Raw genomic sequence first — 72,089 nt, 5'->3', positions numbered from 1 at the left:
AAAGGATGTCTGTGAGCTACCATGTGGGTCGGGAACTGGTCCCCTCACCAGCTCTCCATTCCCATTATCCTATTCTAAACAGATTCCAGTGACTTTCTAGTCTGGAAGTTGGGGGCAAACTTAGGATCTTCCAAATGTCACTATGCCTTTAATTCACAATTCAGTATTATTATCACACATGCTCGGGTGTTCAGTACATAGCACTTTCACACCAGCTTGTTAGGACAACTGGACAGCCATGACCAAAGGCGTGACAGAGCGCTTGCAGTTACGGGGTGGAGATCCACGAACAAGAGAGGTTTTTCTTCCGGGAACCACTTTTTGTCAGTGTAAGACAGGTAGGAATACAAGTGATTCAAAATGTTCAATACATTTCAATCGAAGGACTGTGAGTTCAAACTGACATTTACTATGCTTTTGTTTTATAAATATATATTCTTACACATTTGGCATGGAGGTTGCCTAACCAACATCTTTTTGTTTTGTTTTGTTTTGTTTTGTTCTGTTCTATTTTTTTTTGTCTTTTTCAGTCAGGAGGAAATAAGGAATTTTGACAGACCCGGTGTCCAAACAAGGCCTTTTTCTTGAATAGCCTCCAACTATAAGATAACTGTTCTACCCTCCTCCCCTCTTTAGGTGTGGTGTTGGGGATCAGTAAGGGTTTTGTGAGTAATAAGCTAATGGTTGCCACTAAACTCAGGCACAGCACACTTTTTTTTAATGCTTTTTGTTTGTTTTTGGTTTTTTTCAGACGGGGTTTTTCTGTGTAGCTCCAGCTGTCCTAGAACCACTCCTTTTCTTTTCTTTCTTTCTTTCCTTTTTTTTTTTTCTCAAGAAAAAGTCTTCGGACTGGTTTATTTTTAGGCAGCCAAAGCATATTTCCCCTCACCTTGGATATTTGCCAAGCTCCTGATATTATCAGGTAGTCCCTGCTGTGGGCTGCAGCCTCCATTTCGAATTCTGACCATCCCTGCTCCTAACCAGCTGCCTCCCACTCCAAGATCTCTTCATTAGGGTCAGAGGGACAAAGAGAAGGAAGGCCCCAAATAGATCCCACAATCTTCATATTTATTGTCCCGTGGTGATGCCATTCGTTTCCGGTTGTGAGTTTATTCTCCACAGACAGCATGGGCTAGGGCTGGCCCGGCGGTAACTCTCCACGCAGTGGGTTCAGGGACTTGCTCCTTGTTCTCTCACTACGGGAATTAATTTCCTGTGTACCTCAGCCTTTGACCTGGCAATCAGATCCCACCTGGTCGGCTCTCTCTTGGGAAGAGGGGGGCCCTTGCTATCAGTCCCTCCTCTCTGTGGTCTGTCTGTTCCTGGCAAACCACAGATGTCATTTTTCTCCGTTTGGGAGGATTCATGATGACACTGGCAACAGAATACTTTAGGGTTGACTGGGACGCTGCCGGGGAGCAGTGCTGTGCAGTGCGCCTAAGACAGCTACAGCCAGCAGGAACAGAGCCGTCTGTGTTTCCCACTGCGGCTCTTTCTGTTCTTTCCGGGCTGGAGTGTAGAAGAGCTACGGGGAGGGTCCAGGGTAGGCCTCGGATGCTTTGACTCTCCTTGTGTCCCCAAGCCTTCCTCTAATTTTGCTGTGGCGGGAAGAGGGACTTAGCTTTGGGCTGACAAGATTCGTAGGAGCTAGTCATGGATGTTCCAGTGTGCTTTTCTCTGGACACATCTGTGGCTTGGCCTCATAATGGTTAAGTGTAAGAGCCGTGATCAGGTGTTCTTCCCAGGGGGAACTTACTTTTGCAGATGAGCCTTGATTTATAATGAGGTGACACCTTGATAAACACATTGTAAGATGAACACATCTTAAATTGAAAACAGATTGAATACGCCTAAGCTGCTGCACATTGTTGCTTAGCAACACTCTGCGCAGCAGAGTACCATTTTTTTTTTCTCCCTCCTGGTGATTACGTGGCTGACTGAGAGCTGTGGCTTGATGCTCTGCTTGGTGTCTGAAGTGTTTGTTATATCTCTAATCCAGGAAAAGATGAAAATTTAAAATACGAAGCACAGTTTCTGCTGAATGCACATAGCTTTCTCTCCCAACCTAAAGCCCCGATTCCTGAGCTTATCACCCAACATCTGTGTGTGTCTGTACTCTCAGACGCCATGGTCCCTGTCTGGTTTCTTATCTAGTCTATTCCTAGGGAGATAGCTACTGCCTAGGAGAGTGCTGGTGGCAAGAAAGCCAGATCTAAGTTGTGTGGGTCAGGTGAGAGGGGAGGAGGCAGGAGAAAAAGCCTAGAGGACAACAGAATCGCCGCCGTGATAATTACAAACCCAGAGAAGAGGGCGCTGCTAGAGCCAGTGGGAAGAAGAAACTGCCCAGAACAGAGGGCCAGACGGGGGATGAGGGGAAGGAGAAGAACAGGCTAGGTGTGGGTGGTGAACCTGTAGGTTGATGGGCACACAGAAAGTCCTAGTTGGGGGCTTCGAGCAGGCAGCATGAGTTCTGTTGAGGTGGCCAGAGTGGGGTGTCTGAACTCTCTATAAGGGACTTGGGGATCAGTTGGGTAAGTCAAGTAGGTTTTATCCAGCTGTCCCCTAGGGAGGTTGCACCAGGGTAAGGCAGTGGACTGCATCTCTCGAACCTAGCGGGGCTGGGAAAACGGGCAACCGTATAAAGGTCCAGCAGAGACTGGACATGGATGCTGAGGCGGGTTAAAAGTAACAGTCCTTTACAGCTTTGTACTGTGGGATGTAAAGTCCACTGCCAGCTCTACCTACCCAGCACAGAGAATGGTAAGCAGACACAAGACACTGTTCCCCGTCATTTAATACCCTTACTTTCTGTTTGTTCAAAATAGCAAATGATTTTGTTTCAAACGAAAAGACAAACGAGCAAAAAAGAAAAGAAAAACACTACAAACTTGAAAAAAATGGAGTGAAGTAAGACCCCTTTCACCTACAAAATGTTTTCACAGCGTTTATGAAACATTTGGGGAAATATATTCATTTAGAAGCCAGGGAGATGCAGCTCAGTGGTAGAATGTTTGCCTGGAATATGCAGGAGACCCTCAGCGCTAAAAAAAAAAAAAAAAGACTGTCAGAAGGCAAAGAGCTCAGTGGGAAGGCAGGGCAGGGTCCCTGCTATTAGCTGGCCTCTGCCTCTTCTCTTCAGCTCCCCCAACACTGGCGTTTCGTTTTAAAAGCTGGTACTTTTTAGACGGCATCGCTCTGCCTGCACCTGCCTCTTGAGTTCTGAAACTAAAAGCCTGCTCCATTACCGCTGCCGCTCGGCTGGCATCCTTTTTATTTCCTCTCTTCGGCAGGCAGATTTTGTTCTTGGTTAGTTCAGCTTATTTATTTTCCCTTTGTTCCTCAGAATTTCTTTCCTTGCATTTTTTTTTTTCGGGTTTGTGAGATCTGTCTCTTCCCCATTGATTAACGTATTTATTGTGTACGCACACACACTTGCTGCAGTGCGTATTTGGAGTTCAAGGCCAACCTGCAGATGTCGGTTCTCTCCGTGGAGCTGTGGCTCCCCAGGCTTTCACGTCCTCAAGGTTGACCAGTGCCCTCACCTGCCTAAAAGCTGGTCCGATTTGTCCTTTGTCTACTGCGCTTTGCGGCTTCATTTACACTTTCTTAGGGTACAGCTGGCTACACTTCCCTGCTCTTTCACCTACACTCAGCTCGCTCTTGGGCACCCGGGGTCGTTTATAGGATCTTGCAGGCTGGTCTAGACTTTGGGTGCTTAGACTCTTCTCATCCATGATTTTAATTCTGCTGTGGAGTTTGAGCCCACAGTATGTGAGTGCTATGAAAATGCCCTACTATGGAGCGGCACTGATATTTCTTGCATTTTCGTTTTGTATTTGTTCGTTGTAGGAAAGTACAGATTTTGTACTGACATGTTTGTACAGGCATATATGTATACTTTGGTCATATTCACACCACTTGTTTCTTCTCATCCTTTCTCGTTTTCCAAACATGACCCTTCTTTTCATGTCTTTTTTTTTTTAAATAAAAAATTGTATTTACTTAGAAGCATTCAGGATGTCAACAAAACAGCCGCAGTTTTTTTTTTTTTTCAACTACAGAGTGGTATTCAGCTAACACAACAATTATTTTCTTATAAGGTGCATCCCAGACAACTGAAGACGGAAAAAGAAGAAAAAAGAAAAAAAACAAAACAAAAACAAAAACAAAAAAAAAGAAAGAAATCCTGCCGTCTCCATATGTAACTAATTTGCGCTGTGCCCCAACAACCTGCTTTAAGTTTGCGTGGCAGTTTATGACCCCAGACTGTACCAGGCAAGGTTAGTGGCCACTGAAAATACCACCAGGACAGGGCTGTCTAAAAACACATTCGCTAGTGTGTTAACTGTACAAAAAAAGACACTGTACAATTTAAAAACAAATCTTGCACAGCCTTACATTTCAATTTTTTTTCTTTAAAAGGAGTGAGTTGTGTGCAAGAGGGGTAAATGCTTTATAGACAAGAAAAAAAACTGCGCTAGAACCAACTTAGTCATCATCATCATCCTCTTCATCTTCCTCCTCCTCTTCCTGTTGCTTATCCTCTTCATCCTCCTTGTCCGTCATTTTCCTCTTAATTTTTTTCTTGCTCTTTTTGTCCTCGACCTACCTGTTTTTCATTTTTCGTGGCGTCGGGTTTTTCTTTAGTTCTGTAGGCAGCAATATCCTCCTATTTCTCCTTCAGCTCGCCTAGCTTCTTTGCAACATCACCAATGGATAGAACTGGGATGCTCTCTTTTGGTTTTGGGGTGATACCCAGAACAGAACAAGAAGGCCAAAGGAGGCCTCTTGGGTGCATTGGAATCCTTGAGCTTCTTTTCAGTCTCCCCTTGAGGGGGATGTAGGTTTTCATTTCTTCCCGTGGCGAGCCTTGTCACCTTTGCCAGCCTTCACATTTCTCCTATTCTTTCGCAGATGTGGTCTTCCAGCTCTCTGAGCACTTCTTGGAGAACTCGAACGAGTTGAAGACTTCCGGGTGCTTCTTCCGGGTGCTCCTTGCGGCACGTTCGCACAAAGAATGCATGTGAGAACATTTTGCCTCCTGGCTTCTTAGGCTCTCCTTTGCCCTCGTTTAGTTGATTTTCGTTGGTGAGGCACACAGAGTTCGCCCGCTGCCCATCAGGCTCGCGCAGGTCCCCCGAGCCCGTCTCTCTGGAGCTCAGTGTACTGCAATCCTCCATTCCTGCCTTTACAAAAGAAATACAGATTCCGTGTGTGAGCTAAAACGATTTTTGTCCTTCTGAGTCTGCTACATTTTTCTTAACACGACAATCTCTGATTTCAAGCGTTTTTCTGTAGACATGATTTGTTTCTTTATGTGTGAATAATAAAAGTGCTATCACATTTTCCATTTTCTTTACCCACTTGGCTATTGTGATAATACTTTGATAGGTGTGTGTGTGTACTTTTATTGTAAGATTTGGTTTCTCTGTACAGGACATTAGGGGACAACTGGGCAGGGGCGGGTATCTGTTTTTTCCTTCCTCTATATGGGTTCTGGAGAACTGAGGTCATCATCATCAGGCTTCGCAGCCAGCGCTTTTCTTTCTTGCTTGCTTTTTCTTTCTTATGTTCTCTTTCTCTTTCTCTTTTCTAGACAGAGTTTTTCTGTATAGCCCTAGTTGTCCTGTACTCACTTTGTAGACCAGTCTGGCTTAGAACTCACAGCAATCCACCTGCCTCTGCCTCCCTCAGTGCTGGGATTATAGGCGGGCTCCACCATGTCTGACCATCAGTGCCTTCCTTTACTTTCTGAAATATCTTGCTGGCTCGTTTTTAAAATTCCACTTAATTTGTCTTGTGTGTTCATGTATGCAACACTCGTGTCATGTCCAGAAAATGGCATTTCACAGCATTGCTTATTCTCAGGCTCGCTGGGACCTTTTTTTTTTTTTGAAACAAGAAAGTCTATAAAGAAAAGCTAGGGAGTGTTTGGCAGAGCCAGGTTTAGAGGCAGTAGGGAGATCTGGGAAGTTCTTTGGGAGTTCAGGCAGGGGAGTATCAAGTGCTGTGGCCTCTGATATCTGTGCCATTTGTAGACTATAAAGAGGAGTTTTGCAACAGCTGACTTAAAATTTTTTAATGATTTATTTTTATTTTATGTGCATTGGTGTTTTGCCTCTGTGTGAGGGTGTCAGATTCTCTGGAATTGGAGTTACATTTGTGAGCTGCTCTGTGGGTGCTGGGAGCATAAATCTGGGTCCTCTGGAAGAACAGCCAGTGCTCTTAACTGCTGAGACATCTCTCCATCCTTACTTAAATCGTTAGTGCAATGAAAGGAGAGTTTAAGGGCAAAAAGGAACTTAGAGTTTTCAGACAAAGTCACTGGAAGAACAAAGGCGCCATGAAGCTGAATCAAAGAGTAACCTATTAGGGTAAAACGAATTTTGATACAATTCCTGAGAGGGTCTCTTTCTAACATTTTCCATAGTTGTTGAACTGAAAAGAACGTTAGAAGTAGCTTTCTTTCCGCGGTCTCTGAAATGTCAGGAGTTTTGGGAAGTTGGACCGTGATGAAGCAGAGGATTAAATCTCTTTCTCACTGGTAATCTTGCAAGGACGGGAGTAAGAAGAGAGGAAGGCGCCGCTTATTTCGGAGACCTGGTGGGCACCCTTCAGTTTGCAGGATTATTACGCTGTTAAGGAGGTTGACCAATCACTGCCTGAGGAGGAGTGATTGTAAGAATGGACTCCGAGCTCTCTCTCTTGAAAGCCAGTGACTCAGGATCTCCTGTTATTTTTCTTTACTGCACTGGCAATAATTTGATAAAGCACTCAATTTCGGAGCTTGCTGTGTTTTTTTTTTTCCAATTTATTTATTTATGTATTATTTATTTTTTACCTACAGTATCATAAAGCCTACCTCTTTAATTTTTTTATTTTTTTCTTTCTTTCCTTCCTTCCTTTTTTTAAAATTTCTTTTTCGTTTTTTGGTTTTAGGTACAGGTTTTCTCTGTGTCCTCGAACTCACAGAGATCCTCCTGCCTCTGCCTCCCCAAGTGCTGGGATCACAGGCATGCGCCACCACGTTCAGCTTTCATTTTTATTGTAAGCTACTACTATCATGGTATGGGGTAACGTCTGACATTCTGACATTTCGTTAGTGTCGGCATGCTCGAGCACTCTCGGGCACACTTATGAGCTTATGCTCTGGTCTGTGACCGTTTACAGTGGTCGCTGAGGAACCAGTTCTGAGCTGGGGTTCTTCCGCACTTTTTCCTAGTTGATGCTGACAGGTGAGGTATGCAGGGCTGTCTTTTCCATCCCTAGTTTTGACTACATACGCAGTTTCACTGGGCTAGATCCGAGGGTGCTGCCCAGCTGGTTTTCTATCTCCCAAGTCTTCCACGGGAGCCAGGAAGAGTTCTTGGCCCTCAAAGATCCTCAAAAGTGGCGATGCATTTGGCTTTTTTGATCCGAATGGAGGATTTCGAAGTTCCCTCCAATAGCTTGATACATTTGCTATGGGTAAAAGACTCATGGAAAGTTTGTCCATGACACGACTCAATTAAACCATTCGTTAAATTTTCGTTTACTGCTGGGGGTTTTGGAGAAATCCTTGGTGGTGGCGTGAAAGTTGTAGCAATACAAAGGTTTAAATTTGGCCGGTTAGCTCCAAATGCAGTGGCAGTGATATGCGGGGCTTGGCTTGTCCTGTGGTAGCGGTGGCATTGGCGGAGATGATGGTGGTGGCACGGCGGCAGCTGTCTGTGTGTGTGTGTTTAGTGGAGAAAGATATTTGATGAGATATAGAGTTGCTTACGGGGGCGGGGGGAGAAAATGGTTTTTTGAAACTAGAGCTTAAAAGCTTTACCAGCTTAAATGATATTTGGAGTATTTAGCCGTCTCTCCCGTTTCCTCGTCCCAGATAAAACAAGGAGGCCGCCCTGCGTTGCAGATTTTGCTTCTCTCCCTAGATGGATGATTGGAGGATAACTTGGGAGCCTCAGAAGGGTCATTATATGTCAGTGTTTTGCTACTGAGAAAACGGAGGATAGTGGCATGGTTGCGGCAAAGGTTACAGAAGCAAAGATTTGACCCAAAAGATTTGAATTGAGGAAATGGTCCCTGGAAAGCAATTGAATCACACGGGGAGAAGTCAGGAAACCCTCGTGGGAATCAGGAGAAACCATTTCAGAGGGAGGGAGGGAACCCCGCTCAGCAAGGCTGTCCCAAGGAGAAGGTTAGTCCCTGAGGTGGCTTTCAAGACTCCCAGAACATACAAGTGGAAGGGCGGAGATTGCCCACCAAACAGCCAAGCAGTCCCCGCCAGCAGTGCTGGCGGCTGGAGGGACGGACTTTCTGATTTACGTTTGTTGTAGCAGTTTAAAGTGCCGCGGCTCAACAATAAAGGCACTTGTGAAAACCTTGACAAGCTGAGTTTGATCCCGAGAATTCACTGTGGAAGGAGAGACTGGACTCCCTCTGGCCTTCACAGGGCACCACAGCACAGATGAGGACAGGTCTTTCCGCAACACGTACACAAACGTAAAAAAGTGGTAGAAACTGATGTTGTTTAATACCCATTGATTGGAGAGGAAAGAGTGAAGCCCTGTTATGTTACAGGGAATGGTAAAGGGAATGCAGAAAGGGAGAGGGAAAGAGGGAGAGAGAGAGAGAGAGAGAGAGAGAGAGAGAGAGAGAGAGAGAGAATGTCAAGAGGGTGTCAGAAGGGTGAGAAGAGCAGGTCGTGAAGGGGGTGGAAGGGTCTGGACCGCGGTCCAGTGATGGTCCGACAGCGCCCTGCCCCAGCATTGTATTGCATCGCCTGCGCCTGCTCTTCAGTTCTTCCGCTGTATTAATGATAATAACCTGGGGGAGTTAGCCATTTCGTCCTCCTTTGCTCTCATATCCCGACTCGAGGAAGAGACTCCTCTGCAGTAGCACCCTTGTGGATCCTAGACGTCGCCCCAGGGATGAAGAGGAGCTACGGTGGGGAGCACCAGAACTGAAAGACGTGAAAGGTGGGAAACTCGGGCAACCGCTATGGCGACGAGACTGGTCAGACTGTGACTTCCCCTGTTGTTGCTAACAGGCAAAAAAAAATGACTTGAGAATTATTCGGAAACGAATATTGACTCGCCACGTAAAGCGCGTCCATACTGTATCACTCATTTATTATGTGTCTGTGCATCTGCCTGCCAGAATTTATGTGCCCCACGTGCATGCATGAGGTGCCCACAGAGGCCAGAGGGCATTTGATGTGCTGGAGGTGGAGCACACGCTGCCGAGAGCCACCGCAGTGAGTGCTGGGAACTAGGTCCTCTCGGACGCAGGTCCTCTGAAAGAGCACTTCTGGCTCTTAATTGCTGAGACATTTTCTTACCTTCTAGTCTAACACTGAGGAGACAGGATTTCTCTGTGTAGCTGGGACTCACTTTATAAATCAGGCTGGCCTCCTCGGACTCACAGAGATCTGCCTGCCTCTGCCTCCCCAAGTGCTGAAAATACAGGCGCGCTTACAGACTAGTGAGAGACCTCTAGTCTCACTCAAAAAAAAAAAGATATGCTTTATGCTTTTGTTCATTTTTTTAAAACTTTCTCAAAAAAAAAAACCCATTTCAAACAAACGAAAACAAGTTATAAATTCTAAAAACCAAACTTTTAAACAACCAACCAGATAAAAACCTCAGGAAGCATAAATTCGTAACAGCCTTCAACAGCTTTTTCCGAATCCACACTTGACTTTTCGTAGTGACTGTTTAAATGTTTTCTAGCAAGAAAAGGCGCACACAATTTCCATGTAAAATAAATCAGTACAGTTTGCAGGCTCAGAAGCTCGGGAGTTGGTTCTGGCACGCAGATTTTGTAGGAGTATATGAAACAAATATTCGTCCTGGGCTTCCTCAGGGGCATTCGCAACCGGTTTATTTCTACGCGTAAGTTTGAAACTCTCTTCCCAACGGAGGCAGAATTGGAATTATTTGAAGAAGCCTGGACTTGCTTAGAAACCCGGTGATTTAATGCCAGGGTGGTGCTACCCGTGTTGACGAAGTATTCCTTTCTTCAAATACTCAGATCTGATCAGATACTCCCAGCAAGGACTTGTGTGATTTCTTGGTCATGTTTTTTTCACAGTGGGTCTGTTCTGTTCATCAGAGTAAAAAGCCACACCTGCTTGAGACAGTTGACAACTGGGTTTACAAACGCCCGGTTTGCTGCGGAAGATTTTGGCAGGCTGCTGTAATTAACATTTTTTTGTTTGTTTTCTTATTTGTTTTTTCCCCTGCTGCATGATGCATGCATGTGGCACAGTGTTTGTATGAAAGTCATCAGGGCGACTTGGGGCACTTGGTTCTTTCCTCCCACCGTGGGGATTGCAGCAATTGAACTCAGCAAGGAGGTTACCTTATTGACTGAGGCTGGTATTTGGGTTTTTGTTTTATTTGTTTGTTTTTACTACTAAGAATTGAGACCAGGATTTTTACAATCTAGGTAAGACGGCTGAACTACATTGAACTTATAGTTAATATGTGTGCAGAACTGGGGCACTAAACCATGAGCTATACTGTAAAAGTTCAAGGGCAATACATTTTAAAAGCCTTTTTGTTATCAGAACACATTGCAAATAGGAAGCATAAAAGTTGGCCTTGAATGGGTACATCAAAACTGCATAAATGCTTTTCTATAGTTGCCGTGAATCATTTGGAAGCCATACAAAATTTCGCAGGGAAGGAAACTGTTTTTCAGGCCACTGAGTGAGTTTAAAGACCACTACAGACAAAACCCTAAAGCCTTTTGGGAGAATTAAGACACACCATCAGCTGCTGCACATTTGTGAGGGACAAATGTGCCGTTTTTCTCAGGACTTAAAAAAAAAAAAACAAAAAACAAAAAACAAAACACTTGCATCAACTTAAGGCCGCAAGAAAACAAAGCTGAGGAATTTCCCTGTTGTATCTGAAAATCTGATTCTGAGTGAAATGCTATGAAAATAGTGCATTTTAAAGTCAGTGCCAAAATAAGGCTGACAAATTAAGATAGAATGTTGGCATTATTAAAACATAGTAATACAATTGTGACTCTTTTGTGTTGTGCTACAGTTCATTTTAATTCTAAGGATATTGAGCAAAATGCTACTTTTCATTTGATTCTTGTTAAATCTTACAATGTTTGGTGCTTCTGTGTGTTATGTATGAACCAAATATGAACATGCTGTTTGTAATTTAAGTTTATATGCTTAAATTACATATATACGCATTATGTTTCTAGATTAAATGACTCATGCTCCAAAGAGGGGGCGGAGGGGAACAACACTCAGACCTAAGGTCAGCAGGGGGCAAGTAGGTCCGCTGCTGAGCTGCAGTTTATCTAAGAGGAAGTTCTTGCCTCCCACAGAGGTGGGGAGGCACAGAGATGGGGCAGCAGCCGCTTGGGTCCTCACACGGACACCATCAGTGACCTTTGGTTCATAGGAAAGGACCTTTTATTCTTGCAAGCGCTACGTGTTTATCATTTCCAGCCTATTTTAGAAAATGTCCTGCAAGGAGGCATTGGGGGCTCATCAGGTGTGTTGGGTAGAGCAAATAGGAAATTTCCCTGGGGCTCTCGGCGTTCTCATGCAGGCCCTTTTCGGGCTGTGGTGGGCATCCTAATGACGTTCTTGGTCTTCTCCAGGGCAGCCTTCTGGCTCCATTGTTCTCATTGGAAAGCCTCTGAGGTGTGCTTTGCCGGGTCTTCTTGTTTTGCAGTCTTTCCTAGTGATTTCTGGGCGACTCCTGCGAGGAACTTTAGGAGACGCTGTTGCAGGACTGTGCACTGCACAGGGACAGGCAGCTTCGCTCTTAGGAGCACTCTGTGCGGCAGCGTGCGCGCACGCAGCTGAGGCTGGGAAAGTACGACACACTACCAGACAGGAGCATCTCAACAGCTTCAGCGTTTTCAGTGTCTTCAGCGTCTTCTCAGGCTGCGCCGGCTGTCTGTGCGGTGAGTGCAACTACACTGCTTGGTGCCCTAATTGCTCTAATAAATGCACCTTGAGAGCTTTCCTTTCTCTGCTGCTGCATCCGCAGCCATGAGTATGCTCATGGCTACCAAAGAGGCTTGCCTCTAGTATCTTTTACTGTGGCAAAAACAAAGTCTGGTTGGACCTCAATGAGACCAACAAAATCACCAGTGCCAACTCCCGTCAGCAAACCAGGGCTGATCATCCGAAAGCCTGTGATGGTCCATTCCCGGGATTCGGGAAAAACACCTCGGCTCGACAACGACCACGTAAGGGCAGGCATGTGGGCATCAGGAATCAGAAAGGCACAGCCAACACTGGGATACCCACCAGAGAAGGTGACCCACGTGAGAAGGATGAGGCTCAATGAGACTACCCGCCATAGGTATCACAGCCTGTACCTGAAGGTAAAAAACAAGCGGGTTCTCGTGGAGCACCTCCACAAACTGAAGACAAAGCCTGCAAGAAGCTCCTGGCTGATAGGGCTGAGGCTCTCTGGTTTAAAACCAATGAAGCATGGCAGCTCCGGAGGAGTGAGCACTCCCAGGCCAAGAAGGAGGAGATCATCAAGACTGTCCATGGAGGAACAGACCAAGAAGTGAGGCTTCCCTCGTGTCTGTATATAGTGGCTTGGCTGTGGCCTCCTGTGAATTAGTCATTAAAAATAAAAACAGCAGCAGCATCCGCACCTTCCGCACCTTCCGCACCTTCCGCACCTTCCGCACCTTCCGCACCTTCCTTTTTCTTTATTGTCATGCTGAACCTGGCCATGCCTTATGTATGTTCGGCAGCCACCCACTGCTGAGCTGTGTCTAAGTCCTCCAGACTTCTAGTCAGAGAGTGTTTAATAGGCCTTAGGTATGGCACTAGGGGTGAAGGCACCTTCTGTCAGGCCAAAGGAACCGAGTCCCATCCCCAGCTCCGCAAGGTGGAAGGAGTGAACGGAGTTCCACAAACTGTTCTCTGACCTCCACGTCGGAGTGTGGTGTATGTGCACGCACACATACACATGCTAGGTTAAAAAACAAACAAACAAATAACAAGATGATGGTGCATCCAGTACACAGTAGGCCGACAAGATGGCGGCACCCACGGTCAAACCTCGTGACCCGAATTTCATCCCTGGAACTCCTGTAGAGGACCAGCTGCTGCAAGCTGTGTTCTGATCTACACACACTTCATGGCACACATGCGCCACAACAAAAAGGTGAGTGCACACACACAAATAAAAAGAATGTGAATAGTTGTGAGGGGAAGGCAGATTTTTATCCTTTCCTCCTTCTCCTCTAGCTCCCCAGATAGAGGAGGCACACAGCCTGTCAGAGCTGGGAATGGAAGTGCCTAAGCAAGGTAGGCTAGCGGAGGGAGGTGAACAGTGGATAGGAGACTACCCTGCAATGAATAGGCATGGCAGGCAAACAGGTATGCAAGTACAAAGGACTGGCTAGTTAGAATAGTTTTAGTAGCCTCTGCCTACTGGGTGACTCCTCAGCCGTCCTCCCTGGGTCTTTGGAGTCTTTAGGGGAGACAGCTTATTAAAGAGGTGATTGGGAGCTGTGAATAGGGGATGGTTATTTTGCACAGCAAAGCAGGCGTGTTGGAGTTAAACCTGTGGAGTTAGTTACGTCCAGGGAAAAGCAACTGCTCAGGCAGCGCACCCAGCCTCGTCAGGAATAGAGGAACAAGGGCTCAGTGGGTTCAAGTGCTGGGAGTCTGGAGGTTGATGCTCAGGACATCGCAGGAGCAGAAAACCAGCTCCTCCAAATAGTCCTCTGTTCTCCACACTCTCATGGCACAGTCTCATTGTGGCGCGCACACACACACACACACACACACACACACACACACATGCTGCTGCACACACACATACATACATCACCGCACACGCTGGCGCATTTGCATCACGGTACCCACACCCAATGGCACACTCATGCAGTGGCACATGCTGGTTGGTGCACACACACACTGGCACATGCATGTCGTGGCACACTTGTTGTCACAGCACACTCACGTCATGGCTAGTGTATCCCCGCACACATATACACATAAAACGAATATAGTGAAAATGAAATAAAATAAAAAATAGGAGCTGCGGCCACGCTCAACGGGAACGCGCAAGTGCAGCATTCCCCGGGCAGGAGCACGGAACTGAAGAAAAATCAGTCCAGCACTCATGGTGTCTTGATGGTATAGCTTCTTTAAAAAAAAAAATTTTTTTTTATTGCTTTTTTTGCATCTTGATGTTCGAATGCCAGTGATTTAGGAGTATGGTCTGTGGAAAATAAAATCAGCCTCGAGGTTTTCCTTCTTGAGCAATTAGCTCTCTTTGGCGGCACCCACCCGCCCCAGGGGGCAGTCAGCTGCTGCCAGTAGTTTCTGCCCGGCCACCTGCTGCTGGAGACACATCATCGGGGCAGAGCGTGACAGCACGCTTCATACCCTTTGAGTGGTGTTTGGCCGCAAACATTGCGGCTGCCGCTCCGAGTGAAGAATGGAAGGGTTGTGGGTTTAGAGCCAGCGACAGGGATAGCAAACAAGGTTTCCACGGGAATAGCAAACAAGGAAGGCTTCCACCAGGCAGGGTGTCCTACTCTTATCTGCGGGCTGCTGAGTAAGGGCAACTTCTGGTAGAGACTCAGCAGAACTGTAGAAGACGCAGATCTTCTACAATTTGAGGTTGCCCTTTGAAAACTAATCTGAATTTTTATTTGTTTTGTTCAAGACAGGGTCTCACTATGTAGTTCTGGCTGTCCTAGAACTCACCATGTAGGCCAGGCTGGCTCCGAACTCATAATAGAGATCCACCTCCTTCTGCCCCTAAAGATGTTCTTGTTAATTAGAAAAGAAAGAAAGGGAGGGAGGGAAAATGACACAGGAAAGATAATTTATAAGTTGATTGAAATTTGTTTGTAGCATCTTACTACCCCTGAGCCCACAGAGATCATAGAACCTGTAAACTTCTCAACCTCTGGGGAAAAAAATAAAATAAAATAAAGGAGTGTCCTCCATATGTTCTACGAAAGACATTTACAGGTGAGCGATCTGGAATGCCTAGGAGGCAGAGCCACCAGGCCGGCGAGCCTTCAGGAAGCTCTGGCCTGAGCTGGTGTGGACAGTGGCCTCAGCCGCAGAATCTGCTGGCTTCCGTGCAGGGCGCAGGGTGTTAGCACGGAAACTGCAATGCTTTCCAGCCGTCCGTTTCCACATGTGAGGGTGATGTGGAAAAAAAAAAATACTGCTGGGTTCCCAGCATGAGCCTGGACGGAGTAGCTCGAAGTGTGCTTCTGAAGTAGATGTGCACCACAGGAAAGGGAGACCGAGCTCAGTCTGAGAGAGGGGAAATGTCCAAAGCATCTCAAAGAAAAACCTCGTATTGCTTTTAGAATTGTTCGAGTAGGCCAGAAAAATATTACCACCACCACCCCTGGAGTTTCTTCTTTAAAACTTCATTCTATTAATTTTCATAATTCGTTGCTGTGCTCGAAAATGGGTTGTGGCGCTTTCGCCGCAGCCGATTTGCCCGTCTCACGGGCCCCAGGAGTTCATCTTTAAACAACTAAGGCACACTGCTGCTTTCAGCAGGTGAGGCATGTTAGGGAGGAACCAGCAGCCTCCCCGCAGTATTTCTGGTGTGTCTTTGGTCCCTGTTGATCTCCTTTCGTTCAGCCCTCGGATTGGGAACTCATAGCGGAAGGCAGATGACAGCCTCCATGAGCATAGTACTTTTTGATGAAGAATTGGATCCAACTTGCTCACATAGCAAGGATTTATATCTGAGCTCTGACAGCTAACTGAAGAGCCATCCTGCTCCTTGGGTGCCTGCACCACTTGTGTTTACCCGTTCCGTAAATACAGTGTTCCTAATTTAGTAAGAAGAAAGAACAGACGCAAAAATCATGACCTATAATTACATCTATGGGATCAATCAGCAAGCCTGTCATATGGACGGCGACTAAGCATTTGGCAGTAAATTTTCTTTGGATATTAGATATAAATATTGTTAAGTACTTTAAACACACTAGTCACGATGTTTGAAGTATTTAAAAATTATCTGTAACCTTAATTAGGTTAAAACAGTTTATGTTTGAGATGAATGGGTAGCACTGATATTAAATCAATTCTTTCAGGGATTTGTCCAAAGGGAATATTGGGCCTTATAATTGCATTATGTCGTAGAAAATAAAATGTGTTTAGTTTAATGGTTGCTGTTTGTGTGTAAAGACTGCTTAACTCTGCAGATTGTTTTTAAGTAATGAGCACGAAGATCCGTGCACAAACCCGGCCTCGCGGTTCCTGCGATGTGCTCCAGCCTTGCACACCCAGGTCTGCCATCAGCTCTGCTGTCAGGTCATCACCCCAGGCAGTCAATTTCCTTGTGTCTTGTGTTCCTCATCATTCTTGATTGCTAGATTTAATCTCACTGTTTGTGTTTAATTCTCATGTGTTCTTGAAATCAGCTTTATTGTAAGCAAATCTGTGACTACTTTAAAAGACGGGAAAACAGAAAAAAAAATCTTTGCCAAGTCAAAAAAAAAAAAGATACAACAAAACACAGAGAACCAATACTGGGACCCAAGCACCTGAGCTTCAGCTTCTTCCCTAGCTCTGAAGAAACCAGGCATTTGAAGATAGATAAGGGGACCTGCAAGGCAGCTCAGCGGGTATACAAGCCTGCTCCCAGAGCACCAAGAGCTGTGCACCTGCATGGCGCCTGCATAAAATCACCGCCACTATTACCATCTCCGCTTACAAATACACACGAGGAAAAGGCTGTGGACATAGTAAGTTTTTGGCTGAGTTGAGCTCTCCAAAAAACCAGGGGGAAGGAATAATTCTGTAATGTCTCAAGTAAGCCAGTGAGGGGAGGTTAAGTAGTGTGGAAGCCTGAAAACCAGGCTTTTCATGTAGCTGATATGATGAAACTCAGTTGGTAAGTCTTGCTTATAGCTTGCTGTTAAGTGCCCTGGGGTTTGAGCTCCAGCCCCATAGAAGCCAGCCGGTTGTGGTAGAAGTCTTATATGCTTTATAATAAGTTTGAGCATTTTTAGATCAGTTTGGGGTACAGGAGACCCTGTCTCTCAAAGTAAAAAAAAAAAAAATGTAAAAAGGAGGGGAAAAGGTCTGCCCGTATTTAATCACCTTGGTTTGCTCTGCCTTTGCCACGTCTGACATGCAGAAAGAATCACCCTAAGAGTTAGCTTTTTCTTCTGGGGGTTCACCTCTATGCTTAGGTAAAAGTGTGGTTGTACCACTGTTTGATGCTGCACTAATTTTGTAGACACTGGCTATTACCTTTGTTTCTATGAGGTGGGTTTAACTCTCGCGCAGGCTCTCCCCCTGCATTCTGGTTCCTGCATCTTGCCAGCCCATCACATGCCTATCATCTAGCTCTGCAACGAAGTCATCCATCCACCTTAAGGTGCACACCCTTCCAGCAACCCTTTCCGTTTGAACAGGCGCTGAAGCAAGGGCATTGTCATCTTTAAATTAAAAAAAAAAATTGTTTGACAGTTCCCTACATGTAAAGAATTTTAGACGTTGTCACTCCTGGCCCCTTCCCTCCAGTTGAAACCGTTATCAACCAGCCCCCCCCCCTCCATCTCCGTGTCTTCTCTTCTCTGTGACCCACTGAGTTTAATTAGAGTTTCTTGCTGGAGTGCGGGTAGGAGGCAATTTACCGGTGTAGTGGCCACTCATCAGTGACTACATCACTGAAGAAAATGATGCCCTCCTCCCCCGCCAACCATTAGCGCTGGATAGTCCCTCGGGGAAGGGTCTGGCCTCTTGGACCCCTCTCCCATCCGTGATTAAATGTAGGCAGGCCCAGCTTGTGCAGGTTTTGTAAGGATTGTCACAGCTCCGGGGAGTTCATAAGTGCAACAGCTATGCCAAGAGCAGAAGCCTTTTTTTTTTTTCTCTGCACATCTCCCACCCTGTGGCTCTCACATTCTTTCTGCCCGCCTCCCCAAAATGTGCCCTGAGCCTTAGAGCAGGTGATGGATATTGCCGTCCCAGTTACTCTCGGCACTTCAGCCGGTGCCGGGTTTGTGCAATAGCAGCTTCCAGCCGCAGCTCTGGCAGCTCTCTGTCATCCAAATGGAATTTCTGTATGTTTCTCAGGGCAAAAAATGCAAACGTTTTGTAACCAATCTCAGTTTCACAAATTATGATTTGCATGTGAAGTGTGATTGAATCATTAACCCTTAAAGATGATTTTAGTGATGCCACTCTCAAGCCCAGGTTCTTGCTTTTTTTTTTTTTTTTTTCCGTGTGCTACACAGCTAGGCTGCCCTCGAGCAGGTGGTCCTCAGGCCTCTTTTCTGATTTTCTTTTTGACAAAGGGTTTTTACTGCGCCACTTTTGTTGGAATGGTGCCCCCACTGTGTTGACCAGGCTGGCCTCAGGCAACCCACCTGCCTCCACCCCTTCTGCGCTGGCATTAAAAGCATGCCTTACCACGTCTGGCATCTCAACCGCTTTGAAGACATTTTATCAGAGAACAGCTTGTGGAGTTAGTTCCCTCCACCCGTCATGCGAGGGTTCTGGAGACGGGACTCAGGTTGTCAGACTTGGCCGCCAAGTGTATTTACTGAACCATCTCGAGGGTCTCTTCATCCTCTTGTTGGGATTACAAGTATGTGTTACTATACCTGGTTCCCACTGTGCGTTCTTTAAAGTGGTAAAATCCAGGCTATTGTGTAAAAAAAAAACATTGTAATGACCTCACTGACTATGAATAAGTATTCTAAAGTACATAATAATGGATATTTTTTTGGGGGGCGGGTGGATAAAAAAAAAACCCTAAGTCAACGATGGTCTAAATGCTTTGGTTTTTGGTTTTTCGAGTCAGGGTTTCTCTGTGTATCCTTTGCTATTCTGGACTGGCTTTGTAGACCTGGCTGGCCTCCAACTCACAGAGATCCGCCTGCCTCTGCCTCCCTGAGTGCCGGGATCACAGGTGTGCGCCACCGCCCCCACTTGTCTGTCTAAATATGGTTCAGCAGTGAACTACAGATTTCCTGTACAGCTTTCCCCCATAATGCATTAGCTTAATGTTAGCTGACATGACAATTGGAAAGTGGACACTGTGGAAATGATTTCTTGACACAGATGAGCCTTCTTTTTATTTAAGGAAAGAGAATCTGAGAGAATATATACTTAAGACCCTGTTCTCTCAGGTCCAAGTGGACTGGGGAGGAGGCGGGTGTAAGCAGACTGTTGACTAAGGTCATTTGGATGAGTTCTTGCTGTGTATGAACTCTAGAATGGATTGAAAAGGAGCTGGGAGCTTACAACTTTTTGATCTTCACCTTACTGATAACACCACTCATTATCAGTAGATAGAAATTTGATCTGAATAAATTGCAAATCTGATGCAGAATGAAACCTCCTCTAACACTGCTGGTTAGTATCATATAGGAAGAAAATTTCTGTGCATCCCATAACACAAGGATACTTTATTTTCCTACATGTAAAACACCCTTTCAGACTTCCTACATCGTGCATACATCGGTATATAGAGAAGAAAGAGAAGTAAAAGTGATTAAGATGTTAAAAAAAAAAAACAACTTTCTCAGACTTAGACCTTAATTTTTGTGAATCACATCTTGAGTCAGTTGTTGATTGCTGTGATTTTCCCATACAGCACATCCTTCTGCGACGCAAAAATAAATGCTGGTGAGAGGCCAGATGATGCATCTTGCCATGCACACTTGACCCGAGTTCAAGCCCTAGAACCCATGATTCGAGGAAGGCATGTGACTGACAATTCCAGTCCTCTGACCTCTACGTGGGCTCCTTGAGGCAGGAGCCCTGTACCTGGCAGGCCTACGCTTGCGTACTCTCCCTTCCTAGAACATAGCGATAAGAAATTTGAAGCGTTTTAAACTGCTGGTGATGCACAAGATGTTAGTCATTCAAGCAGCTAACCCTGCCTCTCCCTCCATTTCCGATGCTGGCACTTTCTTGAGCTGAGTAGATGGCAATGATTTCAAGTGATATCCAAGCCGTGTTGTCTCTGCGCAGTATTTCTGATTAAAGTTTAAAGGGGATTGTAAGTGATCTGCTTGGCCGTCAGTGATAAAAATGACAATTATTTAAGGTGGTTTTTCTTTTTGTTTTGGCACTGGATTAGATTTATCCTTGTGCGTGTATGTACGTGTGTGTCTTTTTTAGGTCAAGGTCTAGCTGTGTAGCCCAGGCTGGCCTCAAACATGAGATCCTCTTGCCTTCTGGGTGCTGGAGCTTGCAGGGCTGGGCTTGTTGTTTCATTTTTCAGTTACAGGTCCCCCAAAGCACTGAGAACTAATAACTCTTGGTGAGTTAACTGGGGACCGGCATGAAGGTAATAGTTTTTAGCTCATCCTGAACGCTCATTTCAAACTGCTGGGGAAACTGTTTTTTGGTTTTAGAAAAATCCTCAAGAAAAAAAATCATCCTTTCCCCCAGGGAAAAAAAAATCTTTTCAAGGTTATTATTGTGCAAGTGGTGTGTGTGTGTGTGTGTGTGCGTGCCTGTGTGTGCACACGCGCGCGTTTCTGCTCCCACTGTGTGAGCTAACAGAAGCTTTCCTGTTGTTTTCAAGTTTGAACGATTCTGATGTCTAATAATTCCCTTCCTTGTAGGGTAGTGGGTTTCATTAAACAATGCCGTTTACTCATTTGAAATGAGGACGATTTTGAACAGCTGCACACATCTTTTGTGTGGGGAAGCAATGCTGCCACCTGGCCAACAAAATCAAGAGGCCCCAAGTTTTTAAGACGCATTCTGATTTCAGAAGTGGGGAGAGTAAAAAAAACAAAAACAAAAAAAAGAAAACAAAAACAAAATTAAAAAACAAAAAAGTGTGCTTAAGCTGAAATACAATAATGTCCGGAAGGCTGGCCTTAATGTATGTCTGGATTTTTTTTTTTTTTTTTTTTGATAATTCCAAGGCTGATATGTGTAAAACATTTCTTAAAGAAATTTGTGGGTTTTGGTGTTTTACAAGAAATCTAGAGAATAGCTGGGAGAAAAGCTCAGGGTTTCGCTAGGCGCGTGTTGTGTGTTGAGCGGCTGGGATGAGTCTCTGGAAAGGCAATGCCAACAGCTCCTTCTAAAGCCATAAAGATTATTTTTACACAAAGCATCGCTCCCTAGCCTTGAGCGGTTCTTGTACTCTCTGCACTCAGGAGGCCGAAGCAAGAGAATTAGGAGTTTGAGGCCAACCTGGGCTGCTTAGTGGACACCCTGTCTGCAAAGAAAAGAGGAAAAAAAAGAAATAAAGATAGCTTCTAGAGGCTGTCCGTACTTTGAGGTAATGATTATTTTTCTCTATCACAGATTATAGTATATGTTCAGTAGTGTGTCTGATTTAGTTTTGTGTCCCCCCCTACGGCACTCGGCACTTAAATTGCTTGGTTTTTTTTGCTCACCACTGCATTCGTCGGAGACAGAGCAGTGAATGGAATTGAGGGCAAATAGATATTTGCTAATATTCGTAATCCTTTTTTGTGCAATGTAAGGCTTTGAATACCGTGCCTCTTCAGAGGAGCCCTGGTCTTCGCCTTTGTTAAAGGGGGCTCATAGGATTCATTTTACGGTTACTCTTCAGCAGTGAAACGCAGGGCGAGATAGCAACCTTAAGAGAGCGTCCAGCCCTGAGCAAACGGGTCTTTGAAAAGCAGCTCTTGGTTGGGGCACCTCGCTGCAGACTCTGGGCAACCGAGCGCGCTCGATTAACCCCTTGAACGCCGTTCTCCCCGCCTGCATTCACATGTTGCACTGAGAGCCATTTTTCCATCTGGTCATTAAGGGTCTTATCTCTCCAAAAGCTGAAGCTGGGACTCCGGGTCCCGGCCCCAAGCCCCGATTCCGGTGGGGGCCGCGCGGGGCGGCGTCCGCAGGAAGTGTGCGCTTTAAGAGCGGGAGGAAGGGGCTCGCGGCGGCGGCGGGGGCTGGCGCGGGGGCCGGGGGCGGCGCCGGGCCGTGCGTCAGAAGGGGCCCAGGGTTCGCACCTTCGCTGACGTCAGAGCTGCAGTGGGGCTGCGGTGCCTTAACAGCCCGTGCCAGCCCGAGCCCAGTCGCGACTCGGAGCCCGCGTCGAGCGACACGCGCGCTCCGCCCGGCTCCGCTCCCTCCGTTCTCGGCGGGCGTGGCCCCGGGCCCCGGCGACTTCGGGACGCTTCGGGGGTCCCCGCGGCGCGGCGGAACCAAGGCGGCGGGCAGCGCGCCCAGGCCGGCGGCGGCCCGCAGCGGCCCGGAAGGAGTGCAGGCGGCCTCCACGGAGGTGAGTGCCGCGGCGGGGCGGGCCGGGGCGGCGCGCGGCCCGGGAAACCCGCTTCCTGCCCGGGGGTTCAGAGTGGACGGCTGGCCGGGGCTCCCGCGCTCGCCCGCGACGGACCCGGGCGGCCCTCTCGGCGCGGGGCTCCGGGGCGGCTGCGGGGCATCGCGGAGGGAGGAGGTGGGCTCCCCGGGCGGCGGGGACGCGGGCGAGGCCGGGGCGGGCCGGGCCGCGCGGCTTCGGGCGCCACCTGTCCACACGCCCCCTTGGCCGCTTTGCCCGCGCGCTCGGTCCCCGGCCTTGGCCGCCGCGGAGTTTTGCTGGAGACCGTCGATGCTGGGGCGTGTGAGTGTGTGCGTGTTAACGATCGCTTCGCTGCCGTCGTGCAACAGTTGTGTGGAGCTGGTCAAAGACGCCATCGCCCTTACTCGCTCCCGAGAAGGCCCTTTCCAGGTCCCACGGTTTTCGGACGACAAATTCTGGGTAGCTCGTGAAAGAACAGCAAAGAGATGCCCGGTCGCAAGGCACTAGAACGGTTTTCGTCCCCTAAATGTTAGTGTTTTTTGTTTGTTTTTTTCTTGCGTACTTTGCTGCAGTTGTACGCTCCGCGGGGCGGCGAGGGGCATGAAGAAAGCCTGGAGCAAATCTCATCCACTGAAGAGAGTCCATTAACCATCTCAGATTATCGGCCCCTTTTTGAGAATGTTTAAGTTCGTGTATTTGCTTTAACATGCGTGTTTTACATCAGCAGGGGTGTTTATTTTCTGTTCTTTTCACTTACTACATCGAGGACTTTTTCTGTAAGCTCTGAAACCTGAGCGTAAGAGGCTAGCGAGAAACTCGTTGAAAATTTGATTACGTATCACTGCAGTAGCCAGCCTATTGGCTGGAAGAGAGCTGAAATCAGGGTAGCAACCACTTTCTATAAAATATTGTTTACTCTTCCTAATAATTTGGGGCACTGTTTTTCACACTGCAATTTCGCCCCCGTTAGTCAGTTGTGAAACTGTTTTAGTTATTCATGACTAACGTTAAAGAAAAATGAATTAAGAAAACATAGGAAATACCAGAATGTACTGTACATTGCTAGGGTATTGTTTTGTGAAACCTTTAAAAAAAAATGTGCGTGCATGCGCGCGCGCGCGTGTGTGTGTGTGTGTGTGTGTGTGTGTGTGTGTATGTACGCACGCGCGCGCGAGCTCGTTCGAGCACTGGGTTGTAATATAAAAATTGTATTGTTTCCTATGGTCTCATGCTAAATAAACTTAAAGTCACTAAAGTACTTTCAACACTCAGAGTGGGAAAAATGATGGGCTTAAAGTAAATGTTAATTTTATCGTTTTTCATTTTGGGAATAGTGACATTGTATATAGCATCAAATTTGGTTGCTAATTATTTGCTTTCATCTAATATTAAAACAATAATTTCTAAAAATTATTCTCAATTATTCCTTAAAAATATTTTTTAAAAGTTTTATAGGCATTAAGGAGCTGAAGCCCCATTTGCTCAGATTCACCAGCCACCCTGGTTTTTGGTGTGAGACCTGGAACAATATCCATCCTCCTTCTAAATCTCGGTTTGCCTCCTATCTTTTGATAAGATAATGCATCTGAAGCTGTTGACAGCATGCCTGGCTCAGATTAAGTGCTCACGGTTAGCTATTATTATCTTATTAGGACCCAATGGAAGTGTCCAGGATGCTTGTCGCCATCGGGAAGCCGGCATAGCATGGATAATCCAAAAGGAAAAAAAAAACCCAAAGGTGAAAATTATCTGATAGTGTTATATGAAGGAACCAACACCGAATTAAAATGGTCTTTTTAATATATAGCTTGGCCATTGTTATGATTATGATTGCTTGTCATATTTCCTACTGCTAGACAGGTAATTTAGATTGTGGGGTTTGTTTGCTTGAAGTTTAACTTTTTAATTTTTTTTTTTTTTTGTCTTTGGGACAGGGTTTTCCTATGTAGCCCAGGTGGCCGGTGAATTCATGACCCTCCTGTGTCAGTCCCCCAGATGCAGGGATTATAGGTGTGTGCTGCTAGAGCCAGCTCAGATCTGTTTGTCTAAAAAGCAGATATCTTTCTATTGTCTTTCTTATGTATTTATTTTTTTATTAAGTTGATGTTGTTTGTCAAGCAGTTGAGAAATATTTCCTAGGAGGATTCTGAATTTTGCTAGCTCTCATTACAGTGACACAGTCAGTTGAAAGACAATATAATTCCAAACCATTTCAACAATTTTATTGGTTTATTTCTTGGCCCAGCACACATCTCAGATGTGCAAGAAATACGTTGTTACAAAAAAAGAAAAGAAAGAAAGGGAGCCGCAGCAGCATTCCAGGCATTTCAGATATGTCTGTTCAATGCCCTAGATTGGTTTATACAATTTTAGATGTTACAAAAACCAGTGAAATGAGTGTGAGCATTGTCACTAAAAAATAGTATTACAATTTTTATGGAAAATAAATTGACTGCTTTGGACTAAACAAGGATTTAAAATTTTTTTTTTCAAAAGCCGTAACTGGGTGTGATGTCTGTAAGAGATGGGAAAGATGGAAAACAATCATAATTCTGCTCTTGGTTTGAAAATGTGTTTAGGTTCTTGTCCTGTTTTACAGTGGTAAAAGGGAGAGTGAATCATATGGTCTGTGAAAAAAAAATATGGCTTGAAATACAGGTTAATTTGTACACACACACACACACACACACACACACACACACAAAGACAAAATTCTCTAAACACCGAAGCAAAAAAGCCTAACTTGATTTTAAACATACATATATATTATACATCTTAAGTTAAAAATGTTAAGATTATGTATGTATGTGTTTTTAAAATTATTGGCTCTCAGCTGCTGGTTCTTATCTTTTTGGAAAAGAGGAATTTTGTTTTGCACAAGAGAAATGAAAGACTAAGCAGCCTTTAAACATCCCACTTTGGAATTATATGGAATGGTGTGAAAAGGTGCTCATCATATTGTGTTTTAACATAAGCAGAGGGTGATAGACTGGAATGTCCAGTATCATTCCCTTTCTGTAATATGTGACAAATGGCAAGAAGGATTGCAGCTTGTGTTTATGTTCTTTATAAACACTTGTTTTTACCACTGTGCAACAGAAACATTTTTTGCATTAAAAAAGGTCATTTTTAAGTGAAAAATAACATGTGCTTTCCTTTTACAAAATTTCTTTAAAGCACTAATATACCTCTTGTAAAAAAAAAAATCCTACTCTGTCTAAATTATTTTTGGTTGGCTTTTGAATATTTCCATGTCAAATGCAGCTTACCTTTTCTCTTCTGCTGCCCCTTAAATTCTCAAATCAAACCTCTGATTCAGCAGAACTTACTAATTTACCATCTTCAAATGTACTTGATTCCTTTTGGTTTTTATACCTATGTTTGTTTGCTACTTGGACTATTTTTTTTCCTAACCCTATTGTAAGTAAATTCTATTCATTTCCAAAATTTAGTTAAAAAATGTATCCACTTTTACATCCTTGACCACTAGATCTCTCAGTTGACGTTGATAATTAAAGCCGTTATCATGTTTTTATTGTTGGCAGCAGTGGATCCTGCCCAAGCCTTTCGCATGCTATGCCACCAGCTTTACTCTTTGGCTTACACTTACTATTTTTACCTTGTCAGTTCTCAGATACACTTCACACTTGTGCATTGATTTTCCAGTTCCATTTTACACTCCTCAGTGGCAGGAGAGCTTGTGTTTATTCCCTAAAGCTCCTAGGACGGAATTTTGCGCCAGGCAGGTGCCTGATAACACACATTGAGTAAAGAAAAGCTCTTACCAGTTTTTTTGAAACAAAGTGTTGGAATTTTTCTTTACAAGTGATCCTAGGCACAGGTCAATATTTGACCCATAATTAAAAGAAATTAAAAAAAAAACTTGATCATTCTGTTTGATTGTCCACTGATACAGCGAATTTGCTAAAACTAGTATGGTAGCTGAAAATTGGGTCCTGGTTCCAAATTCAGTTTAGCATGTGTATTTTCCTTTGAGATTTCTCCAGAAGCTTATTTTGATTTGGGGCAGTTTTCCCCTAATAACCTGAGCACTCGGTGCTGGGCGGGCACAGCACGTACGTGCCTCATCTTCTTTTACAGTCCTGTTCCTGGAGGCCAGGGCGTCAGGTGCTTGGGTCCTCGTTGGGCCTGCGGTCACTGCTCCAGAACACCCTTGGGGAGGCTATGTTGTGTTATTCAATGAATGGTAGTATGTACTGTGCTTTGCGTTCAGATTTTTTTAATATTTTCTTCTGTTACTGGAAATAATTGTGTTCCTTTTAAAATGCCAGTATGACTAGGAGTATGACTAGCGGGTGCTTGTTCAGTCAACTATAGAGGTAAGATTTACTGTCTAAACAGTTGTTTTATTTTTATTTACAGATGCTTGTCCAGACTAATGCAGCTGATGAGATACTTGCCTTTTTCTGCTCACGGTAATCAACTCATTAACTTTTAAAAATAAGCAATCAATCAGTCAGGTTCTAGTAGAATTAAAAATCAACATAAAAAGACCGGTTGACTCATGCAAAGCAGTATAATTCCAGACCCTGGATAAATGGTCCTTTTAATAATTAAAATTTTATTAGTTCATAAAAATGGGCTGATGTTATTGGGTCGACTTAGAATCAACTTGACTCTTTTAATTGTGTAATATGTGCGTGTTGTCTTCCTACTCCAGAGGGACTGGATTTGGTAAGTTTTAGGTGAGGTACTAGAATGTGAAATTTAAAGAATGTCAGCACATGCTTCTGATTTGTTGTAACTCACTGTGGCATGAAAGGTGAAGAGACAACAGGTGATAGTGCATTAGGAATTAGGCTGAGGCTCTGATTGTGTGTGTGTGAGATGCTACACTCATTTTGTCTTTCATTCAATGAATGTTTTAATTAGATATTCAATAAGTTTAAAACGTTTGTTATTTTATAATTTTCAAAGTTTAGTTTTATGTTCTAGAATTCACGTAGCCTAAAAATAGTCTTATCTACAAATATAACTCGCTTTGTCTTACTCTCTGGTTTTTAATTAATAAATGAGATGAATTAATGGGAAAGAGATCCAGTTTTAAATCTTCACATATATTATTTCAGATGCTGGTTTAATTGATTTATTTTTCCTATAAATGTGGGAAGTCAGAAAGGCAGAGGTTCTCAGAAAAGAGTACTAGGTAAGTGACTGTCATAATGGAATGCTGACCTAGCGGCGTGCGCCACTACACCTGGCTCACTTTATTAGTTATTGAGGCTGTAATTTCATTTTTACCGTTGGTTTTCGTAGTTAAATCTTCCACGTCGTGGAATAACCTTACTCAGAAATACGGCTGTCACAGAGGCAGGCTTGGTGGCGCAAGCCTGTAATTCCGTGCTTGAGAAGTTGAGGGGAGAGGGGCTAAAAGGTAGCCTGGACAATACATCAAGACTGCTTCTACTTTCTTTTTCTAAACACAACACATCCAATGATTCTGTTCTATATTTTCCAACAGACAAAAATGTTTAAATAACTAGAATTGAAACTTGAAAAACTTATTTGCAATTCTATTTTCAGTTTTAACAAACCAGCATTGAATTTATTTAAAAAAAAAAAAAACCTCTGTAACTATGTATGTATAGCTGGAATTGTGTGTATATCATCAACAAATTAGTTGGCTATGTATCAAGATGATGTAGGGAGTCAATCTCTCTTAGCAGAGTGAATGTAGATTTACTTAGAAAAGAAAGAAGGGGCTCCTGAGGGTGGAAGGGCTTTCAGAGAGGAATGCTTTTTTATTTATTTTTTGCAAAGCAGCAACAGGGTTTCATTTGGAAGCACAGCGTAAGTACAGAAGAGCTATCTGCAGTATGAGACTTACTCAGGAGCCTCCTTTTAAGTAGTGTGGAGAATCTTAAAAATTCTGAATCTAGGCTCTAACTCAGTTCTACGAATTCAGAATTTGGGGAATGATTTTTAGCATCCAGCTTGACTTTTGAACTTGGATATATTGTGGAAGGTTTATAGTTTGAGGTAGGTAAAATTTAGTAAACCATTTATTGGTCAAGAAATCTCAAAAGTACTAGTAGGAAAAGTTCCCTATAGGTTTGTGGTTTGTACAGTTTTTAGGAAAGTTTTGTGATTCAGAGGGCACTTCAGTTGCTCTTTTGTCTTTAGCTACGCTAATAAATTGTAACAGGAGCTTTTGAGCTGAGAAGAAATCTCGGTGTCTTCACTCTCGTGGTAGATGATTAGATACCAGAAGTTCACATAACCTGGAGTTTTGTTATAAGAATGCAGGGAAGTGGTTGTGTTTGAAAAAATTATACTGCAGTAATATGGTCTTTAGAAATCTAGTGCTTTATTTTTCCATCCTGAATCATTTCCTAGTAACTTGGAGCTATAGAAAATTGACAACAACCTTAATCATCTTCATATAATTGGCAGCAAACTGCTCTTTTCAATGATACTCAGTAGCTCATGCCTGCTTTGTATTATTTTCCTCAACAATAGAACCGGGACTGGTGAAAGTTAAGCATGGTGGTGCATGCTTATTATTCCCAAACTCAGGAAGTAAGGCGAAAGAATTGTGATTTCCAGGCTACTTTTGGAGTATATAGTGAATTCTAATGCTAGGTCAGCTTAAGGTTTATAGTGAAATCCTGTCTCAAGAAACAAACAGGAATAATTCTGAGCTGTTTTCCTAATAGAAATAAGGAATTACTGTTTATTATCATTATCCTCATTATTTTTAATGCTTTTTTCCTTTGCAGATTGACTGTTTGAGGCCAGTAGCCTCCTGACTGATTAGACACAATGCAGAAAAGACAAGGGTATTGCAGCTATTGCCGTGTGCAGTACCCTAACCTGGAGCAGGTGAGAGGTTCCTACTAATATGATAGCACCTTAGTTGTGAGTTTCTCTTTTTGCATTTTATTAGCTTCATTTATTCATTCAATGAATGAATTTTTTTAGGAAACTGCTGGTTTGTAGATATTGCTTAAAAGTGTGAGAATATGATCATGAACAAAATCAAAACTTTTTCATGGAATTTACAGTATAGCTTAGTAAGACAGAAAATAAATAGCCATATTATTTTAATGTTTACTATGTTAAATTATGGTGAGTTTTATGATGAAAACAAAATAAACAAAAGAGTGCTATTTAAGTAGAATGGCCATGTAAGGTTTTTTGTTTTTTTTTTAAGTGACATTTGAGTTGGCATTTGAAAGAAGTTTAGTACCAGTTTTGCATACATATGGAGGAAGTATTCTAGGCAGAAAGAAACACCCCGAGAAGAGGATCATGTTAACTAGAAGTCAAGAGGCCAGTGTGATTCCAGTGGAAGCTGGCTTATAGGTGTAGAGTAATAGGTGAAAAGGAAAAGTAGTAGATTCGGTAAAACCTAGTAGGTTAGCTGGGTGTGGTGATGCACTCTTTTAATATCAGCACGGAGAGGAGAGGTAGAGGCAGGTAGATCTCTGTGAGTTCAACACTAGCCTGATGTACAAAGCTCCAGACCGGCCAGAGCTATACAGAGAGATCTTGTCTCAGAAAACATACATTCTTGTAGGTTAAGGTGACAGCATTGACTTTTATGCCAGTCAAGTGGGCAGCCATCTCAGGACTATAAAAACGGTAACTGTATTATTGAACTTGTACTTTAGAAGGATCATTCTGGCTGCTAATGGTTAGAGCAGATGGTATAGGGATTCTTTTATATTTATTTGTTTTTTTGTTGCAATGAAATTCTTTGATCATAAACTTATCCCTTTAAAGTGAAATTCAGAGATCTTTATGCAAAAGTGACAAATTGTATAATATTCCTCTTTAAAAGGAAACCACATACCCACTGAACAGTCACTCTATACTCCTTGGGTCTCTAACCTCTGACAACCACTAATCTTTTCTGTTTAAAAAGATACCATTCTAGATATTTCCTCCAAATGGAAGCATATGCTGTGTGATTTTTTGTGTCTGACTTTTCATTTAGCATAATATATTCAAGGTTCATTCATATCATAGCATGTATTACTACCTCATTATGGCTGAATAATATTTCATTATAAAAAAATACCACATTTTATTTATTCATTCAACAATTGATGGATGCTTAGGTTGTTTTTACTTTTTTGGCTACCATGAATATTGCTGCTATGGATATTTGTGTATAATTTTTTGTCTGAACATACATTTTCAGTTCTCTTGGGTGTACATGTAGGAGTGGAACTGTTGGGTCATATATAACTTGTTTTTGAGGAACTGCCTCACTGTTTTCCAAAGTGGCTCTACTATTTCATGTTACCTCTAGCAATGCATGAGAATTCCAGTTTCTCCTCATCCTTGCCAGCACTTATCTTTTTTTTTTTTTTTAATTATAGCCATTTTGTGGATGTGAAGTGATACCTCATTGTGACTTTGATTTGCATTTGCCAGTGTCATCGAGCATGTTTTCATGTGCTTATTGGCTGTTTGTGTACATTCTTTGGACAAATGCCTATTGAGATACTATGTCCATGTTTTAGGTGGTTTGTCTTTTTTATTGCTGAGATGTAAGCTTTTCTTCTGACTAGCAGACCTTTATGAAATAATATGACTGTAATACTTTATCAATTCTGTGGCTTGTCTTTCTACTTTGTTGATAGTATGCTTTGATATATAAACTTTAAAAAATTTGCTAGGTGTAGTAATGCTTGCCTGTAAGCCCACAGTTTAGGAGGTGGAAACAGGAATATTGCAAATTCCAGGCCAGCGTGGACTATATAGTTAGACCTGTTTGAAAAAGAAGTTTAAACTTTGCATCATTGAATTTGTTTATCCTTTTTTTTTTTTTTTTTTTTTTTTTTTTTAATTAAAGACAGTTCTTACTATGTAGTCCAGGCTGGCCTCCCGAGTGCTGAAATTGCAGGTATGTACCACTGTGCCTTTCTTTGTGTTATTGATGAAGGATTGCCTAACCCAAAATCATGAAGGTTTATGCCTGTGTTTTCCTCTAAGACTTTCATACTTGCTCTTATAATTAGGTCTTCTGTTCAATTTAAATTAATTTTGGGATAGGACGAGATATGGGATCCAGTTTCATTCTTTTGCTTGTGATATCCAGTAATCACTAAACTCCTTGATGAAAAGACTAGTCTTTTGTATTTAATTGTTATATCTGTTGAAAAAATCAACTAATTATTGCAAAAGTTTATTTCCTTCTCAGTTTTGTTCTATTGGTCTACATATGCATCGTAATGCTAATATCATAGTCTTTAAATATATATGTTTTAAACTGCCATATAGTAATTGTATGTATTTATCAGATAACTGTGATATTTCAGCACATGTATATAACATGTTATGATCAGATCATAATAACTGGCTTGTGTGTCACTTTAGACATTTATTATTTCTTTGTACTGGAAACAGTCTCACTTCTGTTTTTCAGTTGTTTTAAGTCATAGTTACTGTACCTGTTCTATAGAACATTAACAGTTATTCCACCTATTCACCTCAACTCCTACATCCATTAACCATCGTCTTCTCATCCTTTTGTCCTTGTCAAGCTTGGGTGATCACTCTACCCATTCATCCATCTGTGGACACTTGGATTGATTCCCTTTTGGGCAGTCGTGAATATTTTGTAGTAAACAGAAGAATGCAGATGTTGCCTTGGCATACTGATTTTATTTCTTTGAGATATTCATCAGTGTGGGATTTCCATTGTAAGAGGCTCTGTTTCTAGTTTTTCAAGAACCTCTGTCCTGTTTTCTGTGATGGTTCTGCTGTTTAACACTGTTCTTACAATAGTGTTTTCCCTTTGTCACAGTCCCATTAGAACTTGCCATTTTAAAATCTTTTTGTTAGTAGCCCTTTGTACAGGATCGAAAAGATAGCTTATTGTCATTGGTTTGCTGTTTGTCTATTGTTTTTTAAATATGTCTACACAGGTTATTTGCCCATTTTTTTTTTAATTTCTTAACAGATGAAGACCTTTTATTTTCACTGTATTATTTTTTTTTCTTTTTTAAAAATTCTTTATTACACTTTATTTACTTTGTATCCCCCCTGTGGTTCTCTCCCTTCTCCCCTTCCAATCCCTCCCTTCCTCCCCTTTTTTGCACGCATGCCCCTTCCCAAGTCCACTGATAGGGGAGGTCTTCTTTTCCTTCCCTGTGATCCTAGTCTATTAGGTCTCATCAGGAGTGGTTGCATTGTCTTCCTCTGAGGCCTGGTAAGGCTGCTCCCCCCTCAGGGGGAGGTGATGAAGGAGCAGCTAAGCCACGGAAGAGGTCCCGATTCCACCAGGCGCTTGGTCGCCAGCCCAGAGCCGCACACCAGCATGCTCTGATCACTGTCCTAGATTGAACTGTGGGTCCCACAACATCAGAGACTGGGATTTCTAGTTGAGAGATAACCCCACGGTGCAGGACGACCTTAGGTTAATTTGCCCATTTTTAATGATTATATTTTGCTGTTGAGTTGTTTGAGTCCCTTACATATTATGGGATGAATCCTTTGGGTGGCTGAGTATGGTGACCCATGCTTTCTAAGCAGTCAGGGAATCTAGAAGCAGGAGTATCAGGATTTGTCTACACAATGAGTTTGAGGCCAGCCAGAGATGCATGAGACTATGTCTCAAAAACCAACATCAATAATAAAACTAAAGAATTTTGTGCTGGTGAAGTAGCTAGATGGGTAAAACACATGCCACACAAAACTTAAGGGCTGAGTTTGACTCTCTAGAACCCCTGTATGCAAGTCATGGTAGTGTACTTCTGTACTCTCAGTACTTCTGTACTCTCAGTGCTCCTGTGACAGAATAGGAGCGCAATGAGCAGCAGTGAACAGCTACTATGAAGACATCTTGTTTGAAAACAAGGTAGAAGGGAAGAACTGGTCCTGAGGTTGTCTCTGATTTTTACATGTGCACCATGGCACGTTCATGTCTGTTATGTTTTCTTTTAGTAGTTTTCTTTTACACGTAAGAGTGCCTCTTAGTTACTGTTCTATTGCTTGGAAGAGACATCATGACAAGGCAACTCTTACAGAAGAAAGCATTTAATTGGGGCCTGCTTATAGTCTTAGAGGGTTAGTCTACCATCATCATGGCAGGGAATGTCGTGGCAGGCGGCCATAGTGCTGCAGAAGTAGCTGAGAGCTTTACCTCCTGATCATCAGGCAGCAGACAGAGAGACTGAGGCTAGCATGGACATTTGAAACCTCAGTGCCCACCCCCAGTGGCATACCTCTTCCCATAGGACCACACCCTGTCTAACAAGGGTCCTGGTCCTTCTCACCCTTCCCAAACAGTTCCACTAACTGGGAACAAGTAACAACAAACATAGGAGCTTCTGGAGGTCATTCTCATTCAAATCACCAGAGAGTGTGATATATTTGGATTGATTTTTGTATGTATTAAGAGATTGAAGTCTAGTTTTAGTCTCCTATATTTATTATTATTATTACAGAGTCTCACTGTGTAGCTCTAGCTGTCCAGCAACTCACTATGTATACCAGGCCGACCTTGAACTCACAAAAGTCAACCTGCTTCTGTGCTGGGATTAAAGGTCTGAGCCACACCACACCAGACTTATTTTCCTATAGATAGATGTTGAAGTTTCATTCCAGCACCGTTTACTGAAGAGACTTGACTTTAGTTGGTGCCTTACTTTGCTCTTATTGGTCAGCCACTCTTAGTTAGCTCCAGATGAGTGAATTATATGTTTTTGTTATGACCCTTTGGTGTCCCGCCTCCTGGTATCATGCTGTTTTTGTTACTATAGTTTTGTATTATGTTTCAAAGTTACTATTATAATGGCTCCACCTTTTTTATTTTGCTCAATATTGTTATGGCTGTTAAGAATATTTTAGGGTCTGCATGAATTTTGTGGTTGCTGTTTTTTGGATTTGTTAAGGTCATTGGTATTCTGATATGAATTGCAATTGAATCTTTAGATTGAATATTATGGAAACTTTAGTTATATTCTTCCAATCCATGAACATGAACTGTCTTTTTTTTTTGTATGTGTGTCCTCCTCAGTTACACTCTCATATTTTGTAACTTTTCATAGTAGAGCTCACTCATGTCTTTGGTTAAATTAATACTTAAGTGGTAGTGTTATTTATTGTCATCATTATTATTATTGGTAGCTTTCTTGGTAACCTTTTAATAGTATGTAAAACACCTGCCTTTTCTATGTTGATTTTATGTCCTATACCTTTATTGAATTTGTTTTTCAGTTTTGAAAATATTTTAATAGAGTCTAGTTTTTTTTAATCTTAGTAAAATTATGATGTCTGGGGCTGGAGAGATGGCTCAGCAGTTGAGTGCTTGCTGCTTTTGTGGAGGACCTGGGTTTGGTTCCCAGCACTTACATGGCTGTAATTATAGCTTCAGGGGTCTTGTAACCTTTTCTGGTCTCCATGGGTACCAGATGTATGCAGGTGCAACACCTATACATGTGTGTGTTTTTAAAAAAAGACTGCCATCTACAAGTGAATAATTTCATACCTTTTATGTCTCTTATTGGGGTGGTCTAAGGCTTCCAATCTGATACTAAATATGAATGGTCAGTATGGGTGTCTTTGTCTTGTTACTGATTTCAGAGAAAATGGATTTAAGCTTTCGTCCACTAAATATGATGTATATTGTGGAAAGTCATGTGCAGTTTCTGTTATGCTGAGTTGAGTTACTTTTACACCCAATTAAAATTTTTTATCATGAAGGAATGTTTAATTTTATTACATTCTTTTTTTTCTGCATATAATTAGATGATGATGCAGTTTTATATCCTTCATTATGTTGATGAGATATGTTTGTTGATTTAATATGTATTGAGCCATTTTTACCTTTTTGAGGTAAATCCCACTGGTCATGGTCTGTAATATTTCTTACGTGTTTTGAATTTGATTCATTAGAATTTTGTTGAGAATTTTTGTATCTGTTTGTCAGCAGTATCCATCTGTAAAGATTTGGTAAAAATCTGTCAGGTCTCGGGATTCAATTTCTTGTGACATATTTTGCTGATTTAGCCTTCTTGTTACCAGTTTACTGATTTTGTATGTTGTCATGGCTCAATTTTTGTAGGCTGTATGTATATAGAAACACACTCCTGAAAGATTTGATTTTTCCAGTCTGTTGGCTTATCATTGTTCATCATAGTCCCTAATGATCCTTTGTATTCCTGAAATGTTGGTTGGTCCCTCTCATCCCTGGTTTTATGTAGATCATCCATTTTACCTTTCTCTTTTCCCCCCATCTTTTTTCATGCTGCCATTTGTGTGCATATGGTATACCTCTGAGCCACATTTATAGCCCTCTTTCTTATACATGTGTATTTAGATAAGTTTTAGTCTATTTCTTCTGTGTTTGCTATTTCTTCTTATTACTATAAGTTTGGTGCTTTCTTGATTTTTTTTTTTTTTTTGGTTGTTGATTTGTGGTGGTATTTAAATGTTTATTTATTTTTTAATATTTTTTTTATTAAAGCCACTTTTTAAATTTTTCTTAATTATAATTTATTCACTTTGTATCCCCCTGTACCTCCCTTCCTCCTCCCCTCCCAATCTCACTCTCCCTCCCTCTTCCCCACTTGTGTCCTTCCCCCAGTTCACTGATAAGGGAGGTCCTCCTCCCCTTCCCTCTGATCCTAGTCTGTCAAGTCTCAGCAGGAGTGGCTGCATTGTCTTCTTCTGTGGCCTGGTAGGGCTGCTCCCCCTTTAGGGGGAGGTGATCAAAGAGCAGGCCAATCAGTTCATGTCAGAGACAGTCCCTGTCCCCATTACTATGGAGGCCACTTGGATACTGAACTGCCATACACTACCTCTGTGCAGGGGTTTCAGGCCATCTCCATAAGTGGTCCTTGACTGGAGTATCAGTTTCAGAAAAGACCCCTGTGCTCAGACTTTACTGCCTACAGATTGGGAAAGGATCTTCACCAACCCTATATCTGACAGAGGGCTAATATCCAGTATATATAAAGAACTCAAGAAGTTAAACAGCAACAAATCAAGTAATCCAATTAAAAAAATGAGGTACAGAGCTAAACAGAGAATTCTAGATAGAGAAATATCGAATGGCAGAGAAACACTTAAAAGAAATGTTCAGTCCTTAGTCATCAGGGAAATGCGAATCAAAACGATCCTGAGATTTCACCTTACACCCATCAGAATGGCTAAGATAAAAAACTCAAGTGACAATACATGTTGGAGAGGTTGTGGAGAAAGGGGAACCCTCCTCCACTGCTGGTGGGAATGTAAACTTGTACAACCACTCTTGAAATCAATCTGGCACTTTCTCAGACAGTTAGGAACAGCACTTCCTCAAGATCCAGCTATACCACTCCTAGGCATATATCCAAAAGATGCTCAAGTAAACATTTATTTATTTATTTTTTAATGTTTTGCCTTTTGCTTTATTCCATAGGCTGTAGTGTGCTGTTTCAGTTTGTTTTAAAACATTTTAAATTTTCTTTTGATTTCTTCTTTGGCCCATTATTTATTTAAGAACATGTTAGTTTCCATGTGCTTATACATTTTTATTCAATTCTGATCAGAGATACATGTGCTGATTTTTTTAATTTGTGGAGAATGTTCCATATGCTGTTGAGAATAATACTTTTTCTATAGTTATTGGATGAAATAATTTTGTAAATGTCTGCTTGGCCCTTCTGGTCTATAATATAAACAGTTAAACGGTGATATCAGATATCAGGTTCTTTGTAGTTTTTGTGTAGATGGTCTTTCCATTTTTAGAAGTGGGATTTTGAGTACCCATTACTGGACTAGAATATCCACATATATGTGAATGTGTATAAAAATAAAATTTCCTTTTGCTGAGTTGATTTTTTTGTCATTATATCTTTTCTCCCCAGTTTTTTTGTTTTGTTTTGTTTTTTTACTTCAAGTTTATTCTGATACAAATGTGGGTATTCCTGCTTGGGTTTTGTTTACAATGGTAAGTCTTTTTCTGTCCTTCACCTCTAAGAAGTGTTACTTTACTCATGAAATAAGTTTCTTAGAGCAATATATCATTGTGTCTTTAAAAATTCTTTATTGAGCCAGTCTACATCCTTTGTTTTAAGAATTTAATGTTTATATTCAAGCTTATTATTGATAAATAATGATACACTCTTGTTACAGTTTTAGATTTTTTTTTCTAATTTTGGTATGTATTTTGCTCCTTTTCTTACTCATCTTTGTGGTTTGATGATCTTCTATATTTGATTGTTCCCTTGTGTTTTTGAACAACTATTGAATTTTATATTTGCACATATTTTTATGATGGTAGTTGTCTTTGCTTCTAGTGTAGAACTGTAACAGATATTTCTTTTAGGGATGGATGGTCCGATGGTGGGGAATTACTGCAGTTTTTGTGTTTTTGGAAAGACTATATTTCTCCTGCATTTCTGAAGGATAGCTTTGCTGGGTATAGTATTGGGTTTTTGTTTGTTTGTTTGTTTTCATTTTATAGGGGTTTTGAACATCTTCCATCCTTAAAATTTCTGCTAATAAATTTTGTTAGTCTAGTGGGAACTATATTTTATGTGATTTGATGCTTTTTTGTTGCTATTTTTAGAATTCTCTTATTTTTTTTAGCAAATTGACAATGATGGCTAGAAGATATTTCTCATTTTTCTTTACTATAACAAAATACGTGAGATAATCAACTTATAAAGAGAAAAAGTTTGTTCTGGCTTTTAGTTTGGTGACAGTTCAGTCTGTAGTTGATAGGTTCTCTTACTTGTGGGCTTGTGGTGAGACAATGTAGCATGGCAGGGAGTATAGTGAAACAAGCCTTTCATCTAATGTCTGGAATGTGAAAAGTTGAGAAAACAAGACCCCCATAATATTCACCGGAGGCATATTCTCGGTGACTTAAAATCTCCAGTTTTAGACCCTTCAACCTTTTAAAGGTTCTAATAGTATCAAACTCAAGACCAACCTTTTAATACCTGAGCCTTTGAAGGACATTCCAGATCTCGTCTTGTGTATAAGACTTCTGATCAAGTTTCAGAGGTCCTTCAACCAGTCTGTCTTTACTAAGATAGAAAGTTTTACATTTTAGTTGAATAGGTTTCTGTCTTTTTTTTTAGAACACCAATAATACCAACTTGTTGTCATTTCATCATCTCCACTAAATGTCATAAGCCTTTATTCTTAATTTTTTTTTATAAGGCTAGGTTACTTCAGGATGGCAGGCGTATTATGATAGGTATTTTGTGGAATCTGCAGATGAATTTGTTGAGTATCCATCTTAGCACTGAGTCTTCCAGTTTGTGAGTAGGGAACATATATTTCCATTACATAAAGCTTCTAAAAACATTTCAACCTACTCTTAGGTTTTTCAGTGTACAAGTTATGTTAAACTTATTAATATTTTTAATGTTATTTCTAGCGTACAGAACTATATTAGCATTTTAAAATACCGATCTTACATCATGCAACTTTGTGGAACTTATTAGCTCTAATTTTTTTTTTTTTTGTGGGTCCTTAAAGCTTTTTGTATGTAAGATCCTTCCGTGTACAAAACAATCAATTGCACTAGTCTTCTAATTTAGATAACCTTTTTCCTTGAACCTCTAGTTCAGTAGGTATCAAGTAGAAGTGGTGAGAATAGATGTCCTTGTCTCTGTTGATCTTAGGGAGAAAGCTTTTATTCTGTCAATATGAAATATGACACAGAAGTGTGTTTTTATATAGAAGACTTATTATTAGGTTTAGGAAATGATCTTCTGTTCCTAGTTTGTTGAGTGTTTCATTATGAAAGGGTACAGGACTTGTCACATGGGTTTGTGTGTCTATTTTTTCCTTAGTGTATGAATCTAGTAGATAAGTGTATTAGCTCAGGCTGCCATAATAGTACAAGACGGTAGTACAAGATGCCATGATAGTACAAGATGGCCTAAACGACCTGATTTTTTCTCTTGCTGTTCTGAAGGCTAGGAAGTTCAAGACCAAGGTACTAGATGATTTGTTTGTTTGTTTGCTTGTTTTCCTAGCTTGTACTTCCCTGTCTTCTCAATGTGTCTTCACTTGTAGAGGAGGGTGAACAACAATACCATGTTGTATTAGGACATCATCCTTTTGGTGTCATGTAATCCTAATTACTTCCTAAAGTTATTTTTACTTTTAGTCATGTTAGAGGTTAGTAATTCAGCATATGAATTTTGGTTGGATGCAGGTCCGTCTGTAGTGCGGACCGATGTTTGGATGTTACTCTGGTATTGCAGGACCGATGTTTGGATGTTACTCTGGTATTGCAGTCTTGATAGGTCTTGCTTGGTTATGGCATATAGGTAGTTCTGTTTAGATATTGCTGGATTTTGTTCATTAATTTTTTTGAGGATTTTTACATATATATTTGTAAGAAGTGCCTGTCTGTGACTTCTTTGTTGGTGTCTTTGTGTCATTTTGGTATTAGGGTAATAACAGTTTCATAGACTGAATTGAGTATCATTACCTTCTGTTTTTGTTGGAAGAGTTTTATGAACTGTTGTATATAGAGATTTTGACCAAGTATTCATTATAGTAGTGGATACTGTTTTCTGACTAGGCTTGTTCATGTAGAAGTGTCTTTTAAGTTTTTTTTTCAGGGTCTAAACTGTTATTGTGTCATAGATGAAACAGCTTATAATGATGTTCTGGTTTTGTAAATGCTGAACTGTTTTTTTTTTTATCTTAGATGATATCTAAGATAACTGTAATATGTAAAAATTCTGTGTGGTGGCATTTGTCTTGTTTACCTAATAGAAAACACTTAATTTCATAGTAATAAAAACAAAAGTTTTTTGTTGTGATTTTTTTTAACCCCTCAACCATTTTTCAAAGAAAAATTTTTAATGCTGGTCATAAACATGAGGCAGAAAATAAATGAAGTCTCTTTATCTTTCTCTGATGATTGATAAATTGTTTCATTACATGACTGGACTTATTGAACCATTGGCAATCATAAAACATCAATTCTTTAACTACAGGTTCTAGTCAATAAAGATTTGATGCAACCCCCCCAATATTTAAAATAATTTTTATTCATTTGGACACTCTTACACTGAATTGGCATTTAAAAGGATTCTGTTGATCACAGCCAGGATAAAAGCTTGGAATATATATATTTCAAAGCTTTGGAAAACTACTAAGGCAGTGAAGAAATATGGGGCCTAGATCTAGTGGAGTATTCAATAGAAAACAATGGGAGCCAAAAGAAAGAAAACAACTGCCAACCTAGAATTCTCTACTCAATAAGTATAACTTTTCAACGTAAGGTAAAATAAAAATATTTTCAGGAAACAAAAATTAAGGGAATTTGTCACCAGCAGACCCTCACTAAAGGAAAAACTAAAAGGAGTTCTTCAGGCAAAAGGAAAATGATTCCAGATGGAAGCTCAGAGCTATCAGGAAGTAATGAAGAACAATGGAAAGGTAAATATGTAGGCAATCAATAAATCATGTTTGTGGGATTGACAGCAATGCAGGTTGGGAGGGTAAGTAGAGTTAATTTCTAAGGCTCTCACAGTGTTTAGGAGAGAATAACACAGGAAGTGATTTTAGACTTTGATAGTTGAGACTTGTCATTTGTTCCTTACTAGTAGCTGAGGAAGAGAGTCTGTAACTACTAAGCTAACAAAACAGGGAAATTAAATAATAAAGCAAAGGAAGAAAGAAGAGAAAAAATACCATAAGAATAATAACAGTATGCCCAAGTGAAAATAGACATACTGTTTGAATTAAAAATATGTGTATATGTTTTTACTTCTGTGGTAGAACACTTGCTTGTCATATATGAAACTGGGAGACCCCAGCAATTAAAAAAGGAGAAATAAAATTGTATTTAATACTTTATGAGAGGTCCTAGCCATAGACATAAGAAAGAAAAAGAGATAAAATGACTAAAATGATAAAGATTGTTGGGTGAGAAGATAAAAGGTAATAATTTATCATAATATGACGATGGGCTAGAAAACCAAAACTAGATAAACTTAGAATTAGTGAGTTTAAAAGCATGTTGGAACCAGGTGTGGTGGGGCATGCCTGTGCCCCAAGCACTGAGGAGGCTGAAGGAGGAGGATCATTGGATTCTGTTTGTGCATTTGAGATCAGTGTGGGCACCACGGACAGCCTCTGGCTAAAAAGCCAAACAAACAAAAAACCAAAGTGGTTGGGCCAATAGGAAATTTCTATATGCAAATTCTCTGCAGAAAATTAAATTTAAAGAAATAATTTACAACAACATCAAAGAAAATAAAATTCTGAGGAATAATTATAGTAAAATGTATAAAACCTTATATATAATCTGTCAACACTGAAGGCTAAGGATTTAGCTCAGTGATAGCATGTCTGCTTACCATGCTTTAGGCCCTGGGTTAAATTCCCAGCACTGGGCAGGAGAGGGACCTAATATTTTCATGGATTGAAAAAGCCAATATTAAAAGTGTCCAGTTTTCAAAATTACTGCACTTATTCAGTGAAATTCCAGTGAAAGTCACATATATTCCAATTAAAATTAAGCCAGTATAAATATGAAGTGAAAAAAATGAGAACACAGAATCTGAGCAACACGGTATATTAAACTAGATAAGCATGCTTACTCAGCTTTGCTCATGAAGACAAGGCAGTTTTGATGATAGTTAGAAAGCATAGAAACAAACTCTAGGAATAGATGGATGTTCACATGATCTTTGACAGAGTGACACTGCAGAGCAGCAAGGAACAGGATTTCTCTAGTAGATGCTTATGTATCAATTGAATAGCTAGTTGTGAAAAATTGAAACTTTATCATTGAATAAATCTGTGTAAAAATCATTCTAAAGGAGTTATACGTATGAATGTTGTAGGTAATATAATAAAGGAACTAATAACATAGAATTCTTCATGACTTATGAGAAAGCTTTCTGCCAACAAAAAGCATTGAAAACAAAAACTATTCTGTACTGCAATAAAATTAAGACAGTGATAGATGATTAAGAAAGTGAGAAGATCAACTATAGAAAGGAAGATGATGCTTCAAATACACATATTTGCATGAAGAGATTATGTCCAGAATAAGTCAACTCTACAAGTTAATAAAGAAGAAGACATCTATTTGAAAAGCAGGAAGAGGAGTTAGTATGGTGGCACAGGCCTGAAACCCAACATTTGGAGACAGAAGTAGGAGGATTCCAATTCAAGGCCAGCCTGGGCTGCATAATGAAGACCCTGTCTTGAAAAAAAAATGAGGAAGAAATTTGAATTGACCCATAATATAAGAGACAATCTGGATGCCAGTAAAAATGAAAAGCTATCATCAGGTTCAATATATGGCACTGAACACCTTCCACAACAGCTAAAATGTAAACAGAATACCAAGTGTTGATGGAACAATGCAAAAACATACTGTTGACTGAGGCACAAATTGTTCCAGCCACTTTGGAAGATTAGGTACTGAAGCTGAACATACATGTACTGTATGACACGGAAATTCTACTCCTACTAATCTAATGTCTCTTGTCACACGAGGCAAATAACAAGGTTCTTTACGCATTGTTTGTAATGTGCAAATGCTGGAAACAACCTAAAATCCATCAAGACCAGAATGCATAAAATATGATAATTCATACAACAGAATACAGATGTATGTGAAGATGAACAGAATACAGTTACTGTCGAATAGGGTCATAAATGCAGTGCTGAATGAGAGGAGCTCAGTGCAAGAGAGTACCTGTCGTATAGTGTCATTTATATAAACTTCATTCAGAGCCTTTCAAAACTTAATAGTAGAAATCAGGATTATAGTTACACTGGGGGAAGACAGAAAGGATACTAGATTGGTATGGGACAGTAGAGGAATATCTAGGTACTTACATTCATGAATAGATGATGATGGATATGTTTATTCTGTGATGGTTTAGGGGGCTACCTACGAATGTGTTGTGTATTTGTGTGATATATATGTTGGAAAATCCTCCAGAAACCCACATGGGACATGTATAATGTGGTAGCCCCTGCAGCCTGCACAGATGCAGCCCTCCATTCACATTGCTCCTTCTCTGTTTGCCTTAGCAGAGAGACAACAGGGTTGGATTTTAGTTGAATCTTTATTTGTTCCCTCGTATACTTTTATTTTAAATTACCAGCAGTCTAGCTCTCGTGATGGGTACTAGACAGTGGGGGAGTTTATAGCAAAGGATTTTGAGACTTTCATATTTAATTGTTCCTGGGGCTAAGGTAACATTGCAGAAAAGAATTTCATGTCAACACAACAAAGGAAATAATTCCAAGACTTGTAGCAGTGGTCAGGAACTAGCAACCTGTTTTGTTTTGTTTTGTTTTGTTTTGTTTTTAATAGTACCTTAACTTTGATATATTAATACATGATTTTTCTTAAGTATTGTTAAAGCATGCTATTATGTTATAAAGAACATATTGACTAGTATACTATTTATACTAGCTATTTGACAAAGAAAAGGACATAAACTAAAGTTTGACTCACATTCAAATTCTGGCCTTGCTGTTTGCTGGGTACAGAACCTAAGGCAGGTGGTGTTTTTTTTTTTTTTTTTTTTTTTTTTTTGTGCCCCACTCTCTTTATGTCAAGAGAGGGCACTGTCCTTGCCGAGTGAAATTGCAGTGAGCTATTTAGATGGATTGAATAGCCCTGTGTGTGGCATATTTAGATTTGTTTCAGCCTATGTTAGATTCCTTCTTATCACATTGCTAATCCACTAATACTAGTATCTGTGGTAAAGCTGAAGACTCTAATGTGCTTACACTAATATTCTGCTAAGGCAGAATTATTCTTATTCACTGATGAAAATGAAATGAAGGGTTTTTTGTGAGTTAATCTTTGTTCTTTTTAATACCATAATCCAACCCTGTTCTCTCTTTTTGTAGTTTTTTATTGTAAAAATGCTCATGAGAAAATTTAAAAATTTTAAGAAAAATTAAAAATTATCCATGGCAATATCACTTAAAAATATACTTTTAAGATTTTAGTATGTTTTCTACCATTTGCTGTATATTCCATTGTCTGTATATTTTTAAATTGTAGTTTGAGATAGAACCATACATATGATTTTTGCTTCTCCAATTTTTTTCTTAATACATAGTATTTCTTAATGTTATTATGATTTCTTTATTACTTTAGGTAGCTGCATGGTATTACATCTTAGTGTACATTATAGTATAAGGATATTGTTATGGAGTTTCCAGTTTTTTGTTTTTGTTTGTTTGTGTTTTTTTTGTTGTTGTTATATGATGTGTTAAGCTTTTTTTTTTTTTTTTTGATGTTATCCTTAGATATATTTAGAGGAATGTAACAACTATATATTAGGGAAACATACTTTTATGGTTTTATATGTACATATTAGAAGTGCTATATGGAAAGAATATCAACTTATATTTCTGCAAGGAATACATTCATGAGTCCATTTTGTGTTACCACGAATAACAATAAGTTATTTAAAATACCCACTATTTCTCTTTATAGCACTTGTTTAGTGCTCAGCACAGAAGCCTGACCAGACAAAGCAGACGTCGGACAACTACCAATAACAGTCTGATGGAGCGCTTCTTGCAGGATGTCCTGCGACACCACCCCTACAATTATCAAGACAGCAGGTAAGGTAGTTCAATGGAATGTTAATGTTTGTGTCAGTGTTATATTCCCCCCGACCCCTGCCATCTTGCTTTGCAGCCCAGGGCTAGTCATGACTGGAAATGCTGTATAGCTCAGACTGCTCTCAAACTGTCAGTCTCTAGTGATGAGATTATATGAATGTGCCACCATACCTAGCTTAGTCTGTATTTGAATTTAAAAATACAAGGTACAAAATTATTTTGTGTTTATAGGACTAGGGATCAAACCTAAGGGCTCAACTATGCCTGCAAATATTTTACCATGGATGCACTCCCTGCTCTGTAGTAAACTGCCTTATTTAACCAATCAAAATAAATAATTGGAAATGAAAGTTACTGGAAAGTGGTCGAAAAGCAGGCAACAGAGTCCATGTAAGAGTCAGCCTCCATTCTCCTTACTAGGAAACCTATATGAGGACTGAGTTTCCCATTGGCTACATTTGTGTAGGGGGGTTAGGTCCAGTCCATGCATGGTCCTTGGTTGGTGTTTCAGTCTCCATAGGCTCCCCTGGGCCCTGGTTAGTTGGCTCTGTTGGTCGTCTTGTGGAGTTCCTGTCCCCTCTGGGTCCTTCTATCATCCCCCCCCTTCCACAATGTTGCCTGTGCTCCACCTAATGCTTTGTTGTGGGTCTCTGCATATGTTTACCATCAGCTACTGTATGGAGCCACTCAGAGGAAGCTATGCTAGGCTTCTGTCTGCAAACATACCAGAGTATCGTTAATCATGTCTCATGGGAGAGAGAGGGTTGGCTCTCTCCCATGGGGTGAGTCTGAGGTTGGGCCAGTCATTGGTTGGAGACTCCCTCAATCTCTGATTTATTTTTGTTCCTGCATATCTTGTGGGTAGGGTACATTTTAGGTTGAAGTTTTGGTGGGTGAGTTGGTGTTCTCCTCCCTCTACTAGGAGTTGTATCTAGTTAGAGGGTGGCCTCTTCAGTCCCCACATGACCCGTTACTAGGGGTCTCAGCTAGAGTCACCCTCATATCCTCCCTGGAGCCTACCCTGTCGTAGGTCTCCGACTTATAACAGGGAAGTCCCCACCCAAGGTTTCTCTTCTCTCAGCAAGCCCTTTGTCTTCCCACCCCTGCTCTTCCCAGGCCTGATACCAGCCCTCATTTCTCTCCTTCAGTAATTTTTCAGTTGGACTTGCAAGCTAAGATTTCCAAGTTTGATGTCTTCCTGTTTTAGAATATTCACCTTATATTAGTTTATGATGCTCTAGGCTTCCCTTGTCTATGATACCTCTTTTGGGGGTCGAAATATGATGTTGACATTTTGCACTGGATGTTGCTGCTAACTGAATGCTTTTTGAGAGCTAGGCTATCTTTCTTTGAGTTTGCTTAGTGCCTACCAAAGAGCATACCACTGAGTAGAGAACCAAAGGTTCTCTACTAAACCTTTAGTAGGTGATTGCTGTGATAGAATTAAGACTATGACACTATCATTAGGATAGCTGTTTCTTTATATGAAAGAAGGATCCCTAAAATGTTTTGAATCAAGGATGTTGTGCTGATGGTAGTATAAGAAATGAACTGACAGGTTTTTAGGTATAAAAATTCAGATCTTTAAAAAGGTAATTTAAAATTTTGAATGGAAACTACAGTATACATAGGTATAATTCAAAAGGAACATTCACGAGTGATTTAATCATAAGCCTAGTGTGATGCTATTGTGCCAATAGTTCTAGCAACATGAGAAGCTGAGGTGGAAGCATTGCTCATCCAAGAGAAAGATCAACCTGGGCAGCATACCCAGATCACTGCCTTTGAAAAAAGGAGACAAGTACATATTCCTTATATTTCTATTGAGGCCCCAGACTTCATGTTCGCTTTCCTAATGGTAACAGATAGGACTAGCTTCTTAACATGTGCTTCTGTAGGTGGACTTAACTGCATAATTTGTCTTTCTTGGCATAGCTCTTAAAAATTGAGGTTCTGGGGATCAAACCCAGGCCCTTGTACATACTTGACAAGTGCTTTCTCAACTGAGCAACATCCTGAGCCTCTGGGTCAAATTTTGCAATGTTTACTGTGATAAGTGAAAAATACATACAGAGATGCATCTCCATTTTTGTATACTCAGGAGTTATTTATTTATGAAGTAGTAATTGGTGGACTTACTGTATGTATCTTCTGTACCAGCTAACTTCCTAAGGTACATGGCGTGTACAGTCTGGCATGATAGCTTGTTTTCTTTTTTTTTTTTCTAAGAATGGTCTATAATAGAAAACAATACCATGAATTTAAAACAAAAACTAGGATATTTTAATGGCTTTTCTTCATTATATTTTAGATCTGCACCAAATGAGGCAGCAGCAAATCCTGAGTCACCTGAAGTCGTTGTTTTGGACGACTCTGATGAGAAAGATGATGACACTGCAGAAAGCACTGGAGAGAGAGACTCCGAGGATTCGGCATCTGTGGAAGAGATAGATTACAGACCTGGTCCTTCCCAGGAATGCGCAGAGGCAGCAGTTCGACCATCAGTTATTCAAAAATTGGAGCGGGGGCAGCAGCAGTCCTTGGAGTTGCCTCATAAAGTTGAGAGTGGTGTGAAAAAAGCTAATTCAGTCGGTGTTGTTCAGGCTTCAACTAGTGGAAAAAAGTTAGTGCGTCCCCCAGTGATATGTAATGCTCCTGCCAGCTCTTTGCCTAGAGGCTCTTTCGAGAGACCAGTTGCGGCTAACAATGTTCCTCGGTTAGTACTGGCAGTTGCTTCAGATTCCTTTCCAGCTTGTGACACAGAGAACCTTGAAACATACTTTGACCCCCCAGATCAGGGCTCTAGCAATCCATCACCTCAACCCAAAACTAAAGATCCAAAAAAGAAACCTTTAAGTATAAATTTAGACAAATTGCTTGCACAGAGAAATCTCAGAGCTAAGGGTGCATCTTTTTCCCCTGTGGTACGAGTGCGTGAGCTAACAGCCTCTGAGCTTTGTTCTGTAAGAGCTGAGTCTTCTGAGTTAGGGGCAGGTACAGCAGGAAACCCGAGTGAGACTGACACACCACCAGCAGTAAACCGTGAAGGTGCCATTCCAAAGCGTCGTGAGGCATCTCGTTCAAATATGGTTCGTTCCCAAGAAGAAACACGCTTGGTTATTAACAAGCCAACACTTGTGAAACAGAAGCGCTCAGTGATTTCTGAAGTGAAGCTAGATCGTGGCTCTTCTCATCCAACACCTGGTCATTCCCAAGGTGCTGTACACGACTTAAGTCTTTTGGAGGAGGAAGAAGAGGAAGAAGAGGAGGAGGAAGAGGAGGAAGTTGACCAAGAAGATGATGAGAGCTATGAATCCAGAGGTTCTGATATGAGTTTTGATTGTGGGTCCTCTTGTCAGTCACTGAGTGCCCTGTCTGACCTGACCACCAGAGAAATAAGCTTGTCAGAAGAAACACATGCTGATGCACAACCTGGGGATGAAGCACCCACTGTTTCTGGGGCAACTTCACATAACTACAGCACTTCTCGTCAGGTGGCTACCAACCACTCTCAGGTGATTACACAGAACATACAGCTCATTAGTCTGGTTGATGAAAGCTATGAGTCTAGTGGCTCTGAAGTGAATTTTGATGGTGATGACTCACTTCCATCAACTAGTCACCGTCCCCAACAGCCTGTGAGAGCAAGCCTCCCTACACAGATGCCCTGCCGCTTGGTTGACAGCTATGGAAGCGGCAGCTCTGAACCATGTGAGGATTCTGGGTCCTCCGCTGATGAGACTCCGGCAGCGGCAGTAGCAGCAGCAGCAGCAGGACAACAAAAACCTCTGGCGAATGCCCACGCACACCTGGTTGATGAGAACTACGGGTCAGGCAGCTTCAGTTCTGACAGCGATGCGGTCCTGGACCGTCCCCAAATGCCTGTTCAAGAAAGAAGCCCGAGAGACACCGCTGCCCAAGAGGAGGAACAGCAGCCCAGTAGTGCCGAAGCACGTCTTGAACATGATGCTTCTCTGGAGGCAGTGGCTGATGTACCCCAGAGAGAAACAGAAGAAATAAACCTTCTGACCCAGAATACCAGCCGTGGGGATATGAACTGTGAGTCTCATGGTCCTGAAATGGGTTTTCATGCTGATGCTCAATTAGAGGCTGATCAATCTCCAGTAAATCCCGAGGAAGTAGATCTTGACCTAGAAAATCAGAGTGTTCACTCTGGCATTTCTAATCTAAGCTCTGATTCCCATGCTTCTTATCAGTCAGCTAATGGTCAACCTCAAGGGGCTTGGGGAGAAGTAAATCTTGATGAGTTAAATGTCGACATGGAAGTTAAGAGCGATGGGTGCTCCAGTTCTGAGTTGACATTTGATTCCGATTCCCCTCTTCTGTCAGTTACTGAGCGGTCTCTGCTGGATGTTGAAGGAATAAACGAAGATGACTTTAACCTGGAAGATGAAAGCTGTGTGTCAAGTAGTTCTGACATAACTTTTGATTCTGATATTCCCGATGACTCAGTAGCTGACCAACCTCAAGTAGCTGTTTATGAGGAGGAACCTGTTGATCTGGAAAATAAGAGTAATGAATCTTGTGTTTCTGAAATAACATATGATTCTGATATTCCTCTTCATTCAGGAAATGATCACCCTGAAGTAGCTGTTAAAGAAGTAATGATTCAGGAAGAAGAAAACGTTCACTTAGAAGGGAAGAATGACAGTCCCAGTGGTTCTGAACTATGTTTGGATTCTAATGCCCCTCTTCATTCAGTGACTAATCCTGAAGTAGCTGTTAAAAAGATAAAAACCCCCAAAGAAGAGCAGGTACATATAGAACAAAAGGAAAATGAACCTACTGATTCTGAACTAAACTCAAAGCCTGCACGCTCTGAAGAGCCCATTATCTTACGTATTTCTAAAACAAGATTGAATTCTCACGCCCCCTTTCAGTCAGTAATTTGTAAATGTGAAGTAGTTGTCAAAAATGCATGCCTTCAAAAAGAAAAACAGGCTGAATCACCAAGTAAAAGTACAGAATCTCATTCTGAAGTAAGTTCAGCTTCTACTGCTTCTCCTCCAGTGACAGAACCTTATGTAGGTAAGAAAGCAAAGAGAAAGACAAAGCATCTTGAAGAAGTCAAGAGTGATGATGAATATGGTGGGTCTCAACCAACCTTCAATTCTGATGTTTTTCCTCGGTTAATGACTGAAAAACCTCAACCAGCTGCTTTGAAAGTAGGCCATGCTGACCCAAAAGATGAAAGTACTGAGCTTAGAGGACCTGAGGTAAATCAGAATACTGCTGGTTGTCTTGATTCAGTCATTAGCCAATCTCAGTTACCTACAGAGGAAAACCGTGTTGAACTGAAAGACACAAATGGCAAACCTAGTGATACGAAAGCAAGTGCTGATGCTGCCGGCCATTTTCACTCACTGCCTAAACAAGAGCATGATGTGATTACAAAAATGAACGAGTGGAAAAAAGAGGCAAAGGTCCTTGAAAAGAAGATCAGTGAACTTATTTATTCAAAATTAATACATGATTCTAATGTTTCTTTTCGTTCTGCAATGGATCAACTTGAACTAGCTCTTAAACAAATAAATCTTGATAGTAATGATCAAACGTCCTTGGAAGATAACAGCCAAGATACCTGTTCTGAAACAAATTTGGAGTCTAATATCTCGGTTCAGTCAGTAGTTGAACCACCTGAAGTGACTGTTTTGGAGCCCGAACACGTTGAGCTAGAAGGTAGGAATGATGAGTCTTGTGATTCTGAAGTAAGCTTTGATTCTAGTGACTCTTTCCAGCCCGAGGCTGATGGGCATAGCGAAAGTGGTGAAAAGAGAAGTCAGAAGGATGAAGATTGTCACCTGGAAGGTAAGAGGGAAGAAGCTCAGGGTTTTGGAAATTTGTGTGATTCCAATGTCCCCCAGCTACTGGCTAGCCAAACTGAAGTAGTTCAGGAGACCAGCCATTGGAAAGAACATGTAGATTTGGAAGATAAGATTGTTCAATCTAGTGACTCAAAAATAAACTTTCACTCTGATGAACCGCTTCAGTCTGTGACTAATACAGCCCAAGAGCCTGTTCAAGAAATAAATTTACCGAGGGGACATGGTAGTCCCAGTGATAATGGCTGTGAGCCCTGTGGCTCTGGAATAGTTTCTGTTTCAAATGTCATTTTTTGCTCAGTGATTCAGAAACCACAACGTCTACAAAAAGAGTGTACCAGTTTGAAAGTAAAGAGCAGCAATCGTTGTGGTCCTGAAGTTCGTGTTGTTCCCCGTGACAATCCTGAAATGCCTTTTGATTCCAGTGATCCATGTCAGTCAGTAGCAGGGCATCTTCAAAAACCTGTCAAAGAAGTGAACCTGAAGGAAGACCATATTTACCTAGAAGATAAGAGCTACAAGCTAGTTGATTTTGAACCAACTTATGATTGTGATGATCCTGTGCAGTTTGTGACAGATCCATCTGTGGAGGATGTGTCTATCAAAGAAGTACACCTGCAAAAGGAGAGTCATGTTGACCTAGAAAATGAGAACTTTCAGCCATGCTATTCTGAAGTAACATACAATTCTGGTATTCATCTGCAGTCAGAAGTTGACCCACCTCAAGTGGCTTGCAAGGAAGCAGACCTTGAGAAGAAAGGACTTGACATAGAAGACAAGTGCAGTGAATCTTGTGAGCCTGAAGTGGTCTATGACTCTGATGTCTCTTTTCAGATAGTAGTTAACCAGCTTCAAACTTCAGACGGAGAAGCAGATCCACCACAGGTGGTGTTTGTGGATGTGGTGTCCAGTGACAGTGACTGTGATCGGGAAGTCATTTCTGATGCCAGTATTCCTCTTCATCTAGGAACTGAGCCACCTCAGATGACTGTCAAAGAAAGCAGTGAGATAAACCCAGATTCTGTTGGTTCTGCGGCAGTAGAAAAGTACTACTGTAAATTCTGTGGTTGTGATTATGAAGCCTTTCAGTCACTGACAAACCAATCCAAGGAAAGTTTTAAAATAATAAATCGAAAGAATGACTATATTATTCTGGGAGATTCCACTTGTCCATCTTGTGGTCATGAACTCAGTTTCAATGTTGATGTCTCTGATCAGCCCACTACTTCCCAGTTACAAGGGCCTGGTCGTACTTATACTGTCCCAGAAAATAGGAGCTATGGATCTAATTGTCTTAAAAGGAATTATAGTTTTGAAGACACTACTCAGCCAATGACTCACCAACTACGGGAAAGTGGTGAAGACATCAATCTGTGGAAAGATCCAAAAAATGTTGTCTTTCAAGATAGGGGCTGGGAAGCCACTAGTTTTGCAGCAGACCGTGCTGCCTATGCTGTGTCAGTGATCCGCCAAACAGCTGTGCAGGACAACACTTTGACATTAGCAGACACAGTTCTGTCTGTTAGCCCTAACTCTTACGGATCTGAGCTGAATTTTCAGTACAATTCCTCGCTTCAGTCTGACACTGATCAACCTCAACCTGCTAAAAGAACACGCCAGCGTAAGAGGGTAACATTTGACTTGAGAGTAACTAAGTATGAATATCCACCAAACCCTTTGTACTGCATGGAAGAAGCAGAAAAGGTTGCAGAAGGTGGTCCTAATGAACTGGCTCATGAAGCCTCACCTCAGGACCCTCCTTCAGATGTTGGAAAAACATGTTCTCAGATGAGAGAAGATGATGTGAAAACAAACACACAGGATTTTCAAGGCCATCACAGTGACTGTGATGGCAGCTCTGAGACCCAGAATGTTTTTTTGGGTGAAGAAGGAAAGACTACCTCGTCTGACCTTAATCAGAACAATTCAACATCAATTCAATATGTTGAAGGCCAAGTTGGAGACACTGGTGACTTTTCAGTGACCTTAGGTAAGCCATCTCATTCCCCAGCAGAGGGCCATCACCCGGAACATGGGCATGGGGCATATCAGAACCAGGTAAGAGGAGTCAGATGTGGAACTCAAGCAAGTTCTGGGAAGAAGAGGAAAATGCCAGAAGAAGATGATGAGGATTCACCAAAAAGGAAGCATTTCCAATATGATAGCCAGAAAAAAAAAAAAGCCGAAACGGAGACAACTGAGTTACCTGCCCCACAAGCCCAAGTTTTAGAGCCTGTACAGCCTGATTCCTTGGTCTACATATTTTCTTCTCTAAGTATGAAGGAAGATCAGTCTTTGAACCCACCCAAAACGAAGCGTGGCAGTGGCAGTGATTTACGATTCATATACAGTTGTAAAGAGCATACCTTTTCTGGCCCACTACGTAAGAAAACTGTGATTAATCCTCCACAGAACCTAAAGGTACCAGACTTTGACAGACATGAGGTAGTTGGCACTGATCTTAAAAGGCGTGATTCAAGGTCCAATGCAGGAGAGAGTGGTGCCAACAGACAAAACTTGGCTTCAACATCTTCAGTGACAATGCCAAAAAGATCTGTGTTAAGGTTCTATGGGACCAGTCAGTCTTCACTTCTAAAAAAATCAGATGTGGGTACTACTGAAGTTCTAAAGGATACTTTCCAGCAGACTCTTGTAAAATGTGACAGTGCCAGAAAATTTCCCAGATCAGTTGGAAAGGGCTCTTTTGAAAGTAAAAGTGAAAAGAAGTTTTGGAAAAAGAAGTTGGTTGTAGCTGCAAGTACAGCATGCTGTATCAAAAATGCTTGTAAAACAATGGTTCTTCGGAAAAAGACAAGACTAGCTTCAGAAAAACTGGCTATTTGGGTTCAGATGAAAGCAACCGACATCATTAGGAAGTATGTCTCTAGATGTCATGGTACCGTGCGTCGGAGACATCAGTCAAAGACTGTTCTTATTAGAATGCAACTGAGGAAGAAGAAAATAGTTGCCAGGAAGATAAAGGAGGCCAAGAGAGCAGCTGAAGCACTTTCGAGCCCTGCAGTCCTCCCAGCTGTTGCTCAAGAGGAGCAGAGTCCTCCTGCAGGGCCTGCAGAACAACCTGCTCCTCTTCCCGATGCTTCGGGAGTAAAGAGCTATCGGAAAACTTACTACCGCAGAAAGAAGAGACTGCTTCCTGTGAGAGAATATGACCTGAGAAGTTTGAGTGCCACACCAAGTACCGACAGGATGGTGACACGGCTTGCAAGCAAATCCAGAAGTAATGAGGCAAAATAAAAGTGCATGTCTTAGCAGATGGAGAGCGCAGTCCTTCACTGAGATGAAACACATTGGAGACTTGAGTGCACATGCTTTTCCCAGCTTTGGTGGGGAAAATGACCTCACACTATTTTGCTACAGATTTTATTTTTCAGAGATTTTATATTAATTTAAAATTAGTGTTTAGGGTCCTTTTTTTTTTCTTTTAAAGATTTAAAAGCAACCTTTGTCCCATATCTGTAGAAGAGCTTCATCTTAATTTGTCTTATAATTTAGCATACCGTATAGAATTTTGTCCCTTAAATTATGTTCATATTAATTTCCTCTAAAAATCTTTTGTGCCAAACAGTTATAATACTGGGAGAGTGAACACAGCAAAGTTATTAATGTCATTTTTTAAACAATTGGGACAGATGTACTTAATTAGTTACCATGTTTCTGAGTTGAATCATCAATAAGTATTCTAACTGGATAATAAAAAGAGTGACATTGTGCTATCTCAATTCTCGACTATGACTGACTTAAATGATCACAAGAATATAGTTTTTTTTTCTTTTAAAGGCATTCCATAAAATAATTATTTAATCCAGTTTTTTAAAAGTGCCTGGTGATTTTTATAGGCAACAGAATTTATTTTTCTTTCATTTAAATTGGATCTGCACATCTGTAGCTTTCCTCGTTTGGACACATAGCCACAAATCTTTTTGTTGGCATTATTAAATCTTACTTGGAAAAGATTTTTTGAATTTGATTAGGCTTTGAAGCTACTTTTCCTCCCCTTACTAGTAATCTAAAATGAACATTCAGATAATTTTATCATCGACTTTATTAAATTTCAGACAACATATTTTAAAATGTTGAACTGAAGTTATTGGTTTGACAATAGTATGTGGGCTGGCCATTAATTGTCATTAGTGAAAAACTTCAATGTTTCAGAAAAATCAAGTTAAACTAGTAACCCAAATAGAGACCCACTATACAAGTAAAAATTGATTTATCCATCAGTTTATCTTAAACTATCTAATTATCTTAAACTAGCTAGATAGTTCAAGGTTAAACCAATAGGATGTTTTATCTTAAACTACCTAATTGATGTTAACAGTTGAGATAATGCTTGGATACACAGTGTGAGCCTCTGGTACTTGAGTATATTCCTTTAAGGGTCATTGACTGAGCTGGTGCAGGCGCACCCTCTTTTCTTGTTCAGTCAAGACCTGGATCTCTTTCTGTCATTGATCTTCGGAGGAAACACAAAGTTTCCCTTTATTGTGTAACTACTATATTTTATTGAAACTAGATTCAGTGTTAAGATGTGTCTTGATTTCAGAGAAAAAAACTGTGTTACCTTAGAATTAATGAAATATCAGTGTGGTTTTGTTTCAGGGGCCATTATTTAACCCGTGAGTCATTAATGATGATACTGTTGTCTTTTCTTCTGAATATAAATGGTAATTCTATTGCAAAAAGTGGACAAATCTGTTTTTTTTTTAAGTTGGTAAGTAGTATATTTACTTTCTTCAACCTTGCCTCTATATAGAAACATTTAAATTTCCTCAAAAAATCTCAGTGGGCCACTAGTTTTTTTTTTTAAAAAAATCCTCAAATTTTAATTAAGGAAGAAAACTCTGTTTCACCGATTAAGAAGTAAACGCCTAAAAGTATTGTTTGCAGGTGTTAATGTCGTTTGTCGTTCCCAGACACCATTAATAAGCCCTTACAATGTAAGTTAAAAGTGGGAGTTCATATCCAATGACCTATGGAATTATGCCAAATTATATCTAGAAAATGATTCCTATAATTCAAATTTAAAGTTCAGAAATGTTAGTTTTCTTTCACAAATTGGAAACTTTTCTGTGTACCTTTTAAGGGAGAGCAAGGAAATAATTCATATGTAAAGTTCATATCATCAAAAATATAAAATGTCTGGTACAGAAATGATGGTTTTTGTTTAGCATTTTGCAAGTGTTTACTACGTTCTTGTAAGGATTATTATTTTAGGCAAGCTTGGAAACTTGAAATTGTAAAACTTAAATTGGAAGTGAATTATTCCAGAATTTGGTAGGATATAAGATGTGCCCCTTTGTCTACATAAATGTTGACTTAATTTTCAGGCTAGGTTGAAGCAATTGCTTATTTTGTGTAGTCAAGAGTGCACTATATTCTTTTAATAGTAATACATCAGAGTACAACCATAGTGAATATTTTGTTAATCTTGTCCTTTTTAGTATCTTGAATAGATTTTTATTGTAATTGTTCTGGTGTATACAGTATGTGGACAATATTGTGTAAAGAGTGTTTTTTGCATTTGTGCATTTAAATTATTTATGTAACTAGGGCTCTGAGTAACACTTTTTTTTTTGCTTAAAGAAACGCTATATTTAAATATTCAAATAATTATATATTTCCATGTAAAACTAATGTGAAGACCGATGTATTTTTTATAATGCAATTTAAAGTGTAAACTTGTTTTGATGTTATCAAGATAAATTTATTAAATATTGAAATTTGTGTGTACTCTCTCCTCATGTTAAAACCTTTCCTGGAAATACTTAAAAAGAATCAGAGAGTAATCAAGTCTGAAGTAACTCTGTAAAAGGCCTGAGAGATGATAAATAAGAGAATGCAAATGTTGATGCTGGCGAGAAAATAGTTTAACCAAAGATGCACAGGTTATACTCAAATCAGTAGTTATTTCAAAAGATTAAACAACCACTAATTTGCCTGGTGGAGTGATGGGGCAGCTGTTTTACTTGTGTACCTGCACTGAAAGGATTGAGTTCAGGAGGCAGGATCCATACCATCATCTGACCCCTTTTGGGAAAGGCAAATTCCCAAACCTTCCATCTACCTCCCTGTCTTCTAGTGCCATAGCATATGAGAATGATGACAGGATGACTTGGAAGAATATGTGAGAGAAAAGTGGAATAGGTGGTTTTCACTGTAGAATTATTGACTTACAGAATTTGTTGGTCTGGGATGTTGCTAGAATGAGAATTATCTTACTCTTTACAATGAGAAGTTGCTACTTTTTTAGTGAAGGACTTTTATGTTTAGAATCACGGAATTGTAGACATATATACCAAAATGCCAACTTGAGGAAATTGAAGGTAAGGAGACTTAGTATTTCCTCATCTCTTACCCAAATCAACTCAAAATTTAAGGGGAAAAAAGAATAATTTAAAACATTTCCCTTTGTCCTTCTACTTTATATGTATAAAGTTCTAAGTATTTTCAGCTATGGGCTTAATTTTTAAAATTTTTTTTGCTTTGAATAAGGATTGGTTTGAGGATGAAGTAGTTTGTTGCTGGATCTTTATATTATTTCTAGGCTTATTTATTTTAATAACCATTAAACCTGGAAAACAATTTATTTCCCAGATTTATTATTTCCAAATTTAGTATGTGTACATATTGAGCTCTTCTTGAGTACAGCACATTGTCCTGAGCTTTAACTGTATTATGTCCCTTAATGTTTGTGTTTGGGAGCCTTGTTGGATACTGTAATGATCACTATGATGTGAGAAGGTTGAGGCATAGAGTAGTTACCTCCTTCCTGCCCCCAGTTAAGACCATCCTCTAGTTCCTGTCTCCTTAGTCTCTCTTCCCTGCTTAGTTCATAAAAACGGTACCTTTATGTTAGTGTTTTTCTTTCTTTCCTTTTTTTATTTTTATTTTTTGCCTTGTTTCATTTATCATGATTAGGTTTTTGTTGTTTGGTTGGCTGGTTTTGAGAGTCTTTTGTGTTATAGCATGCTGAGTATTTTGGTTTTTTAATTACTTTTTAGCAGTTAGTTTTAAATTTACTTGAATTTTTGTTTTTTATTGTTTTGTATTTATGCCTCTGAGAGCTGAGCCCAGGGCCTTGTGCATGTGTCAAGTGCTCTGCTGTGCTGTACCTCCAGCTCTCAGAGAGTCTTTAATGACATGACTACCAGAATCTTTGTCTCCTGACAACAGATGACAGAACCAGCAGGTGTGAGGCTAGCTTTGTTCCCTTCATGGCTCTTATCTCATTACTCCTCAGATCCAAGACTGGATGGCACAGTTGCCTTTGGCTGTGTTCTTGTGGCTCACTTGAGTGTTGTGTGCCCTCATGATCTTTGACTCCTTTTCCTGTCCATCGTGACATTATTTTCCATGTGCTCAGTCAGTTCTCATTTTCAGCATCAACCCATCACCTCATGCTCTCAATCCTTTCATGATGGAGTGCTTGCAGGTAACTGAAATCTGAGAACGATAAATAGATTGCTAGTTTAATCCGGTTGTGCCACAGAGCCAAAAAGTGTGTTGGTGGCAGCCTCTTGGTTAGGTTGCTCTCCTGCATATTTAGATACTTACTGTCAAAGTCAGGAAGTCAACATTGAGCTCATCTATCTACTCTGCAGACCTTATTCAAATTTTGCAATTTATCCCAAAATGTCCTCTGTAGGTCCTGGATTTGATCCACAGTTACTGACTTCATGGATACTTTGTTGATTTCCTCGGTGTGGAGCAGTTTCTCGCCTGTCTGTTCTTGGTAGCATGGCATTTTGAAGGTACTGGTTTATTTGTGGAATATCATTGAGTTTGAGCTTGTCAGATGTTTCTTTGTAATCTATGCATTTTTGGAATTCTGTGTTCTCAGTGTGTATTAACAGAAGCCATGTGATGTCAGTTTGAATAAATGTGGTGATAGAATATATCCTGTGTTTGTCTTTATTTTATGAAAAATTCCTTTTGAGAACCACAGAAATGGGGAGCTGCATCTCTTTGAGGTTTTCAAAATTAATTTACACATAAAGTTTCATTAGATCTGTCGATTGTGTGTTTGCTCACATGTGATAAAGTGCATGTGTGGAGGTCAGGGGACACTTTGCTAGAGTCAGCGTTCTACCATGTAGGCTCCACTGATCAACTCACGGCATTAGACTTGGAGGAAGGCCTCTGCACTTGCATACTCATTAACAGCTAGCTTTTACAACTAACTTTTTTGGTAGTTGTGACTGAAAATTTGGTGGTGCACACCTCCATTCCTGACCATTTTGGGGGAGACTCAGGTGGGAGGGTTCAAATTCAAGGGCAAGTATGACTATATTGTGAGACACCCTGTAAACTGGGGCAGAGTGTGGGATGGTGGCTTCAGGAGGTCAAGGCAGGATTATTGAGAGTTCAAGGCCAGGCTAGATAGCAACACCCTGTCTCAAAAAACAAAACCTAACCAAAAAAAAAAAAAAATCCATAATCATGGAAGGCAGATGGCAAGTTTATGTATATATTTAGCAAATACTCTATCCCTACAGCCCCAGTATCCCTACATGCCTGGCCCAACTGTAGGTTCCAAGAATCCAGACATAAGTGGTAGCTGGTCTACTGAGCTGTAAGTCTTTGCCGAAATAGGTACATTCTTTTCCTTCATCTCTTTCAGTCAAAATAGCCAATTTCACTCACTAGACATGAAATTTTGTGCAAAAGTTCCTTTTAACTACTCAGGTTAGAGAGAAACACTATAGAAAAAAGTATAAGCACTTTGTAGCACAGATTCCATGAGTTTTAAATGCTCTATGGAATAATCATGAGATCCAGTTTCTTAACCCCTGTCCAGTATTCATGTCTAGCGTTTGACATGTAATCTTCAGTGGATTTGCATTATATAATTCCAAGCCTGGACTATTTCTTTCTAAGAGACAATAGTTATATGGGAATTAATTCAAGAAATACTTGCCGGAGATACACTGAAGTTAGTATTTGAAAACATCAAGATTCCAGTCTAAGCTGGACCCATTCTGCTGGTGAATTGCCTGCCTTGAACATGTGTGATTAGGAGAATAACATACTAAGCTCACACAATTTCCATCATTTCACTTAGCTACAAGTTTTTCCACAGTCAATGAACATGTGAATGGATTTAAAATTAGTGTTATGTTTACAACAAAGTACTATCCAGCCACAAAAAATTAACAATTTGGGTCAACTGGGGGGGGGATGACATTATTCTAAATGAAGTAAGCTAAATACATACAAACTAGCAATCTAATCTCACTTATGTGTGGAATCTAAAAAAGCCAAACAAGTGGAGAGGAGGGCCTGGTTGAGAGGGCCAGGGAAAAGGAGGGACCGCTGGTCTGTCACCACTTACAGACCACGAGACCTGGGAGGATGGGGCCAGTAAATGAAGCAGTCTCATGTAATAGCCAGTTGTGGTGTATAATCCGAACCAAATACACTCCTGTCCACCACACCTGGGAGCAACATGGAAACATTTCAAGAAGAATTCCATGTTCTGAAGAAACTTGGAGTTGCTCACAAGCGCTCAAATTCTCATAGGATGCCATTCCTGGGCCATGTTCTGACACTGGTCTACCGGCAGGTACAAGGGTACAATGACAAAGAATACAAGATCATGATTACTAGATATTTCAAAACTAAACAATTTCTTTAAATGTTTTCACTGCAGAGGATATTTGCGGTCATGGGTATTGCTGCCGTGATCTTTCTACTACACAGATACAAGAACTATAAAATTTTTTTTTACACCAAAAATTTTTAGTTAAAAATACTAACCCACCAAGCTATACTTAAAGTGGTTAAATTTTGTATATAACCTACACCAAAGTGAGGTTGACAAATAACTCTCCTATGGTGCTTGTCTCCTCCACTTCTGTGGCCACAAAATTAGTTTTGAACACCATTCCAGAAATGTTCATTTATTCCAAAGACTCTGGAGCTTCTGGAATGTTGAATACCTCTGCAAATCTGTCCCCTCCTCAAGGACAATGAGAAAACTGGATGAAAGGTCAACCCAGCCTTTTTGGTCTCTAGAAATTGTATGATGAATATTATGGAAAACCTTCCAAGTCTCAGGATTGTACGCCTTGTAGCATTTTGAAGCTCCACTTTAGCCCTGAACCAACAAGTTTTGCGTTCAGTTTTCTCTGAAAACCAGGAGCCTTGCAGATCCTGAGGCGGTATTACTGTGGTGCTTCTCTTAAAACCCTATCCCCAGAACTAGTGTTATTTGACCTGCCTTTGGCAGCTTCCTGGAAAAGCCCCCACCAAGGGGGTCGTACTGGTTTGTCCTGACATGGGGTTAATTCTGCTGAAAACTATCCACAGCTCATTTCTGTTGAACACTCAATGGAAATTAACATCATAGCTACCTAGGATGGTGTTACAAGGCAAAGCAAGAAAAAGCCTGGCCAAATCTGGGCAGTTTGGGAAACAAAATGTCAGTGGGAGCTTGGAAGAACTCCAGTCATTGCTGGTGATTTAAAAGGTTGCACAAAGGTTCAATGCATGCCCTGGGAAGTTCAGAGAAAACCTCATTCATCTCTGGCTGACGAAGGACCCTACTTAAGCAGAAAGTTACGGCTAAGGCAGAGTTGTGAACTGCCTGAGAGCTGAGAACAAATTCCGGTAGTGCATACACAACGTGGTTCTTACGAGATGGTTCTTCTTGACCACTAAGCTCAATGAACACAGAAGTCGGTGGCTGCGCAGTAACAGGGAGTGCAGGCATTTGCAGAAGTAGCTCGTGAAAAATCACTAATCTATCAAATAGGGATGATGAAACAACCAGAGCTGTCATATATAGGATACTAGTTTGGGGGCTGAGAAGGAGGCTCAGTGGAATGGTGCTTTCTTAGTATGCACAAAGCCCTGGATTTGATTCCCAGCACATCCTTTTGTGTGTGTGTGTGTGTATGTGTGTGTGTGTGTGTGTGTGTGTGTGTGTGTGTGTGTGTGTGTGGTGTAAATGTTACCATGTGTGCATGTGTGGAGGCAAGAGGCCAGGCTGTAGCTAGAAAGGTTCCAGTAGCCTCTCTTCATTTCTTCACTTTCCAGCATCATCATGGCCAGTTTTTAGTTTTAAACTGAGGTGCTGGGGATTCAAACTTAGATCCTTACACTTGCATAGCAAGCACTATACCTACAGATTCATCTTCCCAACCCAAAATACCTATTTTTCAATTTAAAAAATTGAAATACTCAAAGAAACAGGAAACTATGACCATACACAGAAGAAAAACAGATATGGTTAACAGAAAATGTCCTCGAGGTGTGGACCTCAATGAAGACATTAAGCCAGCCACTAAGTATATATAATAGATATGATTTATAAATATAAATTAAAATCAAAACCCAGAGAAATCACGAGTGAAAAAGTATATTAGGGTTCTCTAGAGTAACAACTTATAGAATACATATCTTTATATCAGAAGGAAATTTATTAGAATAACATAAAGGCTGTGTTCCAACTAACACAACACTAGCTCACTGTGAACAGAAAGTCAAAGAATCCAGTAGCTGCTCAGTACACAAGGCTGATGTCTCAGCTAGTCTTCAGTATATACAGAAATCTCAAAGAAATAGGCTGTAATTTCAGTGAAGGAATGGATGTGCTAGCAAGGTGAGGGCAAGCAGGCAAAGAGCAAAAGCTTCTCTTTTCTATGTCCTCATAAAGACTTCCAGCAGAATATGTGGTCCAGATTAAAGGTGTGTCTTTCTGCTTCAAGATCTGGATTAGAAGCCGATCTACCTCATCCTGAGGGAGGTACCCCAGAAGCAGAAGACACACATGGCATGTACTCACGTATAAGTGGACATTAGACATATAAGATAGGATAAACATACTAAAATCTGTACACCTTAAGAAGCTAAGCAGGAAGGAGGACCCTACGTAAGATAAACAGTACCAATAAAGAAAACACAGAGGAAAAACACCAAGATGAAAAATAAAAGCCAGTTATTGGCTGGAGTTTCCCTCAATCTTTGTTCCCTCATTATCCCTGCACTTCTTGTAGGCAGGGTAATTTTTGGATCACAGGTTTTGTCTGTGGGTTGTTGTTCCCCTCCTTCCACTAGTCCCACCTGGCTAGGAGGTGGTCACTTTAGTCTTCATGTCCCTCCCCACCCCATTAGAAGCCTCAGCTAGAGTCACACCCATGTCCTCCTAGGAGCCTTCCCTGTTGCAGGCCTCCAGCTTGACAGAGATGTCCTCCCTCAGTTTCTCTTCTTGTTCCCAGCCCTTTCACCTTCCCTTCCCCATTCTCCCACATCTGATCCCCATCCTTGTTTCCCTCCCCATAGCTATGTGCACAGCAGCATGCAGGCAAAGGCACAAATCACAGGGAATCCTAGCCTTGGCTGAGTCTCTTAGTCTACCAAAATACAAGAGGATGACCAACTCTCCTGGCTATTACCCATGAGTTTATTTATTCTTTGAGAATTTCATGCAATAAATGTTGGTAATATTCTTCCCTTCCCAAGCTCCAGATCCTCCCTCACCCTCCTACCCATCAAACTTCATGTTCTTTTTCTTAAAAAAAAAAACAAAACAAAACCCATGGAGTCCAGTTGGTGCTGGCCAGTTACTTCTGAGCATAGAACCTGCCCTAGAGATCCACAAGGTTTTGTTGCCTCCTAGATACTGATGAGATGTGAAGCCTTCTGTCTCATCTATTTGTAATATAAGGAGTTTAAAAGCAGCCCGTGGGAGTCTAGAATTAGCTTCACGGGAACAAGGTGTCCCAGGAACATACGATCAGCTGACCCTTTTGTTTTTGAGGCATCCTTTTTTATTGTATGGGAAAAAGTCCCCCAAGAAACTGGAGCTTATGTCAACCCTTCATCTATGTGTGCAGCAAACGGTCTACATCTCAAAAGGCCTGTGTGTTTCTCCCCATAGAGGCTGTCAACTGGGCCTCAGTCACGCCTCATTTGCACCTGAGTATTGTACATGACCCTGACCCCAGAAAGGGAGTCCTGTCAATCCAGACTGCTTGCATAGCTCCTCTCCTAATCTGGCTGAGGCTCCCTTAAAGCCCACAGAGTTTGAAATCCAGACTTGTTTCTTTTTTCCTTATGATTCACCTTGGAAGCAATTTCTATAGAACTATGTATTCAATTTATACATGGTAAAATTTAAACACTATACACTGGGATTCTGGAAGGATTAATCTTTTGCTAGTTCCCGCACAGCTTTTGGCTCCTTGTTTATTTGTTTGTTTGTTTTTGTGTTTTCCAGACAGGGTTTCTCTGTGTAGTCCTGGCTGTCCTAGAACTCACTCTGGAGACCAGGCTGGCCATGAACTCACAGAGGTCTGCCTTCTTCTGCCTACTGAGTGCTGGGATTAAAGGGTACACCACCACCTTCTGGCTAGCTTTGGGCTACTTAATATGCAGGAGAGATTTTCTTCTTCTTTTCTTCCCCCCCTCCCCGCCACTGAACTGCAGGGGATTAATTCATGACCATCAGGGCAGGGATCATGGTAGCAGGCAGGCAGACGTGGTGCTGGAGCAGTTGCTGAGGGCTTACATCGTGGTCTGTAGGTAGGAGGGAGAGAAAGAGTGAGATTGGGTCAGGTGAGGGCTTTTGAAACCTTAAAGGCCACTCCCAGTGACACACTTCATCCAACAAGGCCGAATTTCCTAATCCTTCCTGAACCAGTCCCCCAAACCAGGAAACAAACACCTAAATATATGTACCTACAGGGGCTAGACTCATTCAAACCATCATGGAGAATGTCTTCAGACTAGTGTGCATTGTCACCTGTGAGAAGAGAGGTCACAGACTCCGAGATGCCAGTCTGGGAAAAATCTCCACGAGCCCCCAAGGAGTTCCGGTATAAATAATCATCCAAAAATAAGTTCGAAAATGTCAGCAATGGCTCAGTAAATTGGACACACCAGGGAGATTAGTGATTTGGGTTAAATATTTAGTGGCTTCCGAAGATGGTTTAGCTAGAGATCGTCAGCTAACTGTGCTCCTGTCTTCCGAACAAGTTGTTCACGAAAGCAGATCCCTATGGCTACAAACGTATCCGAATGCTAGGTGGATCCAAGGATAGAGTACCTTGCCCCGGCCAGATAGAGCATGCTGTTTGCTTTTCAGCTGGTACATGACGTGAGCTGAAACTATTATAGTGCTTTCTTGGCTGTCAGTAGAAGTAGGTGTTAATTTGTGTGTGGGTTTTGTTTCGTGGTTTTGTTTGATTGCTTTCTAGACAGGGTTTCTCTGTGTAGTCCTGGCTGTCCTAGAAGTGACTCTGTACACCAAGCTGGCCTCGAACTCAGAGATCCAGCTGCTTCTCAGGTGCTGAGACTAAAAGCTCTTGTGTGTGGGTTTCTGCCTACAGATTAGCCACTATCAGCTCAGAAACCATGATGGTGACAAGATGGTAGAAGGAAAGGTGAGGTCAAACTGGAAAGGCGTTTTCTGTTCCTGAGAGAATACATCATTAGCCACTTCATGACACAGAGTATCCACTGTAGTCAACTTGCTACCAAGTGACTAGCCTCGGTTTCTGGTGTTGGCAGGCTTGAATAAACTGCCATGTTGTTAAACCCATATGCTGCCTCCATCTCTGGCACAGTGAATACTCCATTGGTGTATTCATTTATCTGGTTTTTCAAATCAGGTTGCCGGTATTTACTTACTGTGGCTTCTTATTTTCTTTGTTGTTATTGTCTTTTCTGTGGTAGTTGCTTCTGATGGGCATTAAAGTGTGATAGAAAAGTTTATAGTTCATGCTCATTGTCCCCATTGTTCATTTGTTTGCCTCTGCTCTAGAACTTTTTATGCCAGTCTTCCATAATTTTATTCCAGGCTCTTGACCTGTCTACCAGGCCATTCATTGCTGGTCACGATTCCACATAATATATAGTTTCCCTTTATTACTTAGTCTTCTCATCGCTGTGACAAACTAGGTAATAAAAGTGACTTAGGGAAGGTTTATTTTGGCGTGTAGTTAGTTAATGGCAAGGAAGCAAAGAAGGCATGATAGATTCTAGCTTGAGCAACAAGTGGATAAGATGTCTGGCGCATTGTGTGCACAGGCATAAATCAGAGATACACGATGATAGAAAGCTTGCTGCTTAATTGTTGTTGTTGTTTCTCGAGACAAGGTTTCTGTGTGTAGCCTTGGCTGTCCTGGAATTCACTTTGTAGACCAGGCTGGCTTTGAACCCAGACCTCTGCTTCCCCACTGCTGGGATTACAGGTATGTGCCACCACCATCCATTTGCTGTTTACTTTTTAATCCGGTCCAGGACCCTATTTCTTAAGACAGTGATGCCTGCATTCAGTATGCATTTTCTCTCACCTAACCTTTCTGGAAACCCAGACACACCAAAATGTGTGCCTGCTATGTGTTTCTTAAGCTAATAAAGTTGACAATGATGATCAAGCAATGCAATTCATCCTTTATCAATCTGATACTCAAACACATAATCCTTAAATCATAATCTTCCACCATTGGCCTTTTAAATGTATATGAATGTTTGCCTGCATGTATGTATACCATGTGCTTGCCTGATGCTCATAGAGGCTGGAAAAGGGAATCAGATCATCTGCAATTGGGAGTTAACAGATAGTTGTGAGCTGCCATTTGGGTGCTGGAAATTGAACTCTGGTCCTCTGCAAGAAAAGCAATTGCTCTTAACTGCAGAACCATCTCTCTAGCTCCATCTGGACAAATTCTTTCTTTCTTTCTTTCTTTCTTTCTTTCTTTCTTTCTTTCTTTCTTTTTTTAAATTTGAGATAGGGTTTCCCTCTTTAACCACCGTGGCTACCATGGAACTTGCTTTGTAGACCAGGCTGGCCTTGAACTCACAGAGATCTGCCTTTCCTCTACCTCCTGAGTCCTGGGATTAAAAGTGTGTGCCACCATACCTGGCTTTTAGGAGCAAATTTTAAATTGTGAGCCCTTGCAGAAAAAATTTAAAAGTCATATACTTTTACTATATAATGAAATAGAATAAGCATCTCATTCCAAGAGAAAGGAATGGGGAAATAGTAAGAAAAAAAATAGACCAAAATAAAACCTAAAATCAGCATAGAAAACACAGAACCTTGAAGGTACATGTCCACTATCTGGGGTTCTTAGAACCATCTTCTGATTGGATCACCATACCCTACAACTCTGCCAGCTGCAGTGACCTCTCTCTTGGGCCAGCTCCATTCTTTGCCTTAAGCTTTCCTTGGCAGACATCCTATGGTCTGCCATCTCCAACATTCTGGGGTCTCCATTAAAACTTAGCTTCACCTTCACCTTCCCAACTCTACATATTGGTCTCTTAGGACCTCCTTGTCCCCCAGCAATCCAACCCTATGCAGCCTCAGAGGCTTTCCACACTCGCAATGGAGGCCTTCGTGATCCTGTAACGCTTGCATTTTCCGTGCCTACAAAACCAGTATCAGGCGGATAATACTGTCAAGTTCTGCTGCCAGCCCAAGAGGTAGTCTTGACCTCTTCTACCACAGTCATAGTGGCCTTTGTGTGCCATAGAGGCTGAAGTTGGGAAAACGTCTTCGTGCAGTTGTTCTTGAACAGGGAAACTTTTCAGTGGCATTCCAAGTTTGATGTGTTCCAATGACTGCATTGACATGAGTGGCAGCCTTTGATGAGTGGGGCCTTGTTCTTAGGGAACGTTTCCTAACTTCCCAGTGAATAGCCCAGGTGCTGTTGTGCTTTGAGTGGGAAATGTCCATCATAGCCTCATGCATTTGAACGCCTAGCCCCCCCCCCACCTCGTGGCAATATCTCAGAACCCTGGAGGATCTTTTGAAGGTGGAGACTTGCTGGAGGAGTCAGTCTCTAGGGATGGGCCTTGAAGTTTGACAGTCCAGTGGCACTTCCTGTCAGTCTTGTTTCCTGACCACAAATGCAGCGTGGCTAGTGCCTTATGCTCCTTCTGTCACGCGTCTTCCGGCATGATAGGTTGCATCCTTTTCTCAAACTGTATGTCAGAACACACCCTTCCTCTTTTAAGATGTTTGCTTCCAGATCTCTGGGGACATCAATGAAAAAAGTAATACAGGTCCTGATCTCATTAGCAATCACAACTGCTTTCCCTTTGCTAACTCTTCTTGCCAGACTGCCCATTCTTTTATGTGTTTCTGCTCCCCCTCACTATGGATCAGACCAAGGGCAGTAAGCAATTACCGTGCCATCGCCTGGAAGTCACACTATCTACAAAGTTCCCCTGACAAACATGTCCAGTGCTTTTGAATTCAAGCTCACTAAAGTCTTCAGAACCCAGGCAGGAAATAGCCAGATATTTTCCCCCAGAGCAGAACACAAACGGGCTCTGGGCTAGTTCTGAAAGCTTATGAGCAGCCTTTGCCATCTGACTTTTTATTGGAGTTCTTGTCTTCCAGGCTTCCACCAGAACGGACTACAGCATTCTAGGGTTTCCTCCAGCCTTCAGTTTCAAACGGTTCCACATTCTTCCTACAAACCTACAGAACAGGTAGTTATGACAACTGCAGCAATTTCCCGATACCAATTTTCTGTATTAATTACTTTTCTCTTGCTGAAAAACAACAACCTCCCTGCCCCCCGCCCCCCATGTGACAAGAGCAGGTTAAGAAGGGAAGGAGAGGTTTGATTGTAGAGGCATCGTGAGAGTGGTGGCAGGAACACGAGGCACATGATGATACTGCATCTGCAGTCACGGGGCGGAAAGGGATGAGTGCTGGTGTTCAGCTCGCTCTCCCCTTGCTCCACAGCCCAGGTCTGCAGCCTGCACCCAAGGCAGATCTTCCCACCTCAGCTAAACATCTGGAGAAGGCCTCACTCACGCTCCCAAATGTATGTTTCCCAGGTGACTGGCCATCACGGTCACCTTGACCAGTCCTTCCCTGCAGAGCCAATGCCCAAGTGTACTAATAGGTTGGCCGATGCTCCTGACAGTGCTGATGCCCAAGGTCACCTCTAATTAGAGCTGTGATGCAGGGTCCATGCACTTCTCAATTTGACACCCAGAGCTAATTCACTTATAAATGGAGTTCAGGTTTTCTCCTCCCATTCCAGCTGCTGGGCTGAGAATCTCTAGGTGGTCAACAAGCATAAACCAAAGGCAAAGTATTGCAATAGGAGTCTTTCCTTCCTGCCCAAGATGCTTACATATGCTGGCCGCCTCTGCATGAGCTTACGCCCAGATGTACCTTCTCCTGCTTCTGAGGACTTCCACTGGACAGTTACCCATTATAGCCCGGCTCCTGCTGCTTCAGAGACTCAGAGAAATGCTGCTATTAATGAGTCACTGTGTGATTGCCTCTCCTACTGTCAGCCTTAGCTTGCAGATGAGGGCCACCTTGAATTCCTTAGTGACGCTCATGTTCTTACTGCTCTTCCAATATTTTTCGTGACTAGAATGTCACTTGCAGAGTATAATCCTCTGATTAATCTGCTGGCCTAAACAATATATCAATCCCAGAATGCTCTATTCCTCAAATCTTCTAATTATTTTCTTCACTGCCTCCCAAGACAACTCTTGCATTTCAAGCTTACCCAGCGAAGGCTCTTGTTTCCTCTAAGGTTTTAAACACACTTTACCAGTGAGTTTACTCTGTCTGTCTGTGCCCTTGCCAGGGTGTCAAATCCTTTTTCTGAGAGAGTGTTTCTACATCAGTAAACCTGTGCTTGGACAGGACTTGCTCAAGCACACTTGAAATCTAATCTGTTGTGCGTTCTGCTAGAACATCCTAGCTAATCTCCTCTTATCGTTTTCAGCATGCACACACAGTAGTGTTGGGTTGGGCTTTAGACCTTCGCAATTGATTTAGCAGGTGAGAAGTGGGGGTACGCTTCTGAGATCAAGGACAGATGCCTGGAGAGGGAGCTGGTCTTTGTAGCACTTCTTGCTTTGAAGGAAGCGCAAAATCAAACTGTTAATTTGGAGAGGTGGGCGGTCCAAGGCCGTTCTCTGCCTCTGAGAGAGCTCTTGTGGCTCCACCCCTGTCTCCTGTCTCTCACAATCCTGTACTTTTTATCCAGAGTATGGGTCTTCATCTCACAGATGGCCATATGAGTATCCAGTCGTCTGGGAAGTTTGGCAGTCCAGGATTTGCTCCACAGCTGTGTTTGTTCTCCCACTGCAAGAGCTAAAGCTCCTCTGGAAGCTGCCAGAGAGGCCCTTTGGCTCTCGCATTTAGGTTTTAAATGTTTGCTAACTGCCTTCATTTTCCCATTATCCCTTGTCTGGCATCGATACTGTACAGTGAAGCCTAGCCGATTCCATCCCCTTGTTGTTCGCTCTCACACACCTGAGTTGTTATGCTAACCAGAGGAGTGGCCTCTCTCCAGACCCATCACAAACAAGTTTAGCGTCCACCTTGCACCTAGGTGCCTGGAGCTTATCCCTGCCACTGGGACAAGGAGTTCATCATTTCCTGCTGGTAAGTGAGTGACCGTATCCTAGACCATCCTGCTACCTGCCGCCTTGGATGACTCTTGGTATCAGCAGGCAGAATCATGGTCACCTCGGAGGAAGATGCCAAGCTGAAGTTGGCAGAGCAAGAGCTCCCGTTGGGGTAACCCTGTGAAGCGAGAAGGAGGAACAGTAGCGACTGAGCTGAGTCGCTCAGCTCGTTCAGTGGGAGCTGTGAACACCAGGAAGGATACCGATAGAGTGGCCTTAGGTTGAATAATTGTCCAACGCCTTAGGTACCCTCTACACTCTGTTAGGGGCTTGGAGCTGCCCAGGAGGCATGGAGCTTCAGTTTAAATCGTGGGGCATAGCCTAAAAGTGCTGCACTAGGGGCTCTCAACCAACCACACATCTCAGTGCTGAAACACACATTCTTTCTTGATGGGAAGCGCAGGTGTGCACGCTGTTAATGAACTTGCCAGCGACAAGTCAGGGGAGGATCCGGTGGAAGCCACTTCTCCAGCATTGTCACAATTCATTTATATGAGAGAACATTGAATGCAGGGCCAATGGCATTGGTTGGACTGTGCTGAATGGTGAAATGAATGACAGACAAAACCAGGGCAGCCAGTAAGCTGTAAAGCCAGCTGTGCTAAGTCTGATGATTCTCAAGGGTCTGTCTTCTCCTTTCCATAGCATGTGGATGCTACCTCATCTGTAAAATGGGTCTTTTCAGATATAATTAAGGGCACTGAGATAATCTGGTGAGATCTGTATGTCCTTAATGTCCTTATTAGAAAGAGGCAGAGAGACGGGAGAGAGGAGAAGATTGGGGGGGGGGGGTAGTGACAGGCCTGGCAGAAATGAAGATGTTCTCAGGAGACAGTAGTGTCCCTAAATCTGACCATCCAACTGTTGAAACAATGGACCCCAAAGAAATGGGAATTCTTCCAGAAATCTCATGCCAGGAGAAAGAAAAACGCACCAGTTAGAGGGACCATGCAGTTACAGCAACTTGTCAGACGGCCTGAGTTTTTGTTTCGTGCCTCCAGAGAAACTGTGAAGACATGGGCAGCGAGGGAAGTGATTTGGCTTAGGGGTGCTTTGGCGTAGGGGTGCTGGCCTCTGCTCTCATCGTGTCTCCAGGAAGAGTAAAGCCCTGTGGATGCAATGACGTCAGACTTTCTGTCTACAGAACTGCAAGGAAACACATATGTGATGTCGTGTGTGTGTGTGTGTGTGTGTGTATTTAATATATTTATTTTTAAAAAATTTAAATTTTTTTTCTGCACTGGGAAGGCAGAGATAGGCAGATTGCCGAGTTCAAGGCCAGCCTGGTTTACAGAGTGAGCTCCAGGATAGCCAGGGATACACAGAGAAAGCCTGTCTGCTGGCAGGGGAGGGAGGAGGAGGAGGGTGAAACAAAAGAACAAAACAAAACAAAGCAACCACAAAACAAAAGAGAGGGAGAAAGAAAATATTTTCGAAATTCCGATTACCATTCCCTTTCCCTCTACTCTTCCCAGTTCCTCCCCTCCCACCCAGATTCTACTCCCTTTTTATCTCCCATTAGAAAACAGAAACTAACATACTGTAGTAAAACAAACAAAAGGAAAAAAGCCCAGGAGAAGGCACAAGAAACAGAGACACACTCCTTTGCATACTCGGGAATCCCATAAGCACACTAAACTGGAAGCCATAATATAGACGCAAGGGAACTGTGGGGTAAAAAAGAGAGATGGAAAAAATATCAATAAGATTAAAAAAATAACCAAAAAAGAAAAAAGAAATGGAAAAGCCTTGACTTGACAGTGTGAGAGACAAGGAACCTCCAAGAATGCCGCTGAGTTTGTTTACTGTTGGCTATCGACTGAGGGACATGCAGCTTACCCTTAAGAGTCATTTGTTTCCCCGGTGAGATTTTCTTGGAATAAATAAATAAATTTTTATTTACAACTGGTTATCAACTGGTTAGCTTCTGGGCTAGCGATGGGGGTGTTTGTCCACTTCTCCCTTCAGCTCGAGGACCCCATCTGGTGCAGCCCTGTGGAGGTCTTGCCTGTGCTGCTTCAGTCTCCATGAGTTCATCTGAGCTTTCCCCTTG

At 41.6% G+C, this 72,089-nt stretch overlaps 1 protein-coding gene and 1 pseudogene across 1 annotated transcript; both read left to right on the top strand.

Moving 5' to 3' along the window:
* Positions 1 to 8,985: 8,985 nt before the first annotated feature.
* On the top strand, positions 8,986 to 12,546 carry LOC129683809 (60S ribosomal protein L19-like; annotated as a pseudogene).
* A 10,120-nt stretch (positions 12,547 to 22,666) lies between these two features.
* On the top strand, positions 22,667 to 54,429 carry Zdbf2 (zinc finger DBF-type containing 2). The gene is made up of 5 exons (XM_055616860.1): positions 22,667 to 22,757; positions 26,613 to 26,665; positions 28,970 to 29,072; positions 44,644 to 44,774; positions 47,086 to 54,429. Exons 3-5 carry the CDS (start codon positions 29,013 to 29,015, stop codon positions 53,870 to 53,872), a joined length of 6,978 nt encoding a protein of 2,325 aa, XP_055472835.1. The 5' UTR covers positions 22,667 to 22,757; positions 26,613 to 26,665; positions 28,970 to 29,012; the 3' UTR covers positions 53,873 to 54,429.
* Positions 54,430 to 72,089: the final 17,660 nt, after the last annotated feature.

The sequence above is a fragment of the Psammomys obesus genome, unplaced genomic scaffold (genome assembly GCF_907164565.1).
Source record: "Psammomys obesus unplaced genomic scaffold, mPsaObe1.curated_primary_1811, whole genome shotgun sequence".
Taxonomy (NCBI): domain Eukaryota; kingdom Metazoa; phylum Chordata; class Mammalia; order Rodentia; family Muridae; genus Psammomys; species Psammomys obesus.
The sequence above is the reverse complement of the archived record's forward strand: the minus strand, read 5'-3'. Positions and strand labels throughout refer to the sequence as shown.

Bases quoted from the DNA above. Each gene is read 5' to 3' on its own strand.
- Zdbf2 (XM_055616860.1), top strand. From the start codon at position 29,013: ATGCAGAAAAGACAAGGGTATTGCAGCTATTGCCGTGTGCAGTACCCT. The intron at 29,073-44,643 runs GTGAGAGGTTCC...TTCTCTTTATAG, and splicing joins AGTACCCTAACCTGGAGCAG to CACTTGTTTAGTGCTCAGCA. The intron at 44,775-47,085 runs GTAAGGTAGTTC...ATTATATTTTAG, and splicing joins TACAATTATCAAGACAGCAG to ATCTGCACCAAATGAGGCAG.